This window comes from Phalacrocorax aristotelis, chromosome 3 (assembly GCF_949628215.1).
Source record: "Phalacrocorax aristotelis chromosome 3, bGulAri2.1, whole genome shotgun sequence".
NCBI classification, from domain to species: Eukaryota; Metazoa; Chordata; class Aves; order Suliformes; family Phalacrocoracidae; genus Phalacrocorax; species Phalacrocorax aristotelis.
Genome location: NC_134278.1, coordinates 35,036,483 through 35,108,571, shown reverse-complemented (window position 1 = coordinate 35,108,571; position 72,089 = coordinate 35,036,483).

Below are 72,089 nucleotides of genomic sequence, written 5' to 3'. Positions count from 1 at the left end.
ACAAATCCTACATGTAGATTTTCAATTGCAGAAGTAGGATCATACAGTAAACATTTTACAGCTATCAAAGCCAGGAGCAAGGAATGGATCTATGCAACCAAATCTGATGCATAATGTAAATTATATAACTTCACAATCTGTTCTTTCTAACAATTTGTAGCTGAATTGGAGCATATATTTCAAGAAAACACCTAATTTTAATTTAGAGATTTCAAGTGATGAAAAAATATCATATTCCTTCTTTACCTTTTCCATTTGTGAATTACATCCAGCTAAACAAAAAGGTTTGAAAATAAAACAGCTAAGACCAAAACACCCAAACAAAAAATTGTCTTCACTTGATAAGACAGCTGAATTGATGAAATTCATGACATCTTTATTGATGAAAGAGATCCTATTTTTAAGACTCTTAAAATGACAGGTTTATGGCATTTGTGACATTTCAGAATGCAGCATGAGCTGTCAAATCCAGCAGCCTGGCAGCTGAGGCTGCCACAGCTCCATGTACCCAGGTCCATCCTGTAGTGCGGCTGGACCTAGGCATATATCCCCAATACGTACACACACATACACACTTGTATATAGCACAGGTACACACACATATCTGGGCGCACAAATTAACATACAGAAACACTGGCACAAACATAGATGGCACATGTGGCCTAATCCTGTCCCCCTCATGGCATCTTCCAGTTAGTGTGAAATATAAATATATCTGTACTTGTGTATACATACAATATGGATGACCCCAGTAAATGGCTTAGACACTCGTCTGCACAATTCCTGGCCCTGGACCTCCTGGGCTTCCAGTTACCTCGCATGCCCACCTGCACAGTAGCACCCACACACATGCATTATTGGTGTCTCCATAGCTAGGGGCCACGGCCCTGCTCCAGCAGGCAGTACAGACTGCCTTACACACTGACACACACCACACACACCAACACACTGTGGATCTCTCCATTAACTGGCCTCCGACTTGGTTTACCCAGGGCCTGGCCCTTGGATCCTCCCATCCCCAGTTGTCTCGCGCACAGACATACCCAAGCAAATGGGTGGGTCTCCTCAGTCATTGGCTGGAATGTTTTGGTCCCTCCAGTAGTCTACTCTCAGGTCCTCTGGTCTCTCCAGTATCCAGCACAGGCTTAGAGCTGATTCGGTAGCTGTCTGCCAAACCTCATGCATGATGCAGAACAGAGTTCTTCTACCTGGGAAAATAGAAATGGAATTTAATAAGAAGACAGGACAGGCTGTACTGAGCAGGGACATGTCTGTACAAGCACGTGGCCAGATGAGGGTCCTGACCAGACCCTGTTTACATGTGACCATCCCCTTTTAGCCCGTCATCTATTTTCCCACAATTGTTCCTCCACAAACCACCTTGATCCCTCACTTTCCTCACCCTTGTTTATTCCCCCAAAACATCCCATAATAAGCCTTGTACAATCCCAAGATTCTCTTCCGTACCTATAATGGATTCTATATGTGGGTATATGGGGCAGTAGGCAGTGAGGTGACCTAGAGAGCCTCTTGACTTGAATCATCATGATGGACTTCACCCTTGACCGTGGATCTCCCAGGACATCCCTGGGGAGGGCTGAGTTGGGGGCTCATGTCTCTGATGGGGTTATTGGTGATCCCCTGCCCACCATTGCACCTCTGTGCTCTTGTGTCTGAGTGGAGATGAACTTTCATCACATAAGCTAAGAATGAATTCTGGACTTTGTTAGTGGTAATCGATTTTAATATTGATAAAAGAACTTTGTAAAGTGTAAGAACTAAGATTTCACTTACTGTACTGAAAATGTACTTCAGAACAGAAGTTTCCCTGTAATGTAAATGAATGTTGAATACAATATCGTGCTGTGTCAAGATTTATGAACCTATAAGTATAAAAAGAGAGCATGAAGTCTCTGAAGTTTAATTTAACTAAAATTAGCATCTCATGTCCTGTGTTGTCTTAGAAAAAGATATTTAATGAGAGCTTTTATAAGACATGAAAGAAAAGGAAGAATGTGGGACTTAAAGAGCAAAGATGGAGATTGTTTGGTATTGGTTTCTATAATTAATTTGGCAGTACCATATAATCCAACATCTGTTACAAATTTTAAAGATACTATACTCGGAAAAATTTGAGAACCACTTAATTTTCACTCGGTCACCTGTCAATGGTTTGAGATTATTTTATTCAAAATATAGCTCAATTACAAGGGGATCTCCAGATCCAGACTCTGAAAGCATATCAAGTGGGAAAGGACATGCTTATACTTTAGCAAGAAATAAACAGAAGCATTTATAATTCTGTTCAGATAATGGATTTTATCCAGCATGCACCAGTTAAATTCAGCAGACTATAATCTAGGATATGGAAGTTGACCAAAGCCCATTTTATCCATAATGTTAAATAAAGACTTGGTATATTTTCTCCATTAAAAGCCTTTGTTCATTTTCATAAATTGAAACAATTTTTTTGTAATTATTCATTGCCCCAAGAAGAATATAGCTCCTCTACAGGATTGTAGGTAGGTTTGAAGTATTTTTTAATTTTTAATTTTAACTCAGTAGTCTTTTACTGTCTGCTTTTATTAAGTATGCAGAAAAGGAACAATGCAACAGACAGCTTTGTCAAACCTCCTTTTTCAACCTTTGTATATTTTTGTGCAGCAACTTTACTACCCTGTCTCTGATTATCTAATGTTTTAATTTTTTTAAAATGTGGATTTTTTGGGTTATTAATAGAAAATATTGGATGAAAATGCAGTTACTTGTCATTAATAAAGGAACACGGGGTCAGAAAAAACACTGTTAACATACTTTAGAGATTTAATAAAAATCCTTATAAAAGATTCATCACAATGATATAAAAGCTTAGGAGCATTTATCATAAGAAAATGAGACCAAGCCACACAGCTGGGCTTGTAGTGTCGTGTGTTTATAATTTATGTCATTTCAGGACAGAAAAAAACCCAAAGATCACAGAATCACAGAATCACTGAACCACAGTTTGGAAGGGACCTCAGGTATCATCTAGTCCAACCTTTCTAGGAGAAGCACAGTCTAGACAAGATGGCCCAGCACCCTGGCCAGATGACTCTTGAAGGTGTCCAATGTGGTCGAGTCAACCACTTCCCTGAGGAGATTATTCCAATGGTTGACTGTCCTCACTGTGAAAAATTTTCCTCTGGTGTCCAATCAGAATCTCCCCAACAGCAACTGGTGTCCATTCCCCCTTGTCCTCTCCATGTGACTCCATGTAAAATGGGAGTCTCCATCTTCTTTGTAGCTACCCCTTAAGTACTGGGACATGGTGATGAGATCCCATCTGAGCCTCCTTTTCTCAAGGCTGAACAAACCCAGTTCTCCCAGCCTATCCTCGTATGGCAGGCTTCCCAGTCCTCTGATCATCTTGGTGGCCCTTCTCTGGACCCCTTCCAGCCTGTCCACATCCTTTTTGTATAGCAGGGACCAGAACCGTACCCAGGACTCCAGGTGTGGCCTGACAAGCGCTGAGTAGAGCGGGATGATGACTTCTTTGTCTCTGCTGGCAATGCCCTTTTTGATGCAACCCAGCATCCTGTTGACCTTCTCGGCTGCAGCAGCACACTGTTCGCTCATGTTGAGCTTCCTGTCCACCAGGACCCCCGGGTCCCTTTCCACAGAGCTGCTCTCCAGCCCGGTGGATCCCTGTCTGTGCTGCACTCCCAGATTATGTTTTCCCAGGTGCAAGACCTTACACTTGTCCTTGTTGACCTTCATAAGGTTCTTGTTAGCCCACTCTTCCAGCCTATCCAGATCTCCCTGCAGAGCAGCTCTCCCTTCTGGAGTGTCTAGTTCCCCACTCGACTTGGTGTCATCAGCAAACTTCATCAGGCTACACTTGATCCTGTTATCCAGATCACTTATAAAGATGTTGAATAACATTGGGCCCAATATTGATCCCGTGGGGACTCCACTAGGGACAGGTTGCCAGCTTAAGAAAGAGCTATTTACCACCACCCTTTGGGTGCAGCCTGTCAACCAATTCCCCACCCACTGCACAGACCACTTGTCTAGGCCATAACGCATTAATTTCTCCAGGAGGAGACTATGGGGGACCGAATCAAAGGCCTTGGAGAAGTCAGGTAGACAATGTCCACCGCCCACCACTTGTCAACCAGGCAAGTCACTTTGTCATAGAAGGCCACCAGGTTTGTCAAGCACTATCTGCCTTTAGTGAAGCCATGTTGCCTTTTCCCAAATATGTGCTTCATTTGACTTGTGATGGCCCCCAGGAGGATTCATTCCATAACTTTCCCAGGGACTGAAGTAAGGTTGATAGGCCTATAGTTCTTGGATCCTCCCTTGAGCCCTTCTTGTAGGTATGAGGAAAATTAACTCTATCCCAGCCAAAACCAGCACAATCACATACAACATGGTGGACATCTCACCCCTGTGAGATGTCTGTAGAATGTCCATAAATGTCCACATTCACCACACAATCTTCACAATCTTCATGAATTTCACTCACATCAACAACAACAAAAAAAATCCCCATAACAAAATCAAAATAACAATCACAATATTGAACGAAAGTGGACAATTTACACACAATCCACCCCTCGTCCCTTCACCACAATTACAACAGAAATTCCCCATAGTCATTCCACTTTTCACTCTCTAGCTGTGTTCAGACCATGTGTTGCCTATTACCTCTTTCAATCACTATCCTTATCTCGAATTCCTCATGCCCCACACTGGGCACTAGAAGGGACTGTGGTAGGTTAACCCTGGTTGGACGCCAGGTGCCCACCAAAGCCACTCTATCACTCCCCTCCTCAGCTGGACAGGGAGAAAAATATAATGAAAGGCTCGTGGGTATAGGTAAGGACAAGGGTGGTCACTCACCAATTACTGTCATGGGCAAAACAGGCTTGACTTGGGAAAATTAATTTAATATATTACCAATCAAATCAGAATAGGGTAAGGAGAAATAAAACCAAGTCTTAAAACACCATCCCCCCACCCCTCCCTTCTTCCTGGGCTCAACTTCATTCCTTATTTTCTCTACCTCCACCTCCCCAGTGGTGCAGGGGGATGGGGAATGGGGGTGTGGTCAGTTCATCACACATTGTCTCTGCCGCTCTTTCTTCCTCAGGGGGAGGACTCCTCACACTCTTCCCCTGCTCCAGTGTGGTGTCCCTCCCACGGGATACAGTCCTCCAAGAACATCTCCAATGAGAATTCTTCCTACAGGCTGCAGTTTTTCATTACCTGCTCCAGCATGGGTCCCTCTCAAGGGGGCAGTCCTTCAGGAACAGAATTCTCCAGTGTGGGTCCCCCATGGGGCCACAAGTCCTGCCAGCAAACCTGCTCCAACATGGGCTTCTCTCTATTCATGGGTCCACACGTCCTGCCAGAAGCCCGCTCCACTGTGGGCTTCCCACAGGGTCACAGCCTTCTTTGGGCATCCACCTGCTCCAGCATGGGGTCCTCCACAGGCTGCAAGTAGATATCTGCCCCTCCATCTTCACTGACCTTGTGTCTGCAGGATTGTTTCTCTCACGTATTCTCACTCCTCTCTTTGGCTTCAGTTGCACAGGTTTTTTTTCCTGCTTCTTAAATTTGTTATCCCAGAGGCACTACTACTGTCACTGATGGGCTCAGCCTTGGCCAGAAGCAGGTCTGCCTTGGAGCCTTCTGGCATTGGCTCTATTGGACATAGGGGAAGCTTCTAGAAACTTCTCACAGAAGCCACCCCTGTAGCCCCCCTGCTACCAAAACCTGGCCGTGCAAACACAATAAAATGATGTAAGTAGAACTAAGGGAAATAAAAAACATGAATACTTTGCCATGCATGTCATATGGAAGCCAGTAATAGAAAACAGCGCTCTCTTTCCTTGTTGTGTGAGAATGAAGATTAGAAAAGATTGAATATTGAATTGTAATCACTGTTTATAAAAGGTATGAGTAGGAGAAAAGTGAAATTAGTCTTTACTGACAGTATGGAAAAGTTCTATCTCAGAGTTGTAAAAGGACTAATTTTTGTACCTTCACAGACCATTTGGTCAGCTGAGGCATTTTCAAGAAGTCTTGGTGTCTTAAAGATCCTGATTTGTCAAAACCATTGTTCCTGACAAAAGTGAGTGCCATCAAATTTCTTAGTCAAAACCAAAAAAAGTTCTATAGGTGTCAATATTTTGGTTGAACTTTTGATAAAAGATGCATTTGGGTTTTCTCATTTAAGGTGGTATTTTCTTCTGAAAGCAAGGTAATTATAGTAACAGATTAAATAAACTAAATAGTATGTAAAACCTTTGATTGCCCAAGTGGTTTTAAAAAGATTACTTTTATTGTGAAGATTGATCAAGACTTTTACATTCCATCCTGATACACAGCAGTGAAATTCTATTGACAGCTAATAGGCATCCATTATTTTTGACATTAAAAAGTTGGCCTATAATTTCACATTTAAAAGATGCCTATTATTTATATTTCAGACTAAATCTCTTAATCATCAGACATATGTTTTCATTTTTAATCTGTTCTCTAAGAAGGGTAGTTATATATCCTAAAGCTTCATGACTCCATCTAATAATCCTGAACAAAGAAATGGGTTTTGTGCTCTGGCCCCAGGGGATATATATTGCAGTGCAGTGGGCCTTTTGCTGAGAAAATGAACCAGCAGGCTAAGTATTTAATTCTGTTGACATCTAGCTTGACATCTGCAGCTGGAACAGTCAGAGGAACTCATGAAAAGAAAGATGGTGTCACTAACATCACCCCATTTTCTAATTGAAGGGGAAAAGTAAGACAAAGGACTAAGAACATACCCGAAATACAGACATTTATATATTAAACTTGGACTACCTATTTATTAGGAGGAAAAAAAGAGCACTCTATTTTTTTCCAGTACCCTTTCTACTAGCTTTGCTTTCACTGTGTCCAGACAGAATCTTGGACAGTGTTCCTTTAATCCTCATCTTTCGAAAACAGTGTGAAAACTCAAGTGTCCTTCTGCATGGGCTAGATTAAAAGACTAGTTACCAGTTGGGTACCTCTTGCATACTTGTAGCTCTACAGCCAGAATCATCTTCCTGTCTTTGTGTCGTTTCATCCATGCTGAGTGACAAGGATGATACAAACCTTCAGCACCTCAGACAAGACCACATTCCTGTGGTCTCTAATACCTTGATGGAGAATGTCTGGGGCTGCCTTTTTAAATGATAAAAAAATTATTTTTTAGCCAAGTTAGGAAGGTATTATGGGTATTTCTGATAACAAAGTCTGTTCTTTTCTACTATGGTTCAACAAGTTCATTTTATTTATGTCCTAGTCATTCTTTCCACTTAGTATCATATTTTTGTGTAAATCAAAATGGAAAACATTTTTGATTGAGTCTAGATTTGCCTATCCAGAAAAAATCCACCTGTTTCCACTGAATTAGCTTTCTGTTCTTAATATGCATTCATATCAGAGAATAAATGTATTTAAAATTTACAATTCTGGGAATTGTTAACCCCTATTGAGGCTGTTTCTTTTTCTTTTTTTTCCTGATAATAATAAAAAAACTGTTTTGTAAGGGCACTGGTAAATACGTATATTCAAATATTTAATAATGGTTTTTTAAATTATATTATGAAACAAAGAGAATTCTACTAGAATAAGAAAAGTTACTTTCTGTATCCTGTTTATTTTGATTGAATTACCAGTCTGTAAAACTCCCTACAAAAGGTAATAATTTTTTTTTTAAATTACTAGCACTGTTGAGCCAGAGCTGAATGTGATGCACAGAAGATACAGTGATTTCAATAAAACTGTCCTCATAAAAGTAAGGAAATCTGTAATACTTTACATAAACTTGGAAGAAAAGTGATTACTTTTCAGATATTTCTCTTTGTCTGTGTTTAGAATTACAAACTTCACATTCTACATTAAACTTATGAAATCCTTACCTTGAGTTTTTTAGGATGGGATTTAATTCACCTACTCTGAAATAGCCAAGGGGTAGTAATTTTCACCCATGTTATTCTAAACTCCCTTTGTAGTCAATGTTTAATTAATTCATGTCATAGTAAGGTAAAATTAATAGCCTTCTGGAATATTTTCTCTCTTGACTGGAAAGACAGCCTAGATAACTACTTCAGGCTTAGACAAAGAATTTCTAGATGCCAACACCTGTAAGAATGTACCCCTCTTTACTTAAAGTTGCTTTAAGATCTATAAAAGCAGACATATACTTCTGCAAATCTGGAAATTTTTTAAAGACATACTGGGCACATATGCTTTCTTTAAATCCGTTATTTTTCCTGATCCAGCTAACAAAGATGAGCAGTGTGGTTATCATGCATCTCTCTGGATTAAGCCGGAAATATCATCTGGAACTGAGAAACTTGCTCCACCCAAAATCTACTTCAAACTTTTCTGAAACCTTGCAATTAAGGTTTGGCCAGAAGTGGGTCCATCCTTGAGCTGGCTGAAATGGGCTCTGTCTGACATGGGGACAGCTCCCGGTCTCTTTTCACAGAGGCCACCCCTGCAGCCTCCGCTACCAAAACCTTGCTAGAAACCCAGTGCAGTTTTTCAGTCTAGATCCCTGTAAGTTCAGGAATATCAAGGTCCACAGACAGAGGTACTTAACTTCCATTCAGGCTGTGATTCACAAATAATTCAGGAGGGTCCAAAACCCTTGCTAAAACCTGATGTACTAAACCAGGCTCAAATTGCTAAATCAATAGAAAAACAGACAATTCTGTGCAAAACTAATCTAGTGTAATGACCTGATTTCATCCTTAAGTATGATATTTGGTTACCTAAATTTCATAGCAGAAAAATGTACTTTTTCCTACTGATATAAAAGACTAATGTCATTGAGCAGAGACTCATTACAAGTTCCACAAAAGTATTATGCCTGTGTGAAATTGGCACTGAATGCCATGACAAGTTGAGATAAGGATATCACAAAGCTGCAGTTATATCCACCAACAAATTTTCAACTTTTTGCCTGCCTCGTAGACATTAATCTAACCTGTAGGTAGAAAACTAAGAGAAAGAGCTGGAGAGAATCCTGTCTTGTTGTGTCAAGTTTTGGGATAGGCTTACATCCTTGCTCCCTTTGCCCTTCAGGCAGTATACAACACAGCTGTTGAGGTCTTAACATGAATTTTATGTTTTCCGGACAGTGCTTGAAGCAATCTCACTTATATTATGGGTGAATCAAAAAGAACAGATTTTTTTTTTCTTTGCTCTCATCTACCTCTACATTATGTTACTTACTTTCCTTTGTTTTATTTCACGTATCAAAATCACCACAAATCTATGTCTTTTCTCTTCATGTGCATGGGAAAGGCTATAGGGGAATTGCAATTCTTTTGTGTTAGTGGAATTACATCTACCTTCACTTTGAGGACAATTCTGCAGACCATGTTAGAGCGAGTCATTTACCTCTCAAAAATACAACTTATTTCCCTTAATATTTTGACATTGCAAGATTCTCTTTGGCCATTTCTTCCAATATTAAGGAAGAGATAGGCAAGAGAATGTTTAAAATGAAAAACAGTAGCTAACCTTAAAAATAATCTTAAATCCTTTAGCTTTTTTCAGACGATTGTTTGTGTAATTGACTTGCTTAAGAGAAAAAGTAATAGAAGCATCAAAATACGAAAAGAAAGCAAATTTGGAGTGAAGTCCACTGCTTGAGTGGAGGCCGAATGAACAGGCTTTGTAAGTGGTGTGCAGAATTTGTACATCCTGTGAGAACAGAAACAATTTGTAGCATGCTGGGAAAGTTAGTACATCTGTTGAAAGGGTTTCAGAAATTAATATCAAAGCAGGGATTATCTCATAAAGAACATCCAGCCAGCAACTCCGCCATTAAAATGAAGGTCTCTTAGCTCCTGCACATCCAGTAAATCTAGAAAACAGTTATCTTTAAGCATTCATCCATAAATGTTGCTGTGTGTTCTTTGAAAGAAACAGCTCCTTAAGACTCCCCCTGCTCACCCCAGTAATCAGAACCCTATAGTGGGCTGTTGGTAGGTACAGCTTCACCTGCACTAACTTCAATTTCCATATATGAACATCTAGGTATATTCTCTTTCAGAAGAACAGATATAAAACCAAATCTAACACAGCTTGTTCTCTGTTCAAGGATGAATTATTTTCTATCAATGGGTAAGATGAGGTAGAGATACAGCCCAGTGAAGGTATATCCAACCTGTCTTTCTGTACTTACAAACACATTGGGCAGGAAAAAAGAGAGGAGAGAACCTTGCTCTGAGTATCTTTCATACAGACCAACTATTTCTGAGTATTAAACTCCAAAACATTTGTGAAGGAACACAGGAGTTGCTTCAAAAACGTTCTTTCAACCTTGTTTAGCATCTGCAGGTTTATCTCTAAATCCAAGTGTTTCAAAATAGCAATGGTAAAATACTATGGTTAATCATCAGGAATTGTGTTGTAAATATAGCAATTTTAACTCTACACCTATCTCTGAATCAGAAAATGGCCAGCTCTGGTGAAGAACCCCAGTATTACCTTAGCACACTGCATTACAACCACCCTTTTCAAGACCTTTAACAGGAGAGAGAGATATAGCCGAGGAAGATGTCTGGGTAAACAGATTACAATTTAAATTTTTTTAAGAAAGAGATTAAATATTGCTTCCTTCTTCTATTATTCTATTGTTGGAATGCTCCTCTTCTGTGGGGAGCTAGCAATCATTCTCCACCTGAAACAGTAGAAATACTGTGAATTTTTACCCAGAATATTTAATGAAGAAAACATTAAGTGATCTTCTATGTTAATCCCTTCAAAGGGTTGCTGAAGCTTTGCTAATTGGGAATGTATGATTATGGTTCCTTTGTGTCTTCAATAGAAAAAAAATCGTTCCATCAACATTGTTGCTGTATTTTTTTCCATCCATTACCTTTCTAATTACGGGGGAGAATAAGGAAGGAAGTGGGAGAAAGAGGGCAAGATACAAATAACAGCTTAGACATTTACTGTTGTACAAAAATCAAGCATTTGTGTTTGAAAGTCTTTCTATTAACAGAAAGTTTACCATTTTTCAAAACATCATTGAAAACAAACCTCAGATCTTCTCCTGACAATTAATGAGTTTAGGTGGTTGTGGATTCTCAGATACTTATGCAATTTGACAATTTTATCCCTCTGCCAGCATTTATGAGCTGCTTATTGAACTGTATCTCCACACGCTGGCACCAGCTGTCTTAAAATGAGGAGCAGTTTGTCACTGAGCTCCAGGAGGACGGCATGGAGAATAACCCCAGGTCTACTATAGCACGCATCCTCCTCCTCTGCCAGCTTTTTCTTTGTCCTCTGACAACCTCCAAAGACCTCAGAAATGTCTGTGGCCTTTGGGATTGCTGATCCCACAAACAGAACAAAATGCATATGTACTGGATAAGCATTAGCAAAAATTGTTCCATAGTAGTTTCAATATCTGCCACTTCTCTTCAGTTACAGACAGCGCTTACAGTATCTGAAATAGGTTAGAGGCTGCCTGCAGAAGTACAGCTGCAACCTTACAGCACAACAACAGTGGATTGACATGGCAGTGAAAGGAATCGTATTCTGATTCACATACATCAAGTTGATATTTCAGTGTCTTATAAAACCTGTGTCAGGTGGACGTAGTTAGGATGAGATACTGGAATTTGTTGTGCATGGCAAGGAGGCATATTTTATCCCGGCACTAGAAAATTTCCTGCTCTGTGATTGTAGCATACATGTATCTTCCTGCTTGACAGAGAAATTCACGTCTGAGTGCCAGGCAGGTATATTTTATGTGATGTACAGGCAAAACACAAGTTTAGGTGTCTGAATGCATTTCTGTGTAGAAGCAGTAAGTTAGTCTGAAAATAAGTGGTAAAAATATCCGTAAAACTAACACAGAAATTTATATTTTAAGATCTCTCCACTGAGAAAATTACCTTGTTAACTGTATCTAGTTAATTAGATTATTTTCTGATTAGGCATAAGCATATCTAACAGGCTGCAGATGACACTGATGATCAAAATGGGAACATTTAATCATCACAGAAGAAAGTAAGAAACAACTTACAGTGTCTGGCATAGCTAGAGCAAACTGGACAGAAATCAGTGCTGCTGTTTTAGAATACTTTTTTTTTTTTTTAAAGAAAGTATCAACATTTTTGTGGATTTTCTTTCTTTTCCAAAGGAAAACAAAAGGAGAGTTGGCTTGGTGTATAGCTTTCAGCTTCTTGGCTATGGGCGAGGAAGAACTAATTTAGATGCTGTAATGTTTTAAAGGATTGTTGATCATACTTCATGACTGTAGACATTAAGAGAACTTATAAAAAGTTTTGGGGTCCTCTGCTCTGTAAAATCTTTCTCCAAAGGTGAACATACGTGACTGAAAAATGCAACAAGGTTCTTTAATGAGAAAACATAGGTACTGTTATAAATCCTCAAAATTTAATAGAGAAACTTTGTTCATTTCAGGTTTTCTTCTCTGAGGCCCTCCCCTACATTCGTTACTACAAAGACTATGCTTCATACAGTGTATAGATTCCTGCAAGCAATTGAAATTCTGGAAATGCAGAATTTTCTAAGCAATGTTCTAGTTAGAAGACAATAAATACCCATATATGTGGTTAAACTTCCTACATATCTGTACCAATGGAAAGCCCTATTAAATGCTTGGGGCTATTTGTAAATGAAGTATTTTCTTACCCCAGACATCCTGTAAGAGTGCAAGATTACCTTAATGGATTTTTATTCCTTTCCACAGTTTTGTTTACATTACAAGCTTCAGTAAGCGTTTTCCTACTGAAAAATGTGAGTAGAAAATGAAGAGGAAACAGAATATGTCAGAAGAGAAGCCGAATAATGGCTAACAGCAGAAAGAGTATAATTAAGGATTAGAAGGGCAATAGAAATGAAACCTCTGGGCTTTAATACCCTTATTGCTACTGATGCTATCACTGAATTGGGAGTGCCGTCCATTATTTCTGATTTACTTCTGCTATCTGTAAATAGAAGATGATGATGACCTACCAAACCTTAATGAAAAATAGCATTTGGAACTTATTTTGAAGCCCTCACTTCTGTACTGTGCCATTATATATTTATTTAACAGAGGTTTCAAGCAACAGTCCCAATAGTTAAGGGTGGCTAAGTACATAGGATAAAATAACAATGGAATTGAATCTTTCTTAAAACTTTAATTGGACCTCTGATGCTTTGGTTAACTTTCTTGAGGTGATTTTTCATTTTTATGGGACTTCCTGGTTCCAGTAGGCCATAAAAACAGATTTGCTAAAATACAAACACTACCAGAAGGTTGCTTTTGTGGTATTTCCAGCCTGAAGGGAAGCCAAAGATATTAGAAATCCCTTGAGAATGCCTATTTCCAGCCTATTTTTGCAGGCGGTTTTGTCTATCATTCGTTTCTTTTATGGTGGCAATCCAAGATGGACAGGAAATAGCAGAACTCAAAAACACTCTGTCTGTTATTAGGTCGCATTCCTACAAGGTGTTGAGCAGAACTGCATGGAGAAAGGTAGTTGTGTTTCCTGAATGGTTTCCACATCCTGAAGCTTGCTTGCTGTTCAATTTTTTTATGAAAGCAAATATCAACAATCTCAGTGAAAAGGGAAGGCTCCTCACCCTGTGCTTTCAGAGTGCCTGACAGACCCTGGAAGTGGAGCCTGCTGGCAGAAAATCAAGAGGAATTTTATCTGAATTTGATCTGGTTCCAGTCAGAATTTTAGTGAAATCAAATAAACTCTGTGAATCACTGTGTCCTGAATGAACTTGTATAGTCTGCAAGAAGCATATTATTCTGGAATTTCTTTCACCCTTTTGAGGTTCAGAGGCTTCTAAGAAGATACAAATTTCATACTCGCTGGGGTTTCAAGCATCAGCTAATTCAGGTCACCTTAACATCTAGATCTGGTTCAGCTACATAAAGCCAGAAGCCTTGTGCTGTTTAAATTGTCCACCTGATGTTTTGAGATATGACACAGGACCTATAGCACAACTGAGTCCATTCAGCCTGGCAGCTACAGCCTGTGTGAGGTATGCAGGGGCATCGCAAATACCTATACTTAAGCAACTAACTTAAGACCCTTGGGCATGATTTAATTCAAGAATAAGATGCACAAATCTAAGGGTCTACCCTTAGGTGTACCACTGATGCCCTAAGGGCCTAAGATCTGATTAAAGAAAATAAAGATTGGTAATAGATAGTGACAGAGATGATACCATGATGGAGCCTAGAAAGCTGTTAGTGGACTAGCCTCTGAGTTTCTGCTGTAGGGTGAGCTGATTTTCCTTCTAAGCTCCACTAACTCCCTTGACAAATAACGGGAACTCTGACATTTGCCATAGCAGTATATACCTACATGTAGACACTTAAATTTACATGTCTTTACACTGTTTTAAATTCTGCTTTTAATGGTTTATCAACTGGATTGTTCCACTTACATTTACTATGCTGACTTGGCACTTGGTTCAGTCCAAACTGAGGTAGCTGGTACCAGTTTTGTGTTCCACATAGTCCCAATATCATATCTGCCTACACTGTGCAGATGACTAAGGTACTTTATTGATTGTCAGGTGGTATTACCGGTCTAAGTTTAGGTGGCTGAGTAGCATGCTAGGTGTCCAGAAACTATAATTTAATCTTCAGTTACTCTTACGTATGCTCTGGAGTAATTTCAGATGCTATGTGACAAACGTCTACTACATCCATGTTGGACTACCAGATGCAAATCTATGACAGATGTGGGGCAGCCAGAGCCCAGTCAGTAACTTCAATGTCTTGGGAAATTCTAGGGCCCTGGAACATGTCTAGCACACACGTAGATACCTACATGTAGAATACCTGGAGCTCAGTCTCACCCGACATCTTTAGGGTGAATCATAAAAAAGAAGTTACCATTGAATATTGTTTGGTTCAAAGGCAAGTTTGGGGTTATAGTTATGTCTTGAGATGGAACATAGCTTCTGTTGCCTTAAAAATTAGGGCAGTAAAACTATTATGTGATTATGCAGTTTTACTACTGTTATAAAAAGCTGCTTCCTTGATTTAGATATAAAGTTCCAATACAGAATATAATAAAGAAAAACATTATAGCTGGTTTTGGAAATTCACCTCCCGTTTGCTTTTACAGTGCAGTCTAAGCAGATCAGAAAAGTGGGATATGGTTTTTCTTATTGTATTTAATGCATATTATTTCCTTTCTCTTTTCTTTCCTAATCTTGTTTTGCGTTGTAGCTTGTAGTTATTGTTTGAATTCTTTTTAAAATAGCTAGAAATACTGTTGATCTCCTGGTAGGCTAAACTGTCTACAGGAAGGTCTTTTTAGATTATCAAACACTAACAAATAAAACAACTCCTAAAAATATGTGCTGTACAGCTGTTTATGTCTGCCTCTGTCTTATGAATAAAACATAGGAGAGTCACAGCCATGTGTTCTTTGGACTGTAAAGGTGCAGGTAAGTAAAGCGTAGATTTTCATATTTTCTTATTTAATGTTGATGTTAGACACTTTTGAAACTTCATTTGTTAGAAAGATTGAATCTAAGACACCATTTCCAGAATGTCAGAAAGGATCACTTTGATTATTTAATTTGACCTCCTATATCAGTTAAGCCACAGGCCTTCTCTACTTTGAACTAGAGCAAGACTTTCAGCAATATGTCTTGTCTTCTGCCCAAGACCTCTTAAAATTATTAACAAAACATTACTCTGATACGTAGCTTCAAAGGGAAAAAAGTCCCTCAAACAAGCCTCCAACTTTTTCCTAAGCTAAATTATCTAAGTTTACCATCCAAGCATTGTTCTGGTGTTGCAGGTTTCTCCGAGAAAGTCTCCTCTATTGAAAAGTGTTGTTCCATATCAATGCCTTTATGGCTGTAACTGGGACTAACTTTCTCTTAAACTAAGGATATTTGTCTCTTCAAGTCCTTCATTGTAAGATCTTGTTTCCAATCCTCCAGTCATTCTTCTGTCTTTTCGCTGAATAATTTGAGCTAGCTTTCTTTAGATGTGTGTACTGATTTTAGCTGAGGTAGAGTTAGTTTTCTTCAGAGTAGCTAGTATGGGGCTATGTTTTGGATTTGTCCTAAAAACAGTGTTTATAACACAGGGATGTTTTCGTTACTGCTCTGCAGTGCTTACACAGAGTTAAGGCCTTTTCTGCTTCTCACCCCACCCCACCAGCGAGGAGGCTGGGGGTGCACAAGGAGTTGGGAGGGGACACAACTGGGACAGCTGAGCCCAACTGGCCAAAGGGATAACCCACACCATATGACGTTGTGCTCAGAAATAAAAGCTATGGGAGAGGATGAGGAGGGAGGGGGGGATGTTCGGAGTGATGGCATTTGTCTTCCCAAGTACCCATTACACGTGATGGAGCTCTGCTTTCCTGGAGGTAGCTGAACACCTGCCTGCTGATGGGAACTAGTGAATGAATTCCTTGTTTTGCTTTGTTTGCATGTGCAGCTTTTGCTTTACCTATTAAACTGACTTTATCTCAACCCGTGAGTTTTCTCACTTGTACCCTTCTGATTCTCACTCCCATCCCATTGCAGAGGGAGTAAGTGAGTGGCCGTGTGGCTTAGCTTTCTACTGGGGTTAAACCACAACAATGTGGACATCCAACGTCCATAATATTCAAACTGGACTCATACTTGTGCCAGATTCAGATGCAATGTAACCTCTCTGCTGGCATGCTGTTGAGAACTGAGACATGATAAACGCTCTCTGTTTATAAAGGCAAGAATCATGTTAATTATTTATTCCCCAGCATCATCTGGATTGCTCAAAGACATAATTTGCAGCTGTGGGTAGAATCTACTCTCCTGTAAGCATGGCTTCCATCTTTGGTGTGTGACTGTTCAGTGTTTACCTGTGCCTGTTTGCCAGCAATTCAGTATGTTTTGTGTCACCAACCCAACATGACTAGGTTGGTCTTCAGCACTTACCAGTCTTGTCACCTTTCATTCCTACCACTGACAAAAATAATAAATTTTGTAAGGTGAAGATTTTTCAGTGTTCAGAAATTACTTCTCATGTGCTAAACTTGTCCATTATGTGCCTGTTCCCTTTTTTATTAGATTATTTGAAAATCACAGATTCCCAGCTAGCCCATTATCTATTTGGCCTGTGTGTACAGGAGCACACACACATGCACATGTGTGCACACAGGCACACACACTCTCTCCCTGTGTTATGCATTCACACACTTGTCTTCTTTGTCTTTACCATACAGGCAGATATGTCTCCTTATCTTAAGCACGTACTGAATGGTCGTGAGTGTTCATGATGTCAGCCCTAGCTTGAAGTAACAATTCTGTGAAGGAAAAGAAGAAATTATATATCAGTTCTGGCTCTTCATGTACTTACTCTTTCCTTTCTGATGTACTCTGCTTCCTTCTTAATGAAGAAAAAGGTCACTTTTAGAAAATAACCTGTTTCAGTTCTATAGGATATGGTTAACATTTGTTGATATGGAGATGTGAAACATGATTTCAGTTTTAAGTTTATGTCCTGCCTACCGAAAACCTTGTGATTTACATTCATCTTCAGAAAAAGAGATTCTGTGGTTTATACAGCAACCATATTTTCTAAGGAATTGGGTGATGAAAGGTAGATGATAGTATCATATACATAGTATCAATATCAAACAGATTTTGCTAAAGCAGCAGTGGAGAAAAAAATTAAGCTGGACAATGCAATGAGATTTAAATGCCTGAAGGAACATTGTGGTAGGTAACTATTTTAATAGCAAAGGTTCATGGCCAGACTCAGTTTAAAATCGTATCAGTCAAACAGTATGCAGTTTTATCTGGTCATTTGGTCCATTTTTGTAAAAATATAGGTAATTTACCAAATGTAGAGTGCCTGCAGATGTTCTGGCCAGCTCTAGGGTGAAGCACTACAACCACTTCATATGCACTCCAGCCCTTGACAGGAGTTCTTCAGAGGGGAGGATGTGAAGAAAAATACTATATCCAATTGAAACTGAGCCAAGCAAGCAGAATTTACTTATTTGAACTAAAATCTCTCTCCTTCAGATGTTACCAACTCAACATGATGGCACATTACACACTGAGAGACCTTGTGTCATTAGATTCAAAGGGAAAAATGTCATTGACTGACTTGTCAGCATTACTTCATGCTGTATGCATGATACCCCTCTGAGACTGCTGATTCTGCTGCTAACCAGACCCAGCCCTGCTGAACTTATGAGATCTAACAGAAATGTAGTTTGAGTGGCATATATGCAAGTTATTACTATAAATTGCAGGAAATTCATGTGTCAAATTTCCAACAGCCCAGGTAACTCCTTCATTTCATTGTAATACCTATTTCATAGAGTTTCCAATAAACCGTGCGGGTGTTTCTGTGGTATGTTTTGCTCCTAAACCTGAAATAAGTACTGCTTTATTAATCCTCACCAAAGTGCATTCAGATCATGATGCCATGTTCTACCTGCCACTAGCAGAAGGACTGGGATTTTGAATGGGCTGCATCACCATCACTCTTGGATGTTACGGTGCAAAATATCTCTACTTATTTATAACACAAAGTTGAATTACTGCCTGAATTCTCAAGGAGTTGAAGAATCTTATGATTTCAATCTCATAAAATTTACCTTGGCTAAGCTGGTCCACGGAGTTGTGCAGGTATGATAACTCCATTGCTGGTGACTCAGAAAGAATGTCTAGGTATCAAGTTAGCATAGTCCTACCATCAGTCATCTCATCAACTCTAGTAATATCAATGTGAGACTTGGATACTTTCATCTATAACCTGAATCTTTTTAGTGCTACAACAGGAGAGTCTGCTTAAAGAGCAAATCCTTTAAATGACTGGAGCAACTTTACTTTCAAATAAGGAGAACAATGTTGAAAATGAGCCGATGTTTATTTTGTAAAATCACATATTGTTCTTCCAGTGTGAAAGAACATATCTCAACACCTTAGAAACAGGTATGTATTGTTATTATAATGTCGAAATCACTAGTGTTAAGGTGCAATAAAGGTGTTGAGACAGAATGGCAGAAATATTCTTTTTTCCGTATTCACTAATTTTTATTTCTCTGAAATGTGTTAAGAAATTTTTTTAGGTTGGCCTTGTTGGTCTGTAAAGCTACAACAATGTGCATTATTTTTTAAAACTGTTTTTACAAATCTGGTACAAACCCAGTAAAAACCCCTGGGTAAGGATGCCAAAAGTAGTTTTAGAAGCTGATGTAAATTCAGTGGAAATAAACTGGTCTCAAACTACTGAGATATTTGAATTCATCTGGAAAGCTCAGATTTGGAAAGAAGAGGTTAGACACTGTTCTCCTCCTTGAAAACCATGTTTGGAGCAGAAGTACAGATGTGATGAAACCTTGCTGTTGAAGCTGCAACCATTGAAAGTAAAGGAACTGGAAAGTATGAGAAAACCATTAGAAAAAAACCTTAAGCAGTTCAAAATATGAAGGGCAAATGACAGACCTAGATGAGGTACATGGAATTTGCTCTTTGAAAATGTTGGTGTCATCCCTTTTCCTGTATAATTGTCTCACTCTCTCCTTTGTGACATCCATCTACAATAATAGCAACTTGTTGTCATGGAGCACTACATAACCTCTTAGCTTTGAAGGAAAAAGAGAGACAGAGAGACAGAAAGGTAGAGGGCATGTATGTAAATGCTCAGTTATCTGAAAGATATTTTTATGAATCTTTCTTAACAGATATGTTACAGGAAAGATGACCAGACATACCGTTCGTAACGTGTAAGTTCTTATAATTGGCACACATCAAATCTTTTGTATTGCGAGTGTTCATGATGAAGCTTGGTTGTTTCATACCTATTCATTTAATGAAGAATAGCTCACTTTTTGTTTGTTTTCATAACTTTCATGCAACCTGATAAAATAGTTATAAAACTTCTGTGTTTACCAAAGAGGAAAAAGCACACGTGCTGTGGTTTGGCACATATTTCATTCATACATTCCAGTTGAAAAAGGTTATCAAGTTTATTTCAGCTGGTTTGATATGTTGTCCTGACTGGAGATTAATTTTAAGTTGAAAACATGTGCTTATGTGGCACTCAGAACAGCCTTAAAAGAGAAATTTATGAGAGATTGGAGTGGGTAACAGTGATCAGTTACCCTGTCCTTCAGTATTGCCCAGTAGTATGACAGTGGTTAGAAAGATCTAACAGTATGCTGCACTGAATGAACTTCACCTTATCAAGAGGTCTGCTGTGCATGAAACTGTGCTTTACAAGGGAAAAATAAGCAAGAGCTGGATAGTGTGAGTAATTTCCCTTTAATGTTTTTCCATAGAGAAAATTCAACTCATCAAATGTCAGGCTATTGGAAGGGTAAATAAACAAGCACATTTAGAGCAATGAAAGAGAGTCTTGATGACCCAAAGCATACATGAATGTTAAAAGCCATACAACTATGTTATAAACAGAAAATAAATGCTTTCAATAAAAACTCAGAGTTTTATACTCATTTGCTTGGTGAGCAAAAGGAAAATTAATATGACCAGTTCAGAAGCTGATTTAAGCCAAAAAGATTCTTATAAAATTAAATCTCACAAAGCTGGAAATGAACCTTTTGCAAAAGGAAATGGAAACAAATTCTTTTAAGTTCAAAAGGTATCTCTAAAGTGAGAAAATTGGATTGGAAAGGAGCACGAAACATTCTTTTGCACATCTATCTCTTATTTGCACTGATGTATATGTCTCCTAATCAATGAATGTGAGTCCTTCAGATTCATCAAACAGAAATATCATAAACAAATACAGTGCTTTGCATTCAATAAATTAGTTTTTACTTCTATACTGTGATATCAACAGCTGCTTGGTGAATGAGTAGAGTTTTGTACTCAGTTTAGGATTTTTGTTATAAGCAAAACAATAGTGTCACAGTGTAAAGTGCAAGTACGCATGGAAGAAATTACATCACTGTGTTTTGTACTTAATTTCTTTCAGTTTCCATATTCCACTTTTTTCCATATTAAGCTAGCTCAGTTTACAAGCCAGAGGATGGATATTCTGTAATATCATGATTACAAACTGTACAACCCAAAAATCTAGCATCTCTTCTCTCTCTTTTATTCTCCCCTGTGATCAATATTTTGCTGTTGGTTGGGACATAGCTAGCAAATTGTTTGATATAGGAGCAGAAGGGAGTATAGGTAGCTTTTCTTGTAAACAGGCTCATCAACAGTGCTGAAAACTTTGCGTATTACAGAAAAGTGACTGCAGAAAATGAATGGGCTTATGCAGTATTGTAGATAGGAAGTAGTATGTTATTACGGGTTAGCCTGCAAAGGCATTGACCTGTTCTTGTCGAGTTCAAAAACGCTGCCTGGAAAATCAGCATGGTTAAGGGTGTTAGAAATTACAGACAGCTGAATAACAGAATGAGAATTAGTATTTGGCAGAAGATGTCCTTACCTACCTGAAAATATTACTGAAAAAAACAAACAGGAACAGTTAATTAACAAATAGCTTTCTGGAAAGAAACTTAGCAGATATAGCCTTCTCAGCCCAAGTGCTAGTATGCTTTGTTTCAGTGTATCATCAAGTTCCTATTTGTATGAATACTTCTTTTTGACTGGGTTTTAGCATGTACAAAAGATGCCAGACTGGGAGCTCTGGAAACTGAGTTTATTTATCCAGAGAAAGCCTACAGCCTTAGCAATGGCAGTAAGAACCAGCGTTCACCTCCTCACACTGAGAAGCCTGTTTTGCAGAACTACTAATAAAGTCAGAAAATAGGTCAGTTTCCATGTGCATTAGCCTTTGGCCTCACTGCAGAGGCTGCCAACAAGAATGCCAATTAATGACAGCTGTTTTGGACATTTGTTGACTGAGGTTGCAGATTCCTTTCACACAGCCTACCAAACACCCATCAAATGGCAATTTCTTTTTGACCTTGGACAGCATTAGAAGCATTTTCCAATGAGGAAAACTTCTTAAAAGCAGTAGGTTGATCAGCATAAAGAAAAAAACTATGGCTTTTTTCCCCCTTGGCAGAGCAAGTTCCTTTTATAAAGCTTATCAAAAAATCCATATGTTTACAGAAAATTTATGAGCAATCCCTTTTGTGTGAAAGCAAAGATATTTTTCTTAAGATTATTTGACACTTTATTCATGAAAATTTAATTAAAATTCAGATTTGTTTAGAAAGGGAACATTTTTCCAGTATATTTTGTGAAACGATTTTTTTTGTTGGGTTGAAAATATCAAAATTACATTATATCAGAATGCACTAGAACCCCTACAGAGACCAGGAAGATCCTTTTCTGAAAAGACAGGCAGCAATTAGTTGCCTGAAGAACTTTCAGGACCCTTCAAAATGTGTACTCAGCAGCGTACTATCTAGGCTAAGTTTTAAGTGCAGAGTTTTAAAAAAATTTACTTTAAACTATGTTTAAAAGTATTTCTGATTAAATAGATCATACAAAAATCCTGCTCACTTAAGGCAGTCTTTGGCATGGTCAGCATCCATTCACACCCTCAACAAAGCTGTACTTTACATGTGAATTCCCAATGGTGCACAGACATAAGTGTAGTTATTACTGGTGACTTTGAATCAGATTTGTCTTACTTTTGATTTGAGCGTACATTTGCCTTTTTACATGACACTTTACTAAAATATTGCCTAGCAGTATGATGTTTCCAAAGTCTGAGAAGAAGGCGGCTATGAATATGCAGATGAGCGAGCATATTACAAAGAAACTTCTTTGGGGAGAGAAAATAAATGGTAAATAAAGCAGCTGACTGTTTCGGAAGTGCACTTCTGACTATTTGGCAGCTTTTCAATTCAGCTCCATCTTTAAGACTGTAGGTTATATTCATCCACTTTTTGGAGAGCCAAGCCCTTATGCCCTAAATCAGGGGCATGATCAACACCCTTCCCTGAGGAGAAAGTAGAGACATAGCCAAGAGAAAAGAGGTCATCACAAGCTTGCATCATGAAGTTCCCTCATCCATTTACCCTCTGGGCCAATGTAGAACAATTCCTAGAGTGTTCCCTGAGACTCTGCAGATTCATGAGGTCTCATGACCTCATGGGGTAGCCAGAAGTTCATAAAATCACTTGACATTCTTGTAGTCAACTCCATCTGGCTAAAGAAGAGCACAAGTATCAGGAGGCTGTCTTATTTTTACAGATCATCTATTCATTATAAATGTCTTCCTTTTCTGAATCAATTCACCATATCTGCTGGGTAATCCAGGCATAGGGAAACTGTTGCATCAAGAGACTCTTTCTAGGTTAAAGGATTATTACCATTAATGTAGAATTCTTGCATACAAGTAGGGGAGAACTATTAAGTCTATAATTCTTATTATGCCACTTGCACCCACTCGCTAACATCAGTGTATCTCATGTTTCGAAAAGGTCCTAAGAATTCACAATGTTATGCACTGTGCCATGGACTGTAAATATGCAAGTCTAGTACAGGAAAGTTGTTTCTGTTTTCTGGTGACCTGAATTAGCGGAAGTCTTTTCTTTGTAGCAAATGTTGCATTCCTGGGAAGATGGACAGAAAGCAATATGCCTTAACACTGAAGGAGGAAATTTCCAGGAAGCCAAATTCCAAGGACGTGAGGTATGCCTCTTGAATCTGCTCACTGGAACATTAGGTAAATTTGTGCCGAAACTTTTCTGGTTCAAAAATTAATTCTGCATCTACAGGAGAAGATCCTTTGCTAACATTGTGACTATGCAACAATTAGCTTTCTGTTTCTTTTCCTACACTTGTGCTACATTTGTCTGAATGCTTTTCCCTGTATCAAAAAAATATAGCATCTATTGCACCAGTTCATCTTTTATTTGTTTACAGTTTAATTGATAGGGAGAGAGAAAGAAAGATAGAAAAAGAAGCATATGCTATTTTATGATGGGAACAAAATAATAGCTAGCTGACAGATACCATAAAGTCTTTTTTTATGATTTTGGTTCATATTATGATTTTAAACAGTATCAGACCTCCATATGACAACCAAAAAAAGAATAGCATGAAAAGGTATGCTCAGTTGCAAGGAGGAAAGACATTTGCTCTAAAATATTGTGCTGGATCAGGATTGAGTGCATGTTAAATTCAGAATAAAAGTCTGACAATAACAGCCATTCAGTTGGTTTTAAACTGATTAAAAATTCTTTGTGGCTCTGCTAGGATAAAAGTTATTGATCCCCTGATAACTGGTGCTGGATTTGCTGAAATAAGTAGATAGTTTTACTATTTTTTAAATAGAGATTACTACTTTCTTCTGTCTCTTTCAAGGAATGCACCTGTCATCTTTTAAAATTTATCGCCTTAATGACAATTGCAATTTTAGCAGTATATAAAAAGCAAACAGTAAACAAATAAAAAAAAGTACATAATAGCTTTCACAAACCACATTGAATTTTATGGCTTAGCTGGCAACTCCACTTGTAATGATATGCAAGACTGAAAGACGATTAGCAATTAATAGATTTTTACATGTATTGAGATGTATAATTATAAAATAAAAAGCAGTTAGTCAGAGGGCATTTTCTTAAATATTCTTATTGTCTCAAGGCAAGGAAAACTTTCACACTTCCATGAAACACTGGGCTAAATTGGTGAATTCGGAGAGAATCTCTGCTAATGTAACTGCATGTTCTCCTGACCACCCTTTTTGCTTACAGTGTGCTGCCAGCTTAGATTTGGATTCTTTTCAGTACATTGCCGTATTAAGTACCCTTTGACTTTTGCCTGTTAACCAAGTGCATGAGAGACTCTAAATGAGTCTAGAGAAATTTAAAATTGTTGTTATACATTCCTTCCAATGGTGCTACATCGAACTGTACTACCATGAAAGTACCTTTCAGGATTTATTTTTTAGAGCACATCTGCACAGACTTTTCCAGAATATTCTTGAAGTCCGTATCAGTAACTAGTTAACTCTGCACACTACTTCTCACACTGTAGCTCTCATGCCTTCTCATACAGTAAATGCCATAAATTCTTTGGAAGCTACAAATTATTGTTGACTTGTTTTACACGTATTGGAAGCTGAAGGTGTCTCCAAGCTCAAAGTGCTGTAACACAGAACTGAGGTAGTGAATTTATTTATTATTTCAGAGGAAAAGATGACTGCATCACCTCTACCACTTCTTGTGGTACGGTGAACCTTCTGAAATGCTTCCAACTGTTTGCTATGTAAATGCAAATGTGTTTAGCTGGAAAGTTTGGATAGAACTGTTTCTAATGAAAATGCTACTAAGAGTGCAAATTAATCCTTAGCACATAAATGTTTCATCTATTGCTGCATGCTATATACTTATAGAAAGTTGGATCTTAGACTGAGATTCTAAAGCAATATTTTTTGCTGAAGAAGCTAATTTGATATTTCATGTTTTCTACTATTCTTTTACTCTCCTCTTATTTTGGATCTTTGTACCACTTATCAAGGAAGACCGCAGCAAGATGAGGAGAGTTTGAAGTACTTTTTTAGTTTTAGCTTGCTGTACTGCAATCAGTTTTCTAGGTCAAAGTTTTCCTTAGAGTATATGACTCAATATCAAGCCAAAAATTCTTTGTGAGTTTTCAGCAGAGCAGTGATGTCAGCCGTTTGGTTTTTGGAGTGATTTTTAATGGATCCAAGCCATTGATGGATATGGGAATATTATTTGGAAAGAGAACCATTTCTCCATCCAACTTTTCAAAACTACTACTAGTCAATTAAACATAGCTCATCAGATGAAATGTGTGATTGAGCAGATCAGTGTTTTATAGTCTGTGCAGAGGAGCCTTTGTCAGCTCTGGTATACATTTAGCTGAGATACTTTTTTTCAAATATGTTTTGTGAAAGGAATTCCTCAGGTCCCCATAACTACCACTGCTAACCACTGACTTCAACAGTAAAAGCTGGCACAAGTATTAAGAAAAGAAATCCTATGTAGGGTATACATAGTACAGTAGCATCTTAACCCACTAGCCTGTGGCTCCCCCAAAAGCCAATGGAAGTTGAGTACCTTTATTTCCAAGTGCATGTAGCATATACCAAAAACCTCAGAAAGTTTTTAAATATTTTCACCATTTTTGAAATGGTGTAGAGTTGCTAGTAAGTGCATGATAATACATACTGGCTTCTAATTGCTAATGTTAAATGCATGTCTAAATCTTTACAAAGATGAGGCCTGTAGAAGTAAAAATGAGTAGACTGCAGGATTAAACTGTAACTTTTCTGTAAATACATGACTTGCTTATAAAGATGGACATGCTAAACTATGCCTACTTACGTTAATTTCAAGATAAATGAGAATATTCACATGCTTTTTAATAATGGGTCTCTAGAGAAATAAGCAGGAAAGCAGCACACTATATACATAAGGCATAGTCCAGCAAATACTTAAGGGGCTATAACCTGAAGTCATGAAGGGTTAACTGCCAAGTGACAGCCCAGTAACTTTTTGATACAGTTCAGAATCTTGAGATTAAAAAAATATGACCAGATTTCTCGCTCATGTAAACCAACCTTTGAGAGGAAGATGTTAGCAGAGGCAGAAACTGTAGTGAGTCTGTACGTACCTTGCTGTCCAGTGAAGGACAGCTGTGCTGAATGGAGTCTGTCTTGATTTGCAAGAGAACAAAAGGTTTAGGTTATACTAATATTTGTAGTAGGTTTTATTTTAATAGATTCTCTGATCATGGAAGTAATTTGAATAAATCAAGAAGGCATTAGCTTCAGAGAAGCTGTTTTTCTTTTTAGTCCCTGGCCAGAAGTGGAAGGAGTGTGGGGCATGCTGTGTTAGCTTTTGAGATGGAAGACAGAGTGCAAACCAGGGATTACACTGTAAAGACACGTCTTCTGAGAAATGTCTTGAACAAGGAAAATAAAATAGTCAAAAGAACCACCTGTTTTTAACTTCCAGAAAGCCAAAGTCACAAGAAATGAGCAGAATACTTTTACAAAGAAGAGGCACAGTTATTAGTACCTTATAGTTTAAAAACAGAATTTCAAAATTAAGAGAATATACTCAGTATTTGCCTGAGCCTGAGGTTAAATATTTGTAGAAACATTTCTATATCTCATTATATTTCCTTTCCTATTCAAATTGACTTACATCTGATTGAAAACAGGCTGAGGAACAGTATTTGGGGCAGTTGCAAAAGTAAGCAAAAGCATATTGAGTTGGAATGAGGTGTTTAATGAGTTTCTCCTTTACTTTCTCTACATATTTCTAACTTCTGTGTATATCTTTCATCAGTCTTCTGTCATTCTGACATGTGCAACGTCTTCACTTTAATTTCACAGTTATTAAATTTTCAAAATTTAATAATTAAATTTTCATTTAATTTCAGTCTGCTTATACTATGGAGTGGTAGTCTTACCTTTCAATTCAAGATATGCACATTTTGATTCAGGCTATTTTGTCTCACAAATCCTACTTCCCTTAAAGAAGAATAATTATCATCATTACCTTAATAAATCAGACATTTTAAATTTCTCATCTTTATTAATTTTATCACTGCCCACCATTGTATAGGATTTGTACTTTCTTATAAGATTACTCTATTACCAAAAAGTACTAGATGTTTTTATTACTCATTTAATTAATATTTTGAGCAACTCCTCATGTAATGCTGTCATACCTCCATGAAGTTCAGTGAAGCTGTGACAATTTTGACCATCTGGGATCTGCACCTCTCCTTCAGTGACGGTTCCTAGATTTCTATCGCTCTACTTTTTCATTTTTCACAATCTGTTGTCCTTTTATTCAGCCTTGTCACTAGAGTGTCTTAAAAAGCAATCATCATAAATAAAAAGGAGGAACTACTCAACCAACTAATTATTCAGCATACTATTCTCACCTTTGTTAAATTGTATTGCATCTGAGGGTTCTGGGTGTCATAAGAATACTTTCAGCAAAATAGAGTACCCCATTATAAGGATTCTTCCATTACTTTTAATCTTAATCTCTTATTCAGGGCAAAACTTTGGGGCTGAGTGGAGACGGGAATAGCCTACCTCTGTCAATACTGCAGGCAGGTTTGCTCTGCAGTGTGTCATGCAGTCCCTTGTTATCTAGCCTGGCAGACTTATAGCAGTGCTTTACAGCCCCCTTGCTATGAGCCTGTGTTTCCTTCTAGCAGAAGTTGGCATGTATGGGGTGGATGCTGTACGCCCACACCGCATCCTGACATGCAGCCAGGGCACTGCCAAAGCACTCTCCCACGCCTGGCAGCCAGGGAGCATTCCCATTTGCTGAGTTTAGACTTCCCCGGGGTAATTATTCTCTGGAAAGAAAAGGAACAATGGTCTTCTAATAAAGGGAAAAAAGAGAAAGGTCATATCGAAGGCAAGGTTGCTATCATTTTGATCATGGAGATTATTTGCAAGGACATTAATTTATATTTTCTCATCACAGCTTATTTCTATCTCCACATCTTTTAATCCATCTTCTTCACCCTATTACAGTGCCAGCCTGCCAGAACTTTGCTTTCATTTACTGTTTTGCTTTCTACTAAATAATGTATCCTGACCCCCTACTGTTTATGCCCTTCTCATGTGTTTTCTGGCAAACAGACATTATATACAATGTCTTTAACGTAAAGGATGCCATGTGAACCCAGAAGGACCCAGAAGCATGGGCTTATTCAGCTAGTGTGAAAATGAATGAGGTAGAACAAAGCCTTCCCAAGGAAAAAACTGAACGAAGGGAAAGGGGTTGTTTTTTGTTGCAGTCAGCTGACCTTTTTTTTAAGCTCACTTTCAAAGCCATTGAATTCTTTCTGAGGTACTCATTAGCTGCACCTAGCAGGTAACAGTGCATTTATTTTGGCACAAAGCTGGTGGGCAGAGAGAGTCAAAAGGCAATTTGAAGGATTTAAATAGTTTTAATGCCAGTGGAGGGAGTGCATTGTCTGAGCAATAAAGAGAGAAAACAAACACTGAAGAAATTAGCAGTTTATTTCCCTTCTGAATTGCAGGTGAAAGGGGTAAACCAGGGCCTGTAGGAAAACAAGTTTTACTCTCATATGTACATCTTTTACAGAGCTAGTTCCATTGGTTATGAGGTTGCTAAGAATAGTCAAATCTTCTGGCTTGTATTGTTGGAGGAATACATATTGTGAACAAAGGAGGACATGAATGGAAGGTCTGTATACTGGTGTCTCTTGCAAATACTTGTTAATCTTAGGCAACGTGATTTACAGTTCTTCAAACAGGAAGCATGGCCCCATATCATGTAATCTTGCTATGGAAACATGCATTTCCAAATAGTCGAAACACTTTGAAGCAATGTTTGCATATCTGCAATATTCCAAACCTTGTTAAGAGTGAACAGAATAAATATGAGACATAAGAAACAAACCAGCCAAGGAACCTATAAGTCCTTGTGTCTGTACAAGAGGAACATTTTATTTTATGGTTAATAGGCTTGATCAAAAGTTCCCTGAAGTCAGAAGGAATCTTTCCATTGACTTAACTGGAATCTGGGCCCAACCCAGCATCCTTTAGACTTGAGCTGCAGTCATAGCCAGCAAATCAGTAACACTGTGAAGGTAGCTTCACTTAACTACTGCTCTTCTGGTCCATTGCATTCTCTTCCTAACAGCACTTGCTGAGAGCTGCAGAGGCTAATAAAGAATTAACAAAACTGCCAGTGACACAAGGTAAATAAGATTTTTTTAAAAATGGAAGACATTTGTATATCCCGAGCGTGTGGTTGTCAGGCTGACCCTGTGTGCAAGTGTGAGGTAGTAAGAAGGAACATGGCTATAGTGTAATTGAATGTTTGATATAAACTTTCACTGCATCAAAAAATATATCCAGCTTTATGTCCGAGGTCCAAGGTGAAGCCAAGAGTTTTAACTGAACACAGACTGATAGCCAGATAGCCAGCAGTGTAAGGCTTCTGTTAAACTGCCATTGAACATTCATGGAGTTCTGGCTGATGACGTCTTTTCCTCTTTCAAATCCGCTAGGGGAAAATACTCCCATCTTGCATGTATCAGCTTGAAAGAGATGTTAAAATGTTTCCCCTAAGTACGCTGACTCAGCAGAACATGTTGTGTGAGCACTGGTAATGAACTAAGAGTCATTTATGGCAAGAAAACCACACTTAAGCTATTTATCTCCATCAAGTGTACACTGAACTGTGTGGAAGCAGTGACAGGAAATGCAAAATTTGGTCAGTCAAGGTGCAATATTGAAATCAGCCTGAGAGGGGGAGGAGAGCTGTGAGTTGTGTAGGTCGGGCCAGCAGTATCACTTTGGGAAAGGCTGTAAATTTCACTTGGTTTTCTTGGCAGCTTTCCTAGCTTTTACTGAAGCCTTTTACAAGATCTGACATATATGACACACTGTTAGCTAAAACAGAGCCAAACCAGAGCAGCTGCCCTCAAATCCAGGCATAAGTAAAGGTTCATTTTGTTTCGTAGAAGGTCCATTCCACACACTGTTTCCCATCCAGACCACTCATACTCCTGCAGAAGAACCAAGAAAAGACAAGGCCACTGCATGTCCATTGTGATCATCTCTCTGTTTGTATGTGGCTGAGAAAGTTTTACTGCCCCCAGTATACTTACTCATTTACTGCATAGCCATGCAGGAGATTCCCACTGTCTCTTTCTAAGAAACTGATGTGGACTGCTGTGACATTTTTATATCTGTAAAGAAACTTGGTTCATCACAACCAAAAAATTTTAGTGCAAAAATGTCACCTTCAATCAGTTAAATTTTTTCAGAGGAGTGTTTCTTGTCAGTGAAAGAAGTCAAACACTGAAAAGTCAAAGGATGAGATACAAGTTTGGCATCTGGGATGGCAGTGAAACCTACTCTAAATCAAATCTCTCAACTCCTTCTATTGGAAGAGTACAGTGCTCGTAGGCTGTGTGGAAACACGTGGATAAGAGGACAATGATGGCAGCCTGGAGTGCTCTTACATGTTTGCCATATCCTGCTCTAAGACTAGAGACATGTCCAAGGCAAGGAAAGTGTCTCTAGGAAACATCCATATTTTTCAAAGTCTCACAAACTTAATAATTTCCATTAAATATGCTTCTCCATGTGATTTTGTCTTTGCAGTCTGAACAGACATGTTTTCTGTTTTCTAATTGGCATCAGTAAAGTGAGAAATAAAAAAATTGTTGTGTTTTATGAAAAATAACCTTTAAAAGCTCTAGTGAAAAACATTTGCAAATTGTCTGCAGTGTGTATTGTAAAGGGAAAATGTTCAAACATCCCTGAAGATTCAGGGTGCCAAATTTCCATTAAAATTAATGAAAACTTGCCATCCAGATGCTCTAGGTGGTTTCTGAAAATCCTACGCCTCCTTTCCTTTATGTTTGTGGAGTAAGCAGAATTTTCTAATGTGAAAGATTGTTTGAAAAATCACATAATTACAGAAACCAAGAGTTTGTGTTTCTGACTTAGTAGTGACTTCATCTAAAAATAGCTGCTTCAAAGGCAACACAAGTCACTGGAGGATAATGATCTGACTGGGCTGTTGTTTTGAAAACAAGGTTACTTAAACATAAGATAAACATGGAAAAAACTGTTCAAGCTTTAAAACAGTCACTAACATTGTGAAAAACTGGATTTCTGAGGAAAGCAAATGGGAAGATTCCCTTTCCTGGAAAAGTAAGTGCTGTGAAGATGAGGGTGCATACTGGAAAGGAATGCCTTGCAGGGAGTGTAAAGCTTAGCTCAGCATTTAGTAGTCACTGGACTTCACAATACAGACAGGTGTTACCGTCCTTTCACTAAATACAGCAGAAAATCTGAGGGATCAGTGCACTCTTCTGCACATGGAAAAAAAGACAGACATCTCACATTCGAAATACAAAATTAGAGTGAGCACCTAATGTCTCTCCGGTTAAATAAGTGTTTGGTTCCTTAAGAATTCCAGAGGTGTTTGAACAGGAATTAAGGCATTAAAGTGACTAATCCCGACACCTGCTTTGGGATCCACTGACACTCCTAGTAAGGAAAGTTACGTTGCATCTCAGTGCACTCTTTCTTTGCAAACTGGGATAGTATCCGTCCAGCTTGCACAAGAATTGCAGGCAACGAAATACCAACTCCCAGTGATTGTTTGCAAATAAGCAGCCTTTGATGCCTTATGAACTACTGAGTCGGAGTTGCTTTGTCTGGAATGACATTTCAAGAACAGCAAGTGGCTTTCTTTATTGAATCTGAAACACCATTTTTGGGAATACCATATGCTGTGAAGCATTTGTAGCAGATGATTGTCAAGCAACTGCATGCAACAGAAAAAGGGCTGACCTGAGCACAGCCTCTCTATGAAACCTTGTGTAAAATAGCTTTTTTATGCTTTATGAAATCTTCCTAAAAAAAAGGAAAATGTACTGAGATAATTTTTAATATTTTCTTCCCTGATGACACATCTGTCTGTTCTGGGTTCGGCCAACTGATTTCTTATGGATTTACCCTTTTTTCTTTCTCTTTTAAAGTTGATTTATTTTACTCCTTTTTCTGTCTCTGGACATGCCCTCTGTCTCTGTTATGTTGCAAGAACTCCATAAAGCCCTATTGACTGTGACAACACTACCCTGTTGCAAGACCCTTTCCCTACTTACAATTTTATGTTACCTTCCGCTAGCTGATCATTGCCTCCCACAGCTTCCAGCAAACATCTCTTTGAAGCTAATTTCTCTCATGAAACACCTCTTTGTGGTGATCACTTCAGCAAAGTTATAACCTCACTTCAGTGCGTCAGGCTTCTGAGCTGACAGTACAGAAACTCCTTATGGACTGCATTTTCTCTGGAACAAGAGACTCAGGTTAAAATAAATATCCATTGCACCCTTCTGTCCCAACCCCTGGGCAATGAGTGGTACTAAATGTATCAGAAGAAAACACAGGAAACCTGAAGTATACAATTATGGAGCAATCCACTACATAAAGTATTTTCCTTAACTTATTTCAGGGAGTGACACATGCTAGAAACACTTGGATTCTGAGCCTAATTATTTTCTGTATCCTGCCTGCTGCAGAATGAAAGAAATGATCAAACTATCAAATCTGGATTCATATTAAGCTTGGCCTTCATGAAAGCTGTTCAGATGTAACTTTTTTTTGCTTTATAACTGCCCAGTGACCTTCATCATCAGTTCATAACTCTCTCTCAGCAAGATTTTATCAGAAAATTTGGCAAGCAAACATGAATGCAAACTCAAGGTGAGAAAATGCCACTGAATTATAAAAAGGAAATGGAACATCATTACTTGCTATGTATTTCCTGGAGTTTGCTTCTGTAACTAGGGACCAAGCGTTGTAAACATGGGATGAGAATCAGATTGTAGACATAAAATCCACAAAATCTGCAGCTGAAATCAGCACACGGCCCTCTAGAGAAGTAAATCGCATTGTCCCAATGCTTAAGGAAGAGCACATCTTCCTTATTCACAGAAAATGGGTTAAACAACTGAGTTCAAGCCAATAGTTTACTGTGAAGGCAGAGAAAGCCAACCAGCCTCATGAATCATTTTAGTTAACTGCAATATCCCTTAGGTAGCAAAACTGATCCTTTCTGCCCCTTACACAGCTGTGATAGTCCCAGTCAAGTCCTTCTCCCAAAGCCAAACTGATAGCCCAAATTTCCTCCTCTCTACACACTTCCCATCTTTGACAAAAGAATGGGCTGGTCAATCTGTTATTCTTAAAAGATGTTCTGCTTTTGGGTCTTCACATTCCCTCGCAGTTAAACAATGTCCTATGCTGGGCAGAGGTGCTGCACCAGAGTCTATACAATAAATGGCTGAGGATGGCAGAGTGGGTCTTTCACTCCCTTTGGACACAAGTGTCAGGAAGCTCCACTCACCAGCTTCATGAGCAGACAGGCCCATGCTGACCCTGCTGCCAAACCCTGCACTGTGCCCAGCTGTGGGCTGCTCTTGCAGCACAACCTACATGTTTTGGTTCTTTACAAAACAGTTGGTGATATTCAGACAAGGTGTCAGGTGAGAACCGTCACTGCACTGTACATGTACATCCACAGCCCCGCAGAGAGGGACCTGGGGGTTCTGGTCAATGGCACGTTGAACATGAACCAACAGTGTGCCCTGGCAGCGAAGAAGACCAACCGTGCCCTGGAGTACATCAAGCCCTGCATTGTAGCCAGTCAAGGGAGATGATTGTCCTGCTTTGCTGTGTACTGGTGCGGCCTCACCTCGAGTACTTGTGCAGTTTTGGGTGCCACAGTATATGGAGGATACAAAGCTACCAGAGAGTGTCCAGAGGAGGGCCACAAAGTTGGTGAAGGGTTTAGAGGGGAAGCCATATGAGGAGTGGTTAAAGTCACCTGGTTTATTCATCCCAGAGAAGAAAAGACTGATGGGAGACCTCATTGTGGTCTGCAGCTTCCTCACAAGGGGGAAGAGGAGGGGCAGGCACTGACGTCTTCTCTCTGGCGACCACTGATAGGACCCGAGGGAATGGCAGGAAGATGTAACAAAGGCGATTTCAGTTGGATATTAGGAAAAGGTTCTTCACCCAGAGGGTGGAGGAGCATTGGAATAGGCTCCCTGGGGAGGGAGTCACGGCACCAAGCCTGACAATATTCAAGAAGCATTTGGTCAACACCCTCAGAAATATGGTGTGAATTTTGGGGTTGTCCTGTGCAGGGACAGGAGTTGGACTCAATGATCCTTGTGGGTCCCTTCCAACTCAGGACATTCTATGAATCTGTGATTCTATGTTCTGCTATACAGCCAGGCTGTTCAGGTGTCCAGAGAGTTTTTAATAGTTCAGTTGCCAAGCAAATGTTCTCCCTCACAGGTACATAGTTCTCCCATTACAGCAATGGACACTGTATCAAGCGTGAACAGGACTCATCCTAAAGGCATTGGAAAGGGTCAAATGCTTACAAATTCTTATCCTCAAAAACCAAAGGAAAGAAACAGAGGATATTCAACTTTAGTATCTAATGAGCATTATCTGTCCAGTTGTGTTTCTACTAACTAGATTACTGATATGGAGAAGCAACTTTATAAAGTAGAACCACAAGCTTGCATTGCATAATTCTCAAAGAAAGTGAGTGAAAGTCAGCAAGAAATAAAGGAAAATGATTAAAGACTGCTTCTTATTTTACAGTCACCGATTAGTATTTTACAATGTAGCAGTTACATTTGTTAATGGGCAAATTAGCAGTGTATTCCCTACACGGGAAAATAAAAGAAAGGGAAAAGAAGACATGTAATGCTCTCGCTAGCTAGGGCTACTAAAATAAAAGGTCTCTTCATGATTATTGAACAACAAGCACTTGACTAATCCAGTGAAGAGTTCTTTGTTTTTGCAGGTTTATTTGCTGAATTTAATAAATTTATCTCTTTGTAAAATCTTAACTACAGAAAAGATACTACTTAGATTTTCACGCTAGTGGGGAAACTCAATTCCTTTCTAAACATATTGGATTAATTAGTGTCACTACTCTAAAAAATCATCTATGTCACACAGAAATAAGCAGATGTACTGCTGTAAACTGAACAAACAGTAAGGTATGTTTTTACCTCCATGAATCCATGGGGAATACAGAAAACCTATATATCTTTAGCTAATACAGTAAATCAATCTGACTGAATGCTTCAGATCTGATGAACCCTGGAAAGGATGATCAGGCCTGATTTCTTTAAAAGGGGAATCACAGACAAAGCTGAATTCTCATTTTGTGAGAGATTATTGAACATGTTTATTTCCTATATCCATGCTTATATTAAGTACACAGTTGCATATGCCTCTTTTGGGCTAATATTTGGTTCCCTTTTTTTAGAGTGGTTGGTGGGGGTTTTTGTTTTTGTTTTTTGGTTTTTTTTGTAATTTTTTTTGTAATAGAATCATTGAATGGTTTGTGTTGGAAGAGACCTTTAAAGTTCATCTAGAGGAACCTTTAAAGATCATCAATGTTATAATCTCAGAACTAGTAGGGGTGGATAGACAAGGCTTATTCATGGTGGTTAATTTTATACAGAGAGACCAGTCTAAATTAAGCTCTTTTCTTGAGTCATTCTCCAAAGGAGAATCTGTCTGTCTGTCTGTCTGTCTGTCTCTTCCTTTCTCTCTTTTTGCCTAAAGAAACTGGGGAAGAGATTAGCCCTCCTGAATATTTTCTCTGATTCTAACTCATGTTTTTCCTGAAGAATTGAATACTTGTAACGTAAACAAAGTGAAAAGGGACCTTAGTAAAAAAGATTTACCTTTGAAGATAACTTGCAATCCAGAATACAGCTGAGACATGTCATTCCTCTAAGTAGGACACAGAATTACAGCATATGTCTGTGCTGTACTCTGTACATACAGCTATCACATTTGCTGTCTTTTAATTTCTCCCCCATTCCCAATTTATTTAACTTTATTAAGGCTGAAAACCCCTATAGATGTAGTAGATTTGCAAGGATCCCTACAAGTTTTGTCACAGATGTGCAACTGTGTCTTTTGTGAAAGTTTTCTCCATTTTTATCCAAAGCTCCAATAAAACTATGTGCAAAATGTAAATATAAACTGTCAAGGGAACAGTCTCCAAAATGTGTGTCCACATTGTTTCCAAACTAGGATATAACTCATCCAAATATATGCCGGAACTGGGGCAATACTGTACTGGTCAACAAGGGATAAATGTGATTAAAAACTTTATTACAGAGTAACTCTTAACTGTATAAAAGAGTAAATCTTTTCTGTTTTAGTTGAGGATTTCTAAGGATTTACTGGAAAACACACAGAGCCAATAACATTTTGAAAAAAATGTCTACATTATGAAACATCAAACTCTGGAACAAAAATCCTGAGCATGTTGTATAACACTGTTTACATGATAAGCAAGTAAACCCTACCTAAAGTGTACAGAGTTTAAATGTTCTGTCTTTAGCTGTATTTGCATAAAATATAACTTGAGTATGGATTTTAATACAACTATTCCACACATCTATGGAGAAGACATATGAATGTTAAATTATAGAATACAAAAAAAAAGAATGATAATAAATGTCAAACTTTTGCTTCTGAGAGATTTATTCTGTGTTTTTATAAGCAAAATATCACAAGATTGCTTCTCTATTAACTAAACTGTGGTGACTCTTTTGGTAAATGTCATCTAAACAATTTAAATATTTAATGTTCTATTTCACATACATACCACTGGAGCAGCGTATCAATAAATAATAACAATTATTCAAACCTACAGCTCACCCAAATCTAATATAAGGCTCAAAATAAATTGGGATCAAAATATTCGAGCTGTGATTCAGCAAGACCCTTTAAATAAACACATGGGAACAGTATTAGAAACTGAGAACTCAGTTTGATAATACATGACATTCCGCTTATGGAAAAAAATGCTTTGCTTTATTGCCTAACACAGGAAGACTTCTGCTACTAGTTAATACCAAAGCACATTCAAAAAAACAAAATGTCAAAACATTACTGTTTTACTCTGTTGAACTATTTAAGTACATAGATCCAAGAGACCTCATGAGTGACAGAAGTGACTTAGAGGAGAAATATGCCATTTTCAGCTACCATACTTGGAATCAGAGATGAAGAAATGACTGTAGTAATAAAACTTGACTACAAAGTACTAACGGAATACAAAAGAATACAGTGAATTCTACCTGAGTAGTTCAAAGCACCTTTATACATAATGATTATCTAAGTATTGCAATTTATTACAGTAGGAAAGATGAGTATTATATTTACATTAAAAAATAACATCCAAATATGTCTTGGCCTCAGGAATTTGAATACAGGTATTCTAACTCCCAGAATGTTCCTCTTCCCTGTTGGTAGTACTCCCTGCCTTGGACACACCATGTGGGTAGGAGCCGTGTTACCTACCTATAACCGCATGAAAGAACAATTATCTATTTCCAGTCCTACTTAACTGAGATTCAGTATGGTTTTGCAGATTTCTAGAAGGAAAATTAATTAATACTATTTGAGTTTTACTCTATGGAATGAGCACAGTAATGCAAATGGTTCACAGTCCAAAAAGTTGCCAAAAGTTACATGTGTGCTTATATTTACTATACAAATAAACAATAGAAAGAATTGCATGCAAATGTCATACACACTATGTTATCTGGGCACCAGCTATTTCTAAAGGTGGGTGGCAACGGTGGCATTGAAAAAGGTGGTAGGGACTGTAGTGAGGAGCTGGCAGGGATGAACCTCCTCTTCCCATCCTTTACGGCTGTGAAGTTCTCAAGTGGCACTGCCTTCTTGGCTAAGAATAGCTGGCGTGACCTACAAGAGGGAAACAGCAGCAGGAGGAAGAAGAGCAGATTGGAAGTCAGATTTTAACAGGTGATATGGGAATTGGCTGCAATTTTAACAGCTCATTCAACTGACCAGGACCAAACCCTTCTTAGTGCTACCCTGAGAGAGAATATTAAAGCTCCAAGCAAGCAAGATTGAAAGGAAGGAATATAATTCTTTAAGGAGTAAAGCAAACTATCATGCAATGTTGAGCTAGCAACTGCATAGAAATTAAGATGGTATCATAAATGTTCTGGAAATCTTACCATATATTTACAGATTTGTGATGTCACTGAATTATCAGTGATTGAAAAAATCTTGGATTTATCTGAAAAATAATATGTTTAAAATTTTATAACTGTGACATCAATATTTCTGTAATTTTCAAGAATATTAACAAAGCACTGTTTTATTGTGCAATGTGTGATGAGAGGGAAGATAAGCTACTGAGGAAAAAGCAGATACTACTTCTGACACTGAATTTCAACATAGAAAAATTACATAAATGTGATCCTTTATTAGTTTTTTGATATAAAGCACTTCAAATTTTTCAATAAAATTGAGTATTCAGTAGTCAACAGCTGTTGAGGCAATAGAGAGCAGCGGTAGCTGGAGCAGACTAATGTGTGCATGTTTCTGTCTCCTAACATCAGGAGGTTTACTGGCTGAGAATCATTATGACTAATGATTTATAAACAGAAATAATATGGGCTTAATTCTTCAGGTCTGGGAATCAGAAACAATTTTGTTTTGTTCAGCAAATAAAGAATGAAGTACTGTTCAAAGGTATTTTTAGACAGCATCTTTCTTTAATTAAAGTGATTGCAATGACCACAGTATTTTCGGGCAAAGTACGTACACTTCTAGAGGAATGAGAACAATTTTCTTATGAGGTACTTATTCTTACTTCAAAATGCTGTCAGGGAGAGAACTGGAGGAAATTGATACTCTCTCTTTTTTGGTAGATGAGATGGTAGAGAAAGATAGACACCAGTGACCACACCAGTATGCCAAAATGAAAGCAATTTAATTCAATGGGATTTAAGGTACTGCACAATTAAATAAGACACTGAAAAAGCTATGTACGGCTCTGCAAAGGGACTGAATTTTCTTACAGGCACATGTGCTTGGTGGAATATAACAACATAACATTAAAAGTAAATTCTGCTTAGAAAGGCTACAGCCTCGTGGATGTTGTGGTCCTTCAATCTAGGTGTTTTATGGTGTAGGATATGCATATATGTGATAAAGGATAATTTCTTTTTCATGTCAGAGATAGTGAACAAAAAATTTAAATACTCACTTTGTCTCTTAGGAAGGGAAAGACTTTCACAAAATGTAAAAAATCCTGTCACTTCTTCCTTTCTGTAAGAAAAATGAATATTGCATGAGTCTCTAGATAACCCATCCTTGAACAGCCTTCTGTTGATCAGAAAGTATGCCATGTATCAGAGAGCTAAGAGCTGTTCAAATCTAAGGTATCCCTATACTATAACAACCTGGAAGCATAAATATAAAGATAAACCTCTTAAAAATATAATACTTGAGTTGAAATACATTCAGGCATTTCTTGTCAAATAATTTTGAAATGAACCAAAAAAAATAAAAAAAAAGAAGAGAGAGAGAACATGACTCAAAAAACCCTCCATCTATTTGTGCCTGAAAAGAAGAGACACATTAGTCAAACCATTTTTAACATTAAGCTGGACAGGCTTGTTATCTGTCAGGCAACAAGCAAGTCTCAATCACAGTACTCAAAACTTTCTGAACTAAATAGATTATCACCATTACTTCCTGCCTGCCGTACTAAACTTTTTAAAACTGTGCTATATTTAAAGCATATATATGTTAACCTGAGGTCACTGTAACAAACCTTTTCATTTATGTCTTTACCCATGAAGGTAGAATGAAGTAAAATATGAAAGTTTATAAAAACCTGTGAAGTGCTACAAGTGAAAAACATCCCATTATGTACAGCTTGGTTACAACATACCTAACCTCTTTCAGTGTAAGGTGAAGTACTTAATGCAGACTTCTCAGCAGAATCAATGACTAAACTTTTTATTTACTTTTTTTTTTATTTGCTTTTGAGCATGATATTTTCAAATTCTCACTGAATTCTCGTAGACCTGACAAGAAGTATTTGAGGCTTGATATACATTCTGTTCTTGCACCTTTCTCTCTCCTTAGTGTTAAGTGTCTCCATAAGCCCTGCTGCAACCTTGGAAGTTTGGGTCAAGTTTTCAGAGTCACCAGTGCTGATGGAGCTGGGGGACAATGGCAACTCAACAGGACTGAGAACTTGTCCCCAGAAACTGCAAGGTCCAACCTTCCCCTCCTGCCTAGATGACAAAGACTTTCTGGGTGCTATATTGCAGTGCTGAGCACACGGATCCTTAGTCTAACAGCTCATCAAATCATAAATATTTTTTGTATGACATTCAATTAAAATTTGCTTTTCACTTTCAAAATGCATGTACGCTGCTTACAGAGTCTCTGCACCAAGTTAAAGATGACCAGGCAAATTGACCCAAAACAAGGGACATAACAACATCCTCCTTCCATCTGCTGCTGTTCCCACTTTGCTCCCCCACCTTGGAGTTACCACCTCTTTTCCTAGACAGCAACAGCAGCAGCAGGTGAAACCTGGAGATACTTGACCCCTTTTGCTTATCCCTTTTGTAGTCCCATGGCAGTAACACTACAGAAACATCAGTTAGGAAGTATTTTTCCACCCTGTCTACTTGTGGGTTTCTGTTAGGAAACTGCTGGTCCCAGACATTAAAACTAATTTCAACCAATGTATGGAAATGTCATCCTTAATTAAGTAGCTGTTTTCTTGAAGTTGAAACCAAACCTTCTTCTGTATAGTAGTATAAACATAAAATCTCATTCTAATGTTCTAACTGCCATTGGTTTTCTATAGACTGTATAGATTTCTGATCAAGAATGCTAGTGCAGCCGAAGTGGCATTGAAATCAGGCCTTCATTTTGCTGCTAATACCTCCGGAGGGAATGAGAAACAAACAGTGACAATGATTTAGTGAGGTTCACTGCTTCAGCAGCTAAACTTAGACTGATTCACTTAATAGATTTCTGAAGGTGTGAAGATGCTTTCCTTTAACATAACATTTTTATTTTAAGGTTACTTGCAGTTTCTGGGTAACTTTGTGTCGTCAAAGGAAGATATGGATCTGTTGCAGAGGTGGATCTGATACTTTGCAGAACTTTCAGAACGTCTTGCCTCAATATTAGGAGGTGCAGAAAGAGTCACCAGCAAAGAATATAAATCTCATTTGGAGTGAGTGTGTAATTGGTTGTGGACCAGGACAACCATCTCTGAAGAGTGGAATTACAGTTCTTCATTGAGTAGTGCCAGGAAATTGATTTGTGGTCATTAGAGCAGAGAAGAAAGAGGTGCTCCTGACCTATACTTCCTACCCTTTCACATAAGATAATAATAATTTATTGTTGCTTCATTTGTTCTCTGCTGCTTAAAGTTTTTCACCAGAATTCAAACCTTCTTTCATGTGGCTTTAAGTGGCCCATATAGGCCACAGATCACAGATCATCCATAAAGGAGCATGGTGATCTGTGACAGAAATTCTGGTGGAAAAAGCATTTTGCTGCCAGTATACCAAACATACTGGAGCTATTCAAGCCCCTAGTACCCTTTTCAAGGCATTCTGATTTCATAAGCCATTTTTCTGGCATCTCAGATGGCTAAAATTCTGGTTTTATAAGGGGAAACTACTGGATTTTTTTCCCCATCCTCCAGTCTACTCTGTCACAAAGGGGCTTTTGGGCATGTAATTTTGTTCCTCAGTGGGTACACAGTCTAAGTGGATGTTCCTGTCCAATGATAATGCAAAGAAGCATTTCATTTTTGTCTATGGGTGGCTTTCATTAGGTTGTACTGTCAGTTGTAGAAGTATTAATTTTGGCTTGTAATTTCAGGTAGTAGATCTACGTTTCTTTATAAACAATTATTTTTTCCGAAGAAGTCAAAATTCAGTGTCCTTACTCTGGTTTTTGTACTAGCCTGACAATACAGGTCTCTGGATTTACCTGGCCTTCTTTTGACCTGAGCTTATGTTAGCTTGTTTCAGTTGTGGCAGCAACTGCCTAGCAGTCAGGTAACCAATGTCTAAGGTTGCTACAGTTTAATTTCGGTTTACAGTAATGACAGGTAGTTATGCTGTATGGAATGAAATGTGCATGATTAGAATAAAATGCAGTGCAGAAGAGCACAGGCTCAAGATGATACCAGATCTCCCAGACTGTAAACACAGATCAGAATTGTCAATCAATAGCCACTGCAGGAGTGCAACCTTGGTGTTAGAAAAAGAAAAGAGATAGGAATGTTAGAGATAACAAGGAGATAAAAGAATAATTTTGAACTAATAAAAAGAAAGAACATGTCAGCGGACTGTCTTAAAAAAAGTTTAAAAAACAAGCAGAAGTGAACCCAAGAGAAAGGAGGAAAACTGAATCACTACTGACACCGTGCACCTCCTGAGAAGAAAGAAACCCTCATAACAAGCATCATGCTCCTCCTGGTGAAGGCTTTGGGATGTTAATAACTTATTCTAAGTGACACACCTCTTTCTTTTTTTTTTGAGGAAGACAGAAACTGTCAAGATTAGAACCCAAAGGGAAACTGTAAGGTTGAATATAATACCATAAAAAAGGAGTAGATGCTGGGATGGTTTTGTGCAACAAGTTAAACTGCATTATTAAAAGGCTTATTGTATTAACTAAGAATTTTGATTATCTGACTTAAAAAATTAGTTGGACTAGTAACAAATTCATAGCTTCTTATATATGGTATATTGCATTTTGTCCATATGACATTTTGAGAGTAAAAGTATTACCATGGAGCAAAGCAGCAGCTAATGAACGTAATATGCCTGCCTACACATGTGGGAATGAGAGAAAAGAAGGATAATAAAGAAAATTAAACAAATTAAGTCAGAACTATTTCTTTGTGGTGAAGAGAGAAGGAAACAATTTTATTTTAACATGGAGATAAATGGAGATAGCTGCTTTGAGTAAATAATTTTGCAACTACGGAGAACACATAAAGGAATTCAGAGTTAAAACAAGGAAAATAATAAAAAGTCGATCATTATTATTTTTGAGGAAACTGGAAAATAAATTAAGTGCTCCTAACTAAGTGCAAACAGAGAAAGCATCTCAGTGGTAGACACAAGCATGACAAATGAAAGTTGGGACATAATAACTATTACAGAGGCCTGGTTCCTCCCAAAGGAAGAGGTTACATTATAGAGTTACAGGATGTTCCAAAATAAAATGTTCTGCAGAGAAAAGCAGAAGGGGAAAGGGAGTCTATCTTTGAACTGTAGGAAAGTTAAAAGCAATCTTGAATGAAAAATAAAATCAATTTGGTAAAATTAGTATGGAGCAAATGTCTAAGCACCAAAAATATAAAGTGGTAACTTAAAGAATTCTTATTGCCAAATAAGTACAAAGCAGAGGACAGAAAAATATCTCAGCTGCTCTAAATTAGTGCAATTGAGTTGCTTACAGTGGAGCTATGGTGATTTGCATCATCTAAAGATAAGTGAAAGAACAGTAAAGATAAAAAGAGAAGATGAAAGATGACAGTTGTATTCCTAAGCAGGAAACCATGGAGGAACTTAAACGAGGACTACCATAAATGATTCCTGTTAGATCTGGGTTTTATTAACTTTATCTGATCTCAGATTCACTTAGGCTTTTGAGCTTTTAAAGCAAGATAAAAATTAAAAGCTCTTTGATTTGTTTTTTGCATAAGAAAACTTGTAAAAAGAGGAGTGGGAAAGAAATGGAGAGAAAAACTGTGTAAAAAGGGGGATGACAGTGGGAGAAGAAAGATCAGGGTATTAAGAACTTTGCATAATATCTTAGAAAACCTATTCTTCACTATTTTGAGACAGGGTGACATTCCAGACCTGATCTGTCTGTGACTTTGATCTGCTTTGTGGTAATTTTTAACCAGATGGGATATAATTCTCCATGAAACATAGCTGTGTGAAAAAGAACACTACAAAACTTATAAATCACCTCCTATACATAGCAACAAAAATATCCATCCTATGTTCCACACTCTTCTTTTAATGGTGTTTGCAGGTTCAGGCTAAGATGTAACACTGTGTTTCTTAACAGTCTTATTAGAGGACATGTTGTTAATTCCTGTGTAACACATTTAGTTCAAATGAACATCATTGTGATGGAAAAAGTCAAAATAAAGCAAAGAAAATATTAAAAAACAATAGATGACTTTGGGGCGTGTATGTGTAAGTACGGAATATCATACAGACCCAGAGCTCAAATTTCCCACGTGTGTTGGAATTTACATTTAGAAATATAATGAATTTCAGATGCTGGTTAAAGTTGCACCTTTGTCCTACTCTTCAGCTCAATCCCTGCTGACAAGATAGGTTTCACTGACCTCTGGTGTCTGTACACATTTTTTCTCTGCTATGTAACCTATTTTGGTTCCAAATAAAGACTGCCTTGCAATGTTTCAGCTGGTTTTTTCTTTCCTTTCCTCAACAGGGAAAGTCAAATGTAATAGAAATGATATATTCATATACTAAATCCTCTGAATTCAGCAGGCTGTACTCAATAACTTTGAATTCATATTTGGTGCTTACAGTTTTAGTTGTCCTGAGTATAATAATTAAATCATCTGATGTAAGACAGTATGGTTAAAAAGAGGATTTGTAGCAATTGCTTTTATACCCCCACATTTTACTCGGAGTAGCAGTTGTTTCAGTGACAGAATAGTTTTACAAACTATAGGGTCACATTTTGTATTCTTTATTACCTTCATTACTTTATTAGATCAAATGTTACCTTAGTCTACAAAGTCCTTTATAGAATTCATTGAAATATTTGTAAAATTAGAATCACAGAATCATAGAATCATAGAATGATTTAGGTTGGAAGGGACCTTTAAAAGCCACCTACTCCAACCCCACTGCAGTGAGCAAGAACATCTTCAACTTGGTCAGGTTGCTCAGAGCCCCGTCCAACCTGACCTTGAATGGTTCCAGGGATGGGGCATCTACCACCTCTCTGGGCAACCTGTGCCAGCATTTCACCACCCTCATTGTAAAACATATTTTTCTTATCTCCAGTCTAAATCTACCCTCTTTTAGTTTAAAACCATTACCCCTTCTCCTGTCACAACAGGCCTTGCTAAGGAGGTTGCCCCCATCCTTCCTATAGTCCCCCTTTAAGTACTGGAAGGTTACAATAGGGTCTCCCCGCAGCCTTCTCTTCTCCAGGCTGAACAACCCCAACTCTCTTCGCCTGTCCTCATAGGAGAGGTGCTCCATTCCTCTGATAATTTTTGTGACCCTTCTCTGGACCCGCTTCAACAATTCCAAGTCCTCCTTGTGCTGAGGGCTCCAGAGCTGGACATAACCAATGTCCTGTTCCTGTCAACACTGCCCTTTGTTACAGTCCAACATAGGTGGGGAAGGATCTGTTGTTAGATACTCAAAATAAGCTATCTCTATTGTTAATGGAGAAAGACCGGTATCTGAAAAGGACAAATCAGAGTAGCAAACTTAGGTTACAAATAACTGATTCTAGCAGTCACCTTTGCAGAGGTATATTTCTCTTTGTTAACCATAGAGGGAGCCCCATCTCTTAACCTAGGCCTCTGTTAGATGCCTAAAGAAAGATGTTGTAAATAATTCCCTGAAATAAGTATTCTTTTACTAATGAATCACGTATAGTTATGAGTGGTAGGTCTTTTCTTCCTATTTTCCTTTTTTAAAAAATATATACACCTGGCAATTAAAATCTGTAGTTATTTCCAGGCCACAAAATACCTTCCAAACTAATTTCCAGTACCTTCTCCAAAAGTTTTGTCTGGCAAGCAATAGAAATTTCCAACCTTTTAATATGTACAAGCATAGTAAATTGGCCATATAGAAAGAGGAATTCCCAAAAGGCCTTGTAGGAGTGGAAAGACCTGCACTAATATCTCCTCTTCACAGGCCTCGAACCATAAAGGAATACACTCTTTACAGGAATGTCATCTCCCTCCAGTTTATTAAGACTCCCAGTAGCTGGTCCAACTTCAACATGTGTTTAGACTGAAAATCAGAATTTTATACTTTGTTCTCTATTCTTCTCCCCTTCCTGTGTACGTATGAACAATTCCCATTTAACCTGTAGGAATCTTTGTGTACGCATAAACAAAATGCTACACTGAAATAGATGTGAGACACTAACTCATCCCTGCCATGGTGGAAAATATCTGTTGAAATGTCAGAGGCTTTTAACACTATGAGGTGGAGATAAACATCTGAAACATCATCTTGGCTCTCCACTAGGCTCAGGCAGCATCAGCTGTAATTGTAGTTTTCCCTTTTATATGGTTCCAGTTTTACAAGCTTGTGCATGTGATGGAGTCAACATCATGAGTGTGTGTTGAAACCCTTTTCAGGACATGCCCAGCTTCTTTCCCAACCTGTACAATTGTTTTCAGTTGTTCAGCACTTAGTAGTTGATAGTTTGCCACATACCAGAGCAAGAGAGCGGAAAATGAGAAGCCTCTTCCCCCTACTCCTTTCCCCCAAAATGGAGATTTTGTTTCTTCTGTTTCTTTTTTAGGGTCTCAGTTAATTTTTGGTCAAATAAGCAGAACTCATTTGTTTCGCAGATTGGACTTCTTTTGTACAAAAAAAAATCACATTATAAATCTCACGAGGTATTTTCTGGAAAAGGCAAATATGTTCCTTTTGGAAAGAGAATATCCTCTGCTCTTACTCATTATTTGGTGAAAGGAATGTTCTTACCAACTACAGACGAGACCCTTCTATTGATTTCCTTCATTCCGGAGAACATGAGACATCGGATTCTGCAAGGAAAACTGGAACTGAGCTTTTGTGTGCGGTTCAGTCTAGCTAGGACAGAGCACAGACAGGGCTGCTGCTGCTGCTGCTGCCTCTGTGTCCAGTTCCTGATGAATTTCACATAAACACACTGCACACAGACTAACTTTTGTTGGAGTTGCCTTATGGCCATATGTTTTTGCAGTTCCCTTTTCTGGTCCTTGTTAGAATCTGGAAACAAGATTCTCTTATTGTAACTGATTTATTTTTTCCTTGTCTTAGTATGCGTGAGAATCTTAAGCAAGTATTTAACAGCAAAGGAAATATCAAATATATTAGGTTAGATTCTAGGTTGTCTTGGAGGTCTATGAAAGCATGTTTATTTTGTGAACATACTAACAAAAAAATCCAGGCTTGATCAAGATAAGTTGTAATGAAGAACCTTTAAGATTTTAAAGTCCATCCCATTTCTAGAAGCTAGTAGTTATTGCCACTTTTCAGTAGTTTGTAGTGGGACTTATGTAACGTCTCACCAAAGTCTAGCCTTTTACTAGAGAAGATTAATGGAGAAAGAACAGAACAAGGATTCATATCATAAATCATGGGTCTTAGGATGTCACTTTGCTGAATAATGTTTTGTTTTATAGCTGACAAAAATCAAGTGTGTGAGAATGTGAGGACGATAGTAATAAATAATTCAATATTCTTTAAAAATACATGGGTTTGTGCTGGTTTTGGCTGAGATAGAGTTAATTCTCTTCACTGTAGTGCCTGTAGTAGTGAGGGACCTTTCCAGCTTCCAGTGCCACATCTGTCACATGGGCAAGAGGCTGGGAGGGGTGGGGCCAGAGCCAAGTCAGCTGACCCCAACTGGCCAATGGGGTGTTCATTCCATAACATGTGATGCCATGACCAGTATATTAACTGTGGCAGTTGGTGTATGTGGGGTGGGGTGTGGCTTGGGGTCTGGTGGTGTTGGGTTAGTGAGTGGCTGCGTCACATGTGGTTTGTTTGGGTTGTTCATCCCTTGTTCCTCCCACCCTGGGTTTCACACCTCTCTCATTGTTTTCCTTTCTATTGCATTATTGTTGCTGTTGTTATTATTGTTTTCTTTTAATTATTGAGCTATTCTTACCTCACCCCATGAGATTTATCCTTCTGATTCTCTCCCCAATCCTGCTGGTGGGGGAGTGAGTGAGTGGCTGGGTGGGGCTGAGCTACTGGCTAAACCACAACAATAATGTACAACACTGCACATAATTCTAAATGAAGTTACTAATTTGTAAGTAAATAAGTATGGCTTTTTGAAACATTTTCCCATTTTTCTGTAACAAAAGAAAACAAAAAAGAAACCCAGTAACATGCTATTCTAGTTCCTTAAAAGGTGTTCCTTCTGGTTTCGAATATGGAGGAACATGTAAGGACATCTTTATAAAATGTAACTTTAATACTGCTATTCTAAGCAGCAGGCAAATGTGCATTTTCACAAGAAAGTCCACATTAATCTTCCTAGACTGGTAAAAATGGACAAAATTTTATTCAAAATAAATGTGACTTTTAAACGTTAAAAGGATTAGGAAAAAGCAAGCATTGTTCCTGCAGCAATTAACAGTAAAGGTTGTATTCCATCCTGCAGCCAAAACATGGCACAGGTACCTAATATAGTAATCCATGGGCTTAATGTACAGTTAAGGATGCTGAGTTAAAATGGGGCACAATTAAATATTTTTGTTACAACTCATGAACAGGGAACATACTATATTTTTTGTTCGTGTGTGTTTCCATTAGAACCTGTTTTTAAAAAAGAATGGGGGAAAATGATGGAATTTCTCCATTCATTCTAGTGGAATTTCTGGTGAACTCTAACAGTCTCCTGAGATTCAGCAAGAGGTCATACACATTGTACTCACATTCTCATATAAGAGGACCACATGAGAAGCCAACTTTTTGAAATAGCACCTGGTATCTTTGGAATTTAGCCTTATTTAAGATATCCATCCCTAGCATTTCTCTCAAATTTCTTTTTCAGATGCAACAGAACGAGAGCAGCTCCAAAACTGAAGGCTTGACAACAAGGCTAAAGTATTCCTTGAACATCCTAGCCTTTCTTCTATGTGGTCTTGGTCATGTTGAGATTCAGCCAGTGTTGCCTTAATGGTAGGTCTGAGGAATGGCTAGGGAGAGACCTTACCATTGGGTCACGAGGTTCAGACAGGACCCTCTTGCTTTCTAAACTCCTTCTCTGAGAAGAGTCTAGGGACGGCTAAGTCCAGTCTTAGTCTCAGACTTGGTCAGTGGTTCATTTTCTAAGGGTTGTAGAAGTAACCACTCATCAGAGTATTTGTTGTTAGTAACTGATTTGGCAGATGTCCAGGCTGGTCGCATTCAATGAGAACGATCACAGATAGATTAATGAATAGTGCAATTTTAAAGCAACAGATACAAAGGTTTTTTGTATTACCAGTGATAAGATTTCTGGTTACAAGACACACACAAATACCAAAGATATGAGTACACTGCTAGGCTACAAGTATGCTAAACTAATATGAAGAGACTTTAATATGAAGCAAAGCAACTCCAATACCTTAGGGATTTAAAATGACCCTACAGAGGTTTCCAATCTTACCCAAAGTCATCCCAGTGTGGGGAAGAGAGGCTCAGCCCATCAGCTGGTCCCAGAAGTCAGAGTGGTACGCGATGGTATCTTCCCCAACATCCTCTTTCTCTTCACAGATTTTATACTATTTTTTATCTTTCAGGTGGAGCTTGAGTGACTCTAGTCATACATACCTTTATTAGGATTGGTGTAAAATTTCCTCACTTTACTTTTAAAAGTGTAGACTAGAAGAAATTCAAAGCACATGTTCAGTGAGGGGTGGTTGCACCTTAGAGGGGGGTATCTTTTGGGATGGAGGTGTGTTTTGGTATTATAATGATATTATAATGAACAAAGCTCACCGAAATGACAGTATTTTGTCAAAAGCATGACAGACTGTTGGCCCAGGGTAGCAAATACGCAGCATACCAGATCCATGGTACCTGGAGTTCCCATTTATCACAGAAGCTGGCTGCGATGCCTCCACACCGTTCCACCCTCCGGACAACTCCTCTTAGAGTCAGTACGCCAAGTTCTCCTGGCATTACCAACATCTATGGTTACTAGGGAACTTCTGTGGAATGGATTCCTCACATATCAGCTGCACTTCACCCTGACAGCTTCTTCAATGCTGTACCTTTTCTAAAAACATAAGTTTAATTTCTAAGTCATCCTCAGCTATTATTCCACAGATAGCTATGAGTTATCTGTCCATGCTTTTCTGAGAAACTGCTTGATCTAAACAGCTCAAATGTGTTGGACACACTCTGATGCACAGGAGTCATGAACTGCAGCTCTTCATCCTAATGATTCTATAAAAAACCTTCACTAGCAATATATATGGTGCTGTCATCCAAAATTGGACCTGACCTTGAAGACTTTCATGCTTACTGAATTTAATAGATTGTAGTGCACTCATAAGTTTTAGAAATTTGTCTATCCTAACCAATTTTTGGAATAAGAGAACAGCTCTGGTGCATTAGCTTGAACAAGTGGAAAAGAGTAGTTCAAAGCTGAGAATGTGAGGTCTCATCAGAGTTCCAGCAGGTAGGTGGTTGACTAGAACCTGTGCTGGTCTCCTCTGGTAGCTGCAGGAATTGATGGAGTTCCTTATCCTCTCAAGATAGCTCCCAAACATGAACCTGCTCCTCCACAGAGAAGGTAGCACTCACACTGGTGTAAATGGTTAATCCAGAGAAACCAAGGGGAAGAACTGAACTTAAATTGGAGTTCCTAAAAGGAGACCATGTGAAAACAGGCCTCTCTTTTACAACACAGCATTATGTTTCCCATGACAGAACGATTTAGGAATCTCATAGAAATTTGGAATGAATTAGTGAAGTATCAAAACATTAGTTTATTAAAATTATGCAAAGAAAGGTGTCTCCTCACTTGTTTAGCTGAACATTATAGTGTGTCTGAAATAGAGTATTTGGGGGGAAAAGATAACAAACCTTTTCTTCTTGTTATTTTTTAGCAATTTTCTGCATCTGTCATAATTATTCCAATGGTTTCACTTTAAATTCCAGTTGGAAGCCAAAAAATGTTAGTGGAACTCCTGGTGTAAATCCAAGATGAGAGACTCTACTCAACAAAAGCATATCCTAGATTTAGATTACAAACAGAATTTAAGTATAACCCTTCAGAGAGCTCACAACATCATTTTATTATAGAATAATCAATGGCAAGGGTTAGAAGAGCAACATCTAACTTTGAAAGAGTAGACTAATGCTTCTTAACTATAGGCAGAAAGAGACAAATCAGGGCATGTTATTAGTCTTTCGCTTTTGGATAAGCTAAAATCTAACCAACCCTTCAAACTGCAAGACTAGGTAATAAATATTTCAATCTCTGAGGCCTTTTCAGCCAGTCATAGAAGTCAATTCTTCATTAATAACTCAGAATCATGCTTGCTTTAGTCTCACATATGCCCTTAAAAAGCAAAGACAAAATGAGGAGTCTAAAAGAACAGAATTAAATTTATTAGGTATGCAATGCTGTATGACAAGTGCAAGGTAATAATTTAGGCAAAAATAATGCTAATATGAGGGGGAATAATTACTTAAGTAGGTGCTCTTCAGCAAATCTGGCAGTTAGAGTTGGTCCCAGTCTGAACAAGACTGAACCACTTCACATAACAATGTTCTAGGATATTTTGTTGTATAGCTTGCAAGAGGCATGAAATAAACTTCTGCTTTGTTAACATTAGTAAGGCCTCAGCTATATCTAGTTTTCAGTAGGTCTTGCAGTGTACAGTGGTGTAGACCAACTAGAGACAGTGTAGAGAAAAGCAAGGGCAAAAAAGAAATATCTAGAAAGCTTGATGTACAAAGGGTGAAAGGTCCAGGAGAGGAGGAAGCATTTAATAATAATCCTTAAATACATAAAATTTGAGAAAGACAAATATAACAGTATACCCAGGTCCACAGTGGATGAGATAAACTGCAGCCAGGAAAATCAGTTTAAATATGATACAATTTCTTACCATAAGGAGTAGACATACAGTTTGGAGAGCCTGAGAAACTGGGGAATGTCTGCAGTTGTGGGGCTCCTAAAGATTCATTTAAACAAACTGCTGTCAGGATTGACCGGGGTATAAATGTTTTGCTTGCAATTGAGGCATGGATTGGAAGACCCCATACAACCCATTTTCTAGATTCTATAAGGTTACTTATTTATTTTTTATTTATTCTGGCTAGTGTTGGACTCCTGCCTACGATCTTCCCATGTCAGTTTCCAAAGGAAGTAAACACTGACAATCTGAAAGAGCACATACCATTACCCAGATGGCTTAGCAGACTTTAGGAGACTGGTTGGAATGTTTTGGCCATGTGTGCAACAGAGAAGGTGAAACAAACAGAAAAGAGAAAACCCCCAGGAAAAAAAAGAATAATTACTTACAGAATGATGGAGGGCTGTATTAAATACAGTATTAGCTGGGAATGTTCAAAAGATATTGTAAAGAACAGCGTAATAAATACAAGAAATGAGATTTATCCCAAAATAAACATTTGGTTGAAATATTTTTAATAGGTTTTGCACATTTGTATTCTTCAAATTGGGTCAAAAAGGAGAAATCTTTTTGAGGTCAAGGTCTGTCTTAAGTTTGTTACATTGTATTAAGACTGATCTTTTGTCTTTTTGTAGTGACAAACCCTAGTGTCTTAACTGGTGATGAGCAAAAAGATCACTGGGCATACCAAAATCATGTATCATGCTGACCTTTGCTAAATTGGCACTTCTGAGCTTCCAGGGACATGACTTGCCTCACAGAGGAAAAGCAATGCTGGCAGTACTGTATCTAGTTTGAGCCAGCATATACTGTTTCTTTCAAATGTACTTTAAAATGCATATGTTCTTTGTGGAAAATAGTTAGGCATCCAACACTGCTGTTTGTATTCAGTGATAGGAAAGTCAAGCAGTAAAGGAAAAGCTGACCTTCAGTCTCGTTGAGGTACTGCTGCTTTATTTTTCAGTCTTTTTATAGCATCATTTGGTAGAAGGAGACCTTTTTTATCTTTGTTGTTGTTTCTTAGCCAAAGACTATTTTTTAAATTAGTTTTCCCCAGTAGGCTCAAGGTGGCTGCAAATGTTCTGGAGAGGAAAAGCTTAAGGATAGCTTTTGTAGGAGAGTGACTGTGACTGTTTCCATCCTTCAGGAAAGTGGGACAATAAGACATGAAGAAGAGTGCAAGTAATAAGAAGAGATTTAAACAAAAAAACATTGCCAGTAGGAACAATAATATTTCCTGAAAGAAGAACTGAAGCAGGGAAGAGGTTTGTCTTGGTCATTGTGGCTAAACTAATGTGAGCTTTTAAAAAGTCATATTTCAGATCTCATTTGGACACTGACTATCAAAAACTTCAAATTTAGTTCAGCTGTTTGGAAGTACCTTCCAGGTGTTCTGACTCTGTCCAGATGTGTAATTTCATTCTTGCATTCCCCTGAAGTGAGACCAGTTAAAGCAACTTTCAAACACTGACAGGCCTGTCAAAAGCAGAGCATATATAGCTTACAATATCGGTGTTGCTTAAAGATGGTGCAGTCTATCATAAATGGAGCTTATGCATGATAGCCATAGGAGTCTTGATGAGAATTACCTTTCTATGAAACAAATTGAGAATCTTTTACCAGAGAATTTGAAAGGGAAAAAAATGTGTATATTATCACAAAACTCTGTGATTCCCATTTCACAGAATTCACATTCTATTAATCTCACTAAGACAGATACCCTGTTGCAAATATAATTGTCAGAACGACATGCATTCCTTAGATTCTTAAACCTGGAAATCCTTCCTGTAGGAAAGTGCATTCTTTGTGCCAGAGCACAAGAGAAGCTGAAAAACAATGCTGACTTATCTTCACAAATACCAGGAATGGAACATTTGACAGCTTCAAGAATTTCTGGGTTAGAAATGCAAACCACAAAGAGCATCTGCACCTTAAGCAATAAATTCTTCATTGTACCTGCTTATTGTAGCTATCTTCTTTAATATGTGAACAATGAGTATTACAGTCATAAAAACACCTCAGCAACATTCTTGCTTTAACAACTGTTCTTGAATCCTAGGGCATATCTAAATCCAATGTCTACATCATATATAATATGACTTATACATTGTTGAAAAGTAATCCTTTATACAGAGATGCTGTATTTGACTGCTTACAGGTGTTGAGAGCACAGACTTCCTAGGACAGACCAAGAGACACTTGCAGATGACCAGGTATTTATACACAGGAGCAGGAGTGTGGGACTGTCTTTATTTTGGTGCTTGTACTCCTACAGCGGTGAAGGATTGATCTGGCAATTGCCAATGAATGGCATGCAATAGGGATAAAAGCCCCATTTAATCTCTGAAAATGGATCACACTCTGAATAGGTTTGAAGAATAGAACATGCTGCATAATTTCAAAATAACATCTATCAATGTCACCAATTTCCAGCTCGCTCTGCACAAAGAGTGAAGAGCTTATGGACTACAGTGAATAAGCCCATGAAAGGAAAATATCTGGTTTCCTGATGTTTCTATGCAGTTCAAGTTGTGATGAACCCTATAAGGAAAAGGAAGGCTTTGGGTATTGGTATGTGAATGTTTATATCCACATTTCAATGCTCGTCTTAAGATTTCAATATTCAGACCAAGAATTAGGGAACAAATAACTTCCAAGAGATTGCAACATATCTAAGAACAACCTGGAAGTACTACAGCTGAATTAGTCTCAAAAATCACTCTAAACTTAAAACTATTTACAGGAGCAAAACATAAAATGGGTGACTGCATTTCATTTGCAGGAAAACATGTAGCAGGAATATACAGACAGAATATTTGGTATTCACCCACCATTTCTGTTACAGGATTTTGATGTACCTTTGGGGTAGTGGTAGACACATCTGATTCTTCAGAGGTACAGCTCAAATAAGACATTATTTAGAAAAGATGAAGCTTTTGTCAGTTGAGATAAAAGTTTAAGTACATTCCTTATATTGGGAAATTCAGTTACATTCTGAAATAATGTAAGAAGTTTTTATAAGACCATAAAAATGTTTTGCACTGAACATATTTTATCAGTACTTAATCTGTTCTGCTGTGTATTTTGCGACTTCTACTTTTTTCAGGAGTGAAAGTTTTGCATTTCCTCACGTTCATGCTATGTAAGGGACTCTTGGAAATTAAACTAAAAGCAGGATTCCCACTGACTTCAGTGGGAATGGGACTTATCACTGTATGCATTCATGGTGTGAGTCATACTAGCATAACTGTCAGATGATCACATTTCCTTGATGCTTCTCTTTTTAATTTACTGAATTATTAAGATGAAAGGATCATAGGATAATTCAGGCAGGAAAGAACCTTGGGAGGTCTCTAGTTCAGTCTACTTAAAGTAGCTTCAGCTCTTAGATCAGACCAGATTTCTTAAGGTTTTACCAAACTGAGTCTTGAAAACTTCTGATGATGTAGACTGGATAGCCTCTCTGGTCATCCCGTCTGGGCAAAAGGTGGAGGAAAGGTGTTGGGTTTTTTGGTTTTGTTTTGTTTCTCACTGCCCAAATCTATTTTAATTGACAGTAAATAAAATAATTTTTCCCCAAGTCAAGTCTGTTTTCCCTGTGAGAGTAACTGCTAAGCAATCGTCTGTCTTTATCTTGACCACACAAAATTTTTCATCCCATTTACCCCTCCTGTTCTGTTGAGGAGGGGGAGTAAGTGAGTGGCTGGGTAGATGTCTGGCTGCAGGACACGGCTAACCCACCACACCAACACAGACCCCTCTGTACTTCACTTGTTACCAACCTTCACATTGAGTATGACTCATTCACCACCACCCTCTGAGCCTGATCATCCAGCCAGGTTTTATTCATCCCAATATGCATATAACATCCTCATCTACTAATAATTTCAGTACTATTCTTAAACTTTTTTACTAATGCTTATTTATATTTTATGGCCTTTTTTGTTTTACATGATAGTGGACTTTATATATTTTAAATAATATCCAGTAGTTCACAAACATCAACCATGTAGAGATTCATAAATGTACAAAAAATTGTCTGGATTATAGATAAGGATTGAGACCTATCAAACCAGGAAAGATGCTCAAATCTTATGTGGAAGAGACTAATCTCTTTTATGGATGAAATGCAGGTAAGGATACGCTTTGGGCTTTACAATAGTCCATCAATGCTTTACATGGGCTCTATGTTGTCCATGTATGATTTACACATCCAAACCATTATTTTGTGAAATTTCAACACAGACCAACATTAACTGCAGTGCTTAAGATAACAGTTTTGTGGCAAATACAACATTTTGCATTAAGAGTTTTCCAAAGTCCAATCCACTTCATATTTAAGGATGATAAATGTTCATATTAAAGATTTGCTGCAAATAAATGGTGAGTTTAGGAAATTGTCTGAATTGTCAGAAGTTAAGGGCATGAGTTACAGTGTTTCATGACATGCATGTTTCACCAGACATGTGTGTGTTAACTCTGGGAAATTACAGGTAGGAAGGCAGACAAGAGAATTTATTGATACAAGTACTTGCATCTTATTTATATCTTGCAAAGAACTGAATGACTCAGACCTAGCCCTGTAAGTAGCTGCTTTATAGAACCACATGGCCCAAATAAGGTGGCAAACTCTTTCTTTTCCATACTTACTGTTTGTTTGTTACACTCAGATGCTGTGCACAGTGATGAACCTTCACTGCAGAAATTTTCTCTTGCACGGTTAAACCGCTAACATTACTTCCAAGTTAAGCATATTATAGTTCCTTTTACCCTCCCATCTCCTTTAGCTCCTCTCAATCAGCTGTGGGCTTTCAGTCTGAAGCAAAGAACAATTTATTTAATTTCTCTCACATTTTGTTTGGTTTTAATTTATTTTTCTAATCCTTTTATATTCCAGCAACTCTTATTCCTTGCCTATGAAAAAATTTAGATCTGAACTAACAGGAAAATACAGTTAGTATCCAGTGAGTATGTACAATAAAAATGATATGATAAAAATGCTAGAGCATTTTTGCGTTGTAGCATTTTGGTTGTATTGAGGTAGTAATTGCAAAAATCTAAATTTGTAAGAAATGGCACATTATGCTCTGTCACATCCAATTAGTTACACAAGCAGCTTTCAAATGAAGTTCACTGATCACTGTAGAAAGCTGTATTTGCATCTCAGCTGCAAGGTCCTCAGCCCAGAGCAGAATATTCTGTATATTTTGAGGGCATTCAGACACAGTCTTTCAGACAGCTGCTCTGTATTAATAAAAACAATTCAAAATCAATGGTCCCAAAAGAGCTGAAACCAATCTCTCATGCCTCTGAGATATTATGCTATAGGGAAGAAAAAAAAAACCAAAACAGAGGGCTAGAACATGGCACTGTGGTTAGGATATAACAATCTACCAGTTTTGCTCCTGCGTGATAGCTGAAAGCTAAATGCTTGAAGGATTTAGAGAACAGCCTTAGTTTCACACCTCACTTACCAGTCTGTGCAACTGTGATGTTAACTGTGCTTTTGTAAATCTCAGGAGGGTGCGGACTATTGAAGGCTGCAGGCTCAAAAGGGAATAGGTATGTCAACATTGCTGTGCTTGATGTCTGGAGGTCTGGAAAACAAATCCAGAAATTAATATCTAGGCACAGGGAAAGTTAGCCTATGCCTTGTTTGGACTGTGGCTCCTGGACTTCTGTGTATGCACTATCTGCATGCCTAAATCATGCTGAGCCGAGACGTGCACATGCCGTTTCCCAGCTGAGCAGACTGGAAAGGAAGCATGATGCACTTCAGCATCTGGATTTGAATAGCCAAGAGATCGAGACTGCACTACCTGTGTAGACTTAGACTCCTCTGAATAAGATTCACATGTGTAAGTATGTAAATATGTAAGTACTCTGTAGCATTCTGTTCCCTCTAAAAGCTTAGCAACGCTGTTAACTCTCCAGGTGAGAAGTATTTGTTTTACAATATGTTTTAGATATAGGCTTGGGAAGATGAAGGGAAATTTAAAGTGAGAGAAGTGTATGTACAAACCATAGGGAAAAGCAGCATTGTCATTGCTGCATTTCACTAGTTATTCACTTTCAGTATTACTGATGGTGGTAGTGAGGAGGAACGCATTCTCCATTCTGGAGAAAACACTACTGTCTTTTTCTTGATCTTTTTCTGTCTTGGTTGCTTTTTTGTTTTGATTTATTTTGTTTTGTTTTTACAGTTGTACCTCTGTTCTCTAGTTGCTTATATCAAATAAACAGAAGTACAGAGGAATTAATTGATCTGCATACTAAAGACTGAGTCCCCCTCCACCCACCATGCCTTCCAAGCCAAAGTTTGTTTCCTGCTGACTCCCTTTGTCTCAGCATCAAAACATATGAGCTTTTATTATCACCAGTGGTTGACTGGAAGCATCTGACCCATTCTGGTGGAAATTATCTGTAGCAGAAAATCATAGCATGTCAATAGGTTTCCAGCCCTCATTAGAACCACAGGTGCTAAAGCTAAAAATTACAAAGGTACCAAACATATAAGGTGAACATATTTTACAACTAATGTGAAAATGTCTAAGAAGCTGTGAAAAATGTTAAAGCTCCAGGGAGTAGTTCAAAAAAATACAAATTGCCTGTTCCTCTCAAGAAGGGCCCTTGTTCATATTTCAGATGCTACTATTATGAACTTCATCATTCTTCAACAAGAAAAAGAGAAGGCCAAAAGCCACACCATTTTCTGTGAGTCAAGTCTTGTATTGCTGGCCCAGCTAAGTCAGTGTCATTTATTCCTCTTCCTCATGATCTTGAAGTGTTAGGTAGGACCTAGGAAGTTTTAATACCCACCTCAAGGACTCCAGATGAACTCACACAAACATATCATGGATGCAAAAACTATTTGGTAGAAAAAACCTTGTTTCGATGCTTGGATAGAAGTAACCAAAGTGCCCCTATTTTTTTCTTGTCACATTTATGTGTCAAACACAAAAATACAGTGATGTTCCAGATGAAATTTTGCAATTAATATTAGGATACACCTGTGTCACATCCTTTACAATGAGAACGATGCATACTCTGAAATCTTTGCAAATCTTTTTCCAGTTTTTAAAGCTCTGTGTTTAAAAATGCCAGAGATTTTTTCTAAGTCCATACAGGAAATTTATTATTTTAAATTATATAAAATTAAGTTAATCATAACAGATTCTCAGCTGATGAAACTTCACTGAGAAGTTAACTATAACACATTTATTATTCATAAATAAGAATAAGATAATACTAAGATAATAATAATATAGTAATAACAAGAAAAGTAATTTCTAGTTCTAAAAATATTTCTTGAATGGTTATATCAAGCTTTTCTTAACTTTTCTCTACTTTTGTGATATTTTGTCAACATTCATTTTTAGACAATGAGTATTTGTTGGTTTATGTCTCCATACTCAGGATTTTGTTGCTGAGTTTGAGGTTTTCCTCAAGAGCAACAATTTTTAATTACAAGCATTACATGTTTTTCCAAACTTGAGGATTAATTTCTGTAAAACAAATAAACAATTTAGGATGAAAACAAAATAACTGGGAGAAACAAATAAAGGTCAACATTTCATGCAAATGTTTGTGTTTATTTAGAATAGATGGAGAAAAGTTTAAGTTCTTTCACAGAACCAGGCAGATGCAACAATGACACTGTCAACTCAAATGCAACCCCTCCAGTGAAAACATAGGTATATGCAAGAAGTAAGCATGAAGGCAATGTTACAATCTTTTTCCATCAGCAGTTTCTAGCATAAGTAGTCTAAAAACACATCTCAAACCTGAAGTTCATTGCCTAAGTTCAGGTTTCCTCTGTAGATTTCTGTAGTCGAAGGAGGGAGATAGGCACCCTGGGAGGGTATCTCTCTGAGGAAAAGATAAATCACTCTTTGGCAGTGTCTGTCTACTAGTTCTTTTTATAGATTTTATTTAGTGAAATAATTTTGAATAGAGACAATGTGGACTTGAGAATATTTATCCTACAGTGCTAGGGAAACTATGTAATGATATTTTTTTTCAGGTACTTTAAAACTGCCAGACTTGACTAGACATTCAAAAAGCAATAAAATTTGTCTACTTCAAGACAATTATTGACATATTGGCTGTAGTGTTTATCTGCTGTCTGTGAGTTCTGTAAGCTTTCTCTTGGAGAAACAATCTAGGCTTGGGCAAATAAAGTAACATTTGGAGCAGTGATTCTGTGGACAGACTGTCCCTTGGATTGTTGTTACTTGTCTGCTTTCCAATTGTCATAGCAGCGACAGCCTGGAAAAGCCTCCAGAGAGTTTTTGAACCCAAGATCACAATTTGCATTCCTGGCTGAACTATATGCCACCATAAAACTCAGAGAAAGCCATCCAAAGGCACAAGTGGTTTAGAACAGCTCTAAGTTTCCTTGGCACTAAGGTACTGGCTGTGACCACAGTTAAAGAAGTGAAAAGCTGGCTAAAATGTACGTTTTCCCCATGCTTTCCTTTGTCTCAGATTCCATCTAAATATCTAGTTAGGAAGCACTACTTGTGATTGCAATTTAATTTTCTTTGCAGCTAATAGTGGATGTGAACACACCATCCCTGGATTTTCTTAACAATTTTCAGTTCAGGAAATTCCAGAGCTGCAAGGCAGGGTCTGCAAAATGAAGATGCCTTTTGGCTTACCTTTCTGCTCCTTATTAATTTATCTTGCTTCATGAACAAGTGCAATTGCCAATAAAAAGCTTCATAATCTGTCTTTTGATTTATATGAAGTTCTGACAGAATTCCTCCTGGAAAGATGCCTGTCATTTGACGTCAGAGCTCTTAATACATTTGCTTTTCATCTAGCGGTTGTGTTAGGGAAGCTGCCATTTGCTGATGCCTCTGCTTCCCCCATTACATTTCTTGAATGTTTGATTCCAATGATACAAGCCTGAGGGTTCCTTTCTCAAAGGAACGGCATTCACAGCAGGACGTGGGAAATTTAATTTGAGGGTACAAATACGCTCTTTCCAAATCATCTCTTTGAATGGAATTGTGAATATTTCCAGGAGCTTTTAAAAAAACATCTTTTGAACACTGATATGGTTCTGTTGGCTCCTTTTAGCTTCTACAATTCTTCCAGTATTGGCTTTTGTCAGGGACTATACGTCTGTATTCTTTTCAGAAGGGGTGTTCATGCTCTCAAGGGTAGGTATTGTAGGCATTTAACTCAAGACCCATAAAATAAGTTGGAGGTGCTTACTGCATTGATTCTATAGGGAGCTAGATGCCTACATCTTACCCTTAGAACTGTAATTATATTTGAGGCCATGTCAGTGCCTCCCTTGATTCTCAGGTTACATGTGTCTCAGGTGACCCAGCTTCCTTGTGCTAAAAGGACTGAACAGAATGCCATGCTCTGTACGCAGATATTGTAAATATAGTGGTTAGATTTATTTTCATTAAACATGTAAAAGGCCAAAATTAAAGTATTTCACATGGTAAATGCACAGAGATGCAATACACTAGAATATATCTTGACATCCTTTCTGAAGACACAGATGGATTCTCAGCTGAGATCAGTTACACCTACAAAACTAAATGAAGCCTGTCTGATTCAATGCTACTATCAAGTCTGTAACATTTCATGTATATTGACAGATTCTTAGGAAAAACTCCAATAATCATTTCAGCATCACACTGAATTTCATCACTGTGTTACACTGCTTTGCAAAGGCTTGTGCCCCTATCTTCTTCAAAAGACTGTTTTTCTTGCCTAAATTTCATCTCCGATACATTATAAAAGGCACAGTCTGAAAAGAGTGAGAAGTGACATATCTGAATTACAGCTCCTTTGTGGCCAAATCACCACAAGAGAGAATTAAAGAAATGAAAAGGATTCAGGGTTTATCACTTCCAGTCTCCTTTTCTGAAGTAGTCTCAAGCACGGCCAGATCAATCCCAACATGTTCATTCTGAAAAAACATCTGCTGAAGGAAATTTCACTTATTCTCTGATCCACTTACCTGCTCACTGAGTCTCCAGATGAAAATGTTTGGACTAACTAGACTATCTACACTGTACAGAGTACAGAGCCCTTTCTGCACTGCATAGCAATACTGTCATCAACACCACACAAACAAGGAAATTTACTTTCCTGTCTAACATGAGGCTAATTAATGTAATTTGACATTCACCTACATGTACATATATAAAAATATATACGCTTGGTTTCAACACATCAAAAATGTGATCTTACTCCAAAAAAGGGCAAATACATAAGACTATCATATATGAGATAGTGAAATTAATATTTTGCTGTCCTCAGAGGTGGTATGACCTCAGCTGGAAAATAATTTTCAGTTTTAGAGACTGAGACTTCAGAAGAGATGCAGACATGAGAAAAGAGTGAAGATAAGATATACAGTTTTGTTTACATATGTTGAAAATTCGTGAATGAGCATACATATGAGAGTGTGGAGCAGCTATTGAAAATGAGCCCCCCTGAATCACTATAAGACACTTAAGATTTCTAAGAACATCTAGAAAATTTTTGTCAAATACTTCTTCCTATTTTCCCCAAAAACTTTATTATGGCCACAGTTTAAGCAATGGAAAATCCCTTGTGTGAATTTTTTATGGGCAAAAGTGCCTCCCTTATGTGCTTCTAGGAGCCCATCATTCTTCAGATAAGCTTTTTAATATTATAGAACTGAGGAGCTGTTGTCAAGTATCTGTTGTTTTCAAAAAGTAAAAAAATCCTTATAAGGCAAAAAAGCTTTAAAAAGGCAAGTAAGTTTTAACTATACATGATTTCTCACATTTGTGCTTCCTTTTATTTAATGTTACTAAAGGGTATTTTCATATCACTCTTCACATTCTTTTTGAAAGATCTCAGTACTTTAGTTCTAATAATCTAAACAAATAACAATAGGCACAACTGGGAGCATACTTCTTTATCTGCATTTGTTACTGGAATATTAGAGAGAAGAAACCCTGCAGAGTTAACAAGTTATTGGGAATTTGCAGTTGAGCGCAACCCATTAGAAAGAAAATGTGAGGCTTTTTTATATTTTGGCGCTGTTTCATGTATATAGGAAAAAACAGCACAGACTGCAGTAGAAGTAACAGCTATAATTTGTGGTGCTGTTAATGTAACGAATTATGCAAGCAGTTACCAAGGGCCAGTTACCAAGGCCCTTTGCAGGTTAAAATTACCTCTACGCTCTTTTGCTACATGTCTGTTTTGCTACTTGTCTATGAAAGTAACATGTTCATAAAGTATTTCACTCTTTTGCCACTCTTTCATTGACAAGATAATTCATGAGTTTGAGTTTCAGCCTACTATTTCTTGAAATACATAGTTTGTGCTTTCAGAATAGCGTGACTTAACCTTGACTAAAGTGGTTGCAGGGATTTGTTTGTTTCCTTTGTGTGGATGTGTCAACACAACTAGGTGATATTCAGCTGTGCTTTCAGAATCCATGGTTGCTGAAGGAATAAAGTACCAGCTGTCACCACGTCTTTACCTTTTGTAAGGCTGCATGGTAAGTGAAGACAGCAATCAGTTAAACCCACATCAAATCTTTAGGAGGCATAAAGGAATACGATCTAAGACATATATTTGTGCCACTGACAGAAAAGTAAAGTGTTACTTGAATTTGTTGTAAGTATAAGAGCTTCAGATTTCACAGTTTATTTTGATTATCTTTTCACGACCAGTTGACGTCTGTCTTTACATTCCATGAATAGGTTATTCGGTATGCTAAAAGATACATTAGAGTAATTTAAGAATGTACAACTCTTTTCAACTCTCTTTATGAAAAGTTTTGAAAGCAATGTAGAAATCAGTACCTTCTTTGCTGCTGTCCGTTTCTTGTACTCTCACAAACCCTCACAAACTCATAATTTTGAGTTTCTGGCACCTCCATACAATGGTGCATTGGCATGAGGTCAGCCTGATTTCTCAATATGCATAGTTTTGAAGTCCAAATCTGGCACAGGAAAATATGTTCTAGAGTTCATTTGATTGCACTGTGCAAACCACTATCAAATGACAGATTCAGTGCTAAAACTGAGACCATTGACTTGTGCTTGAGCTGAGAAAGGACAGTCCTGGAGATGGAGAGGTCACGGCCTTCCTTTAAAGACCAGGGAAGTACAGATTCATCTTCCTCCTTAAACACCTTTTCTGACAAGCTTTTCTGAAGGGCAACCCCTTCTCTGGCATGCTTTCTGGGAGCTGTGAGGAACAGCGACCATAAGGAGAGGAGGGCAGGTCTGGAAATCCCATTAGCCCAGCCAGCAAGCTGGCTCCAAGTGAGCTGTGGGCCAGCATACATGTCAACTGAGAACAGAAGATTAACCACAGGCAGTGCTTCCACTCTGCTGCTGCTTTATATGGAAAATACCACAGCCGATTTTCTGAAGGAAGAAAACAAAAAAAAAAAAGAGAAAGTAATTCAAATGCTTTTAAATGGTCAGCAATAGGAGCTGATTAAATGATGACATCTGAAACATTACAAATGGTGATTGTCTCCTTTTTCATATTCATATAATTGCCATGAACAAATTATACATACAGAAAAATCTTTGCAGTTAAAGTGGAGGGTCAGCATCAAACTGGCTACACTTTCTGTGTAAATTAATGAGTTCTGGGGTTCTCTGACATGCTTTTGCTGTGTAGACAATGTATATGAGCATGCCCCATTACTCTTAGGGTGTTTGTTCCTTTCCTGAGAGGAAAGGAAGTACAGTAGTGGAGGATTTTCTTTTCCTGGTCCTTCAGCCTTATAGGCTGTATGGTAAAGTGGAAGGCAGAGCTGGCACTAATGTCAGCCAGGAGATTAAAGGAAAGACATGGTCCCTGTTCAGTCCAGGGGCCCATTGCAGTGCACTTCTCCAGGAATAATACCAGCATGAGGTGTAAAGAAACAACAAACTGGAGTGCCTCTTCCCATGAGGCATCACCTGCTTCTGGTCTCAGAAGAAGCATAAAAGACAGATATGTGGTTAAAGTAACTTCTCACTAACTGGGCTGTTCACTGCCATGCTGAAGCTAGGAGCCTGAGGCCACTGTGAATTACTCAGCACATCTGGCTAAAGAAGCAAACATGAAGCAATGGAGCTGTTGTGGCTTCAGTACTGAGACAATGGTGGGCTAATGGCAGGCACTCCTGAACCCACAGTGGCAAGGGCAGGATTGAATGACATGGACAAGGCCTCAACCATCAGCTGTTTTGACATAAGTATCTCCCAGATTTGCTGGGTTTTCTGGAGTGGATACGATACTGTACCTTTGCAAGAGCATAACAAACACCTGCCAAGGACAAACCAGTGGCCCATTGAAGGAACCACTCTGACACCGGTAGCAGGGGAGCACGCAAGCTTGGCTACTGTCTGCGGTGTACCCCCGGTAGCTCCCAGCATCCACTGTCAGTGGATTAGCAATGATAGGGATATCGCATTCCTGTTGGTATCTCTCAGCTTGACACCCCAAAATCTACTAATTTATGTTTTTTAACCTTCTGACACTGGCTGCCTCCATGATCTACAGCAGCAGGGGCAGCCCCAGCCTTGGGCATCAGGCACCTCCTGCGGATGGGGATGGCCTGAGGCTGGGCACCAGAACCGTACAGTACTAAATGTGTGAGTGCACTAAATGTGTGTTAGATGATAAAACTCTGAACAGTTTTATCTGTTTAGAGATGAGGTTTTCTGTTGCTGTGAGTTTATTTTCATGGGCTTTTTTCTTTTTTTTCTCCTCAGTGATCCTCTTGATATTACCAGTTCTTTATTGGCTTTTTTTTGGCTGCTTTTGCACTTTGAGCTGAAGTTTATAGATAATTGTCAGTGATAACTCTGAGGTTTCTTTCCTGCATTGCAACCACCAGTTGTGAGCTCAGTGTCATCTAAGTATAGTTTAGATTATTTTCTCTAGGTATGTTTTGAAGCAAATAACTGATTCTTTGGACCTGAACACAGATTAACCCATTTTATGTACATACACTCCTTTCAGATGAAACAAGAAGGTAACATACTACCACCTTCTTTGTGCCTTCTTACCCCTTCTAGGTCTATACAAACAGGTGTAATTCATTCACACATCTGACTACTGTAAACAGATATGGTAAACAAAACTAAGATAATGTTAAATTAAGTTGTGTATGATACTGTGGCAAGTAAGTAGTTGCAAAATTTTCCAGAAAAGAAATTTTAAAATAAACAGTAATTAGCTTTATTTGGGTTCCTCTGTGCTAAGAACACTTAAATATAGTCAGCTGGATGTTAATGATATTGTAATCAAGAGTAAAAACACAGTAGAAAGAAGGCGAGGGTGAGCAAAACCAAGGTGGGAACGGAAGACTGAAGAACCACCAAGTGAGTTACAGGAATCTCCCTGTCCTGTGACTGAAAGTCTGCCAACACGGTCATGAAGAAGAAACTATTCCTTGCCTGTGCAACTCAAATTGCTTTGTTACTGGTTTATTTCCTGTGACAATAAAACAGTGTACTACATATGGCTGAAAAGTTCAGAGGTCTTATTATTACTGCTTGCCCATCTAAAATTAGTGGTACAAGACACAGTCCTGCAAGGAATGTCCCATATATGGTGTATATCAGTCAAGGAAAGGTTATAGATAAGATAAAACCTATTTAAGTATTACAATAATATACGCTGAAGTCTTTCCACTATTTTGGTGGTGCCAGTGGACCTCCAAAGGAGCTGAGAAGATTCTGGCTTTTAGGGAAGTCCTTGAATAGTTGAACATACATTCCCTGGCCCGAATGCAGATCCTGAGAACAAATTCTACTGGAGTAAACCTCACACAGTCCCTCTGCTCTTTCCAGTCAGACAACTTTCAGGAAAGAATCTGGAATAGGGAACAAGACTGTGATCTTCAGCAGCAACCTTTGGGCACTCCTGCCCCCGTAGGTTTCGTGCTCAGCATGCCAGACCTTGTGCCATTTTCTTTTTCCTGTCTTTCTTCATGTCCAACACCTCCCACCATCTTCCAGCTAACAAAGCCCTCTGGAGGTGATTCACAACCTTGTCTTACAATGTAAACTACAAAACCAAAAGCAAATCTGTTAATGCACTGCTCACATGATTTGTCCATCAGCCACATCTTTATCTTACACATTATTTTGTTTCATCTTTTTAGAGAATTAGCTTTTCAGGGTAGAAAGTATTATCTCCATTTGTCTAGTACCTGTCTGGGTCCTTTTCTTGCCTTGGCTTTAGTCATTTATGTACTGAACATGAAAAATAAATGAAAAGGATGAGGAGAAATACTGTGGACAAAATGAGGTAGAGCACTGCTCGTACACAAAATTATATGCCATTACTCCAACTGGATATTGGAATGTCATCTGTTTTCTCAGAGGTGTGCAAACACATGTCTGTAATTCAAAGATGCATGACTAACACATGCGTATGTTTCTTTTTAGACCTGGTTGAAATCTAAAAAGTCTGATGCTTGGATTTGATTTATGCATTGCACACCTTCATCTCTTCATCATGGTAATCCTTGTTGTCAGACTGCAATGATTTAAATGTTAATCATATTTAGTATCATCTGCACTATATATTATACTGCCTCATAATTTCCAAAAACTACTCTTCATATAAAGAAAGTAATAAACCTTTTAAAGAAAGGGTGCAGACACTGATATACGTAGTCAAATGTGCTCACTTCCCCCAAACACACTCCCATGAGCGGAGAACGCCAAACCCACATGTTTTCTGCAGGGAATGCAGCACAACTGTAATATTCATCTACTTTCATGATTTTTCTCAGGTTGTCTGTCTTTCCATGAGTCAATGTGGTAGGAATGTACTGTAGAGGGATCAGTTTCTTTAGAAAATAAGAGAAAGCAGTTTTCTGACACCTGTACTGTCTTTGGGACCCTCGCTGCCCATTGCTTTGGGAAATCTGAAGACAGCTTTGCCTCAGATGAGCCTTCCTACGCTACACAGCCACTACTGCACGCACTTTGACTAGACTAAAAAGCTTAGTCAAGACTGGATAGATCTTCAGCACAGACCCCCACCTAGCTGGAAAGCTTCACTTCTGAAAAAAAGATTTGTTGTTTTCAGAAGGCTTTTTGGGGAGGTGAAAAGCCAAACTCTCTGTTTTCACTACAAAAACATGCCCATGTTTCTGAAACGCATTGTGCTCTGCAGGCTGCCTTGCTCTACGACAGCCTGTTGAGGAGCACTGGTGAAGCGTCCCAGGGGCTGTCTGCCTGCATCTGCCTGCGGGTGTCTTAGGACCAGAGAACTGCAAGGAACCCAACTATCAGACTCTTGTCACATGAGCCACCAAGTAGCTAGGGAGACAGGTGGTTGTGAATCCCCATTTCCCTGTGGTAAAACAACCTGTCACAAAATTTCCTAGTATATCTTCCTAGCGCAAAAATTCTCTAATTTTCATGCTGAGACAAGAAAGGGATAGAGGTTTTTTTCTCTGCCCAGACTCCATCTTCAGCAATAGAAGAAAGAAAAACATATCTACAGCTCTATGTGACTGGGTCACAATCCCTGGATTACATGCAGAAATCTTTCTATTACCCTTGGTAAAAAGATAATACAATCAATATGTGAGTATTTTAGAAATTATGTGATGGGTTCTGTTCAGTATGATTGCTGGAGCCACCATTTTAATTATGTGGATAGTTGGTGGCTATTTGCAAGTTCCAAAATATTTAATGAATTTTCCAAAGACTTTCAAACGGAAAAAAAATCTTCCTGTTCAAATATAAAGTCATTAGTCTGCTTTCAAAACACTCCTTTCTTCCTTAGGGAGCATTCAGAATACCTTTGGAGGTAAAGGAAAGCAAAATTATTAATACTGATTTTAATCACTACTTCCTCAGTATTAATAATATTTTCTTGTAAGCAGGAGAGTATCACTAGAAGGCATTAGGAAGATCCAAACAGAACCACAGAATCATTTATATGGGACCCAAAATGGACTTATGAAACAGGGCCAGCTTTGAAGCTAGATCCAGCTAGTTGGATCAGGTTGCTCAATCACCTCCAATTGAATTGCAATTGCCTTTGAGGACAGAGGTTCTACAACATCTCTGGGTGATCCATATCCATTCTTGACTATCTTTATTGTGAAAAATTATTTCCCAGTCACTAAATGGAATTTGCAACTTGTGGCCATTGTCCCTCATTATTTTGCTGTGTACCTTCAAGAAGAGTCTGGCTTCATCTTCTCTATAACCTCCTATTAGATAGATGGGGTCAGCTTTAAGATTCCCCCCTTTACCTTGCCTTATCCAGAGAAGCACAAACCCAGCTCTTTTAATCCCTTTTTATGTGTCATAGAATCACAGAATCATAGAGTCATTAAGGTTGGAAAAGACCCTTAAGATCATCGAGTCCAACCACTAACCTATCACTGCCAAGTCCACCACTAAACCATATCCTCAAGCACCACGTCTACCCTTCTTATAAATACCTACTCGTGTGCTGCCTAATCTTCACAGTGACCTTGCCCTGGGCCCACCAGTCTGTCAATGTCTCTCTTGTACTGGGAGTCCAAACCTGGACACTTCCAGACGTAGATCACAAGGGCTGAACAGAGGGAAAAAAACAAGTAATCACTTTCCTTATCTGCTAGCTACGCTCTTGCTAACATAGCTCAGCATGATATTATCCTTCATTGCTGCAAAGGCAGACTGCTGATTAATTCCTGACTTCTTGATTGCCAGGAAACCAGGTCGTCTTTTGCAAAGCTGCTTTTTACCTGGTCAGACCCCAGCCTGCACTGCTTCATGGGGTTATTCTATCCCAGATGCAGGACTTTGTATTTACTTCTTTTTAACTACATGAGGTTCTTGTCTGCCCATTTCTCCAGCCTGCTCAGGTCTGTCTGAATAGAAGACCTGGCTTCCTTCATGCTGGCTGCTCCACATGATGTAGTATTGGCCACAAACTTGCAGAGGGTGTATTCCATCCCTGCAGCCTCTGAACAGTATCAGCCTCTGGGGAACACCTTTTGGAACTGGCTTCTGGTTAGACTTCATATTGCAAAACCCTACGTGCCTGTCAGGTACTCATACACCAGACTGTAGGAAGTATAGTGCTTGGGGTTATCTACCCACTACTGCTATTCAACAGGAACTGATTAAAATATTTTTCCCAGTTTCTCACTGATTTCTGTTCCTGGAAATATTCTCCACTCATATCTAGTAACCCTCCAATTTAACCGACTCTGTCAACACAAGCTTTTGAACACTCTTCTTATCTGACCCTCAGCTTTCCTATTTTATTAGCTGAAACAGAACCAAAACCCAGGGACCATTGAAAGAACAGTTATCTGCTACCACAAGGTAGCAGGGGGCACATGCACAAGTAGTAGGAGAGAATAGAAGCAAAACCTTTGAGCTGCTCGCAAACTCACAATATCTCTTAGATACTTGCATTTGTACTGCTGATTTAAGCAAGAATGACAAACAGCAACAAAAAGCATTATACTATACTGTATTCTCAAATGTTAAATACATATATGGATTTCATTAGGTTTTCATTAGTTCAGTGGAAAGCCCATCTGTGAACTCCAGTGAACACAGTGCAGTAACGTGGAATCCAAACAGAACATCTGGTAAACTCTAGAGAAAGTTCAAATAGAAACTAGTCTGTGATTGACTTTGGAAAAAGAAAATTTTAACATGAAGAAAAAGCACTTTTCCAGTTCATGACTCAATAAAAACCTACCTGCTCATTAACATGCATTCAACATAATAGAAATTGTACAGTACAAAGAGAACTTGTTTACGTTCATTAGGAATAAGCCCTGAGTATTTTATTTTAGTAATTACTCCATTTAGGCAAAATAGCTTATTTCATGTCACTGAGAAACACTGCATCCATTTATATGAGAATTCAATTAATTTCCACTTTTAAAGCACTACTGACACTAATTTCACTATGTTACAGACATACTTGCACCAAAATATCTGTAGGTTTTTAAAAAGCACTTTCAGGCAATTCCAACCAAATATCTTAGGGCCTGCTGATTCTCTGCAGTAGAGCATAAATTGGACCAAGAAACTGTTGTCAATGATGTCAGAAACTGCTGATCACTGAAGTGACAAATGTAGCTCTTAAATAATCTTTTGTTATTCACTCCTCTGTTCCATGAAGTAACCCAGGATCACGTAGCTGCCCCAGGTCACTCGCCCCTACCAAACACCGTTGCTCCCAGCATGAGATAACTTTTGCTTAGCAGCCTGCTGACAGCCTGAAACAGGAATTGATTATATTTATTAAGAAAATACTGGACTTCATCAATTTTAGCACTTTAACAGAATTTTCAGTAACTTGTCCTATATAAAAGTTGAAGATAGATGACAATGTCAGAGCATTTGGATTGTGGATTTTTTCTTTCTTTTCCTGTATGAGGATAGACTGTGTTCTGGGAAGGCATTTCTTGCTGAAAAACAAAGGGCTTTAAAAATACCGGATTCATACAAGCACTAGAAAGCCAAAATACATATTTAACTTACTTTCCACTGCTTACTCTGTGCCTTAAAGTTTTCAGGCTCAGCTAATATGGGAGAACTCCAAAATGTAAGATTTCTCTCACTGGTGTAGACAGATTATAAAGTCAGTTTCAGAACAATGTAACCACAACAATCCTAGCTGTGATGACATCCACTAATCTTCATACCAGGGGGAGAATGAGGTGTTAAATCAGGTATATTTATATTGTAATTTGTTCAAGAAATGTCAAGTTGGCAACTGCAGGGAACGATTCATGTGTACTTATTTTTCTTAAAATTACAAGAGCAGATATTATCGTAAAACCTGAATGTGTGATTTTGCCTCTATTTTTAGGTATATTGAAGGCCTAGAAAATGTCAAGAAAATGTATTTTTCTGACTAAATCTGTGCTATGGACATGAACAAGTTGAATGA